Below are 66,603 nucleotides of genomic sequence, written 5' to 3'. Positions count from 1 at the left end.
GGCATTTTTGGTTTTCCGGGTTTTGTGGACGTTTGGGTGGTCCTGAGCAAGATTGGAAAATTACGGTTCCGGAAATTTGAAGCATCATAAAACCTACATGTTTAATCCTTTTTTTTTATCACTTATGGTTACCAGTAGGCCTGCAGAAGATACATAAACACCTCACAATTATACATACTGATTTCATCTTTTTCTAGTTTTAATAGTTCCTGAGATCTCTAGCTATTTTATTTTTTTCTTAGTTTGTGGGCATTCAAAGTGGATGTGTAAAAGAGATGCTGAAATAGCTTACTGCTGCGTAATGTGGACCTCAAGTCTTCCGCATGCTGTTCTCAACCTCCTGAGATCTCCCCGTTCATACGGACATAATTAATATAATGTCAGCGGTAATCTGAAGCTAAGAATACGACGACGAACGCCACACGAGGGAGGAAATCTTACTACGAGGAGGCGGCCGACGCCCTGATCTGTGCGAATTGAGGTTACGATTAAGCTCTCTCTCTCTTGGAGTTAATAAGTTCTGAGCTGACAAAGAATAAAAGAGGACGTCTTCTAAATCAAATTGTATTATTTTTTCTACACCGTGATAGTAATAGCTGGAGCGGGATTCGGCTACCAGCTTGCACAAGAGTTCAGCAGCATCGACGTCACTGGTCTTGATCAGTGCTCTGCACCTACACCACTCTGTAGAGACACCTACCAAGTGATCGACCGTTGTAGGCGGCCACTTACCCGCAACGGGTACAGTCTAGAACCAACACATCCGTAAGCAGTTGGCTTTTTTTTTGTATGTTATTATGTTTGAAATGTTGATGTTCCTATTAAGATTGTTCAATAAATTTGTTTTTCGTTTTTGTAATTGTTCAAGTGATTTATCCCACGCCATAAGGTGTTCGCCTTTTTCTTAGAGGTGAGGTTTAATCGGGTTGTAATAGCTTCATTGGCGGATATAATTATTATTCTAGTTATGTTGGCGGCTTCTTTATTAATTTTGAGCTAGGGTTTTTCGGTTGACAGCTTGTCAGCGATAGCCTTGAATAGGGGACTAGTTTGCTTTTATACCCGTTACTCATGGTAAAAGGGTATACAAATTCGTTGAAAAATATGTAACAGATAGAAGGAAGCGTTTGCGACCCCTACAAATATATATATTCTTGATCAGGATCGCATGCGAAGTCAGATGAGCCACTGTCCCGTCCGTCCGTATGACCGCTGAGATGCCTTGAACTATAACAGATACAAAGTTGAGGGTTAACCAGAAGATTTTCGAGAGTCCCAGGACAGCGGAAGTTTATTGCAGCATCCTGCCATGTCCACTCGACGCCCATAAATCACCAAAAAACTAAGATTGCTGAAGTCTCAGGAACTGATGGGGCCCAAAAGTTGAAATTCAGAAAGTATAATCTTTAGATGCCAGCGCATCTATAAAAACTATGTCGGCTCTGATCAGCTGTGCCATTAGACGATAGCAGCACTGCATTTTATAGTTGGCAGCTCTAGCTCTTACAAACTGGGGGAGTATGTGGCAACGCTCGGAAATTTACAGCGAGCAACCCATTTTGTAAACAGTTAAATTTTAAATTTTCTTTATTTTTGCAGGTTTATTTATGTCTATCTATTCACACCAAACGTGTATAACGAGATTTATTTTAGTTGATGCCATATGTTTTGCAATCAGCTAATAGCAAGACACTGAGTTGCACTGGAAGTGCCAGCTCCAAAGCAACCAAAGCAACAACATCTATTAAAAAAAATTCCGCAGTGAGGTTCCAGAACAACGAACTGCATATGACAGAATTATTCTTGAAATCCCAAAAAAAAAAAGCTGTCGACTGTTTTCATTTTATATACGCCCGTTGGTACTGGTACTATTGCTCATTTGGTAACCATACTATCACAAAAATAATATTGCACTGTCCATTGAATCATCTGGGATTTCGGCAGCAATTTTGAATGGTGGGCGAACAGCGCATTTAGCATTCAGGTATTATTGAATTTACAAAACACTGAGGGTTTAAATATGTGATCTCAAAACGTGACAAAAAATAAATTTATGGGACGAATGCACAAGGATAATCGCATTGCAAGTGTGGCCCCAGAATAAGTTTGGAGAACCCATTCTCACATAGACAGCTCTATGTATGGCCTGCTCATGAAGTCGGAAAATCTTCTGATTTATTCGTTTTAAGCACACCTGATGGAAAAACAAGAAAAATTGTATATCCCAAAGCACTTTAATAAATGGTGAAAACCTAAACAAGGAGTTATTTTTATTTAGAAATTTATTTTATATATATAGTATATATACCTGTATATAAATTTATTAATGCTCTAATCAAAATAACAAAGTCTCTAATGCTCTCAAAATGGTCATGATCTCGCGATTTTTGGGCAGAGTAAACCCACCCATATACCCACAAGTTAGGACTCACCACTGTTGTCAATCTCAAACCTAAAATGCCCTTTGTCAAATTTAACAGCTTTACCTCCAAATTTCCCTCCCTATCCTGTTTAGGAAAAACAAGATTGCTATATATATTAACCAAAAATGTTATACAACTTTTAACAAGAAATACATGCTTTAATATGAAAAAATTCCACTTTGAAAAAAAAAGAATACTCTTGATCCCTAAAAGCTTAGCTCTTATAGTTGCCGAAGAATTTCAGCGTTTTAAATGTTTTTATGGCGTGGGCGTGGCCAGATGGGAACAAATAATACGCACTTCCTGGAGCCATAAAGCACTACATGCAATCCCAGGTTTCAATCACTCGTAGTTGACGAGACATTAGTCCCAGCTTTCTTGCTCCTAAGTTCCTGAGACAATCGCGATTTCAGTTTTTCGTGGTTTTTGCGGTGTTAAAAGGTGGGTTTGTAGCAGGAATATGAAATAAACACGTTGCGTAGAGCGTCTCAGGAGTCCGGGTGGCTATAGTCATTTTACGTGACCAAAAAAAAAACTTCATGCTAAAAATGTTGTACGCGGCTCCGTTTCTATTCGTAGATCCTGTTTTCCGTTTGACTAACATATGCCGAAATTGCTGAGAACGACGACGAAATTAACATTTCACAATTGTGATTAACATAGTGGACGCTATTACCGCAATATTTTCTTCAGTATGGACTCGTATGTATGCAGGTCGATTGTTGAATGTCCAACAAAGTAAATTTAGTGCGAGAAATTTGATAATAGCAGGAATGGTTTCTTCCTAGGTCGATTATGACGACCTGTATAGACGTAACAAACGATAAAAGGTTTACTGAGCAAGCAGTAACAATTTACGCGATCGTTGATCGTTTGTAAGTCTTTCAGGATAAATGGGAGAGTACACTGGCTTGTGTTACTTTGACAGGTGACATTTGGTTGCTGCATTACCAACAATTCCTGCCAGAATTAAAGCATATAACACACTTTTTCTGATCCTAAGAAAAGAGCAATCATCCGAGCATTTACATTTACAAGAAAAAAACTTTTGCGGCTTTACAAAAATTGAGGAATTAAATAGAGGCACAAGATCTGATGGTCCCCATCAGTGAGGTCTCCCACACATTTATCCATATCCTTTTTCCATATCGATTGTTGTTATACCATTTAAGTCCCTGACGGTCCCTACCCCACCCATATCAAAATACATATACGGAGATGCAGCTAGTGGGATGACGCGCAAACAGCTATGAACTGTGCACTACAAGGTTGTTTAAGCCACCAATTTGCACAAATAAAAATAAAAAGCAACATTTAATCGCGTTTAAAAACGCCACTTCCTTTAAAAGTGATAACCCAAAACTTAAAGAAAAGCGCTGGCCCGTTGGATCAAAGCTTTATAACATTACTAGCGTGCCCGCTTCGCTTCGCTCCGCACGCTTTCCTTTCAATAAGAAAAGACGGACGTCGGGCTGCGCGGTCCTCTTCCTCAGAAGCTTGACATAGTCTACTAAGGTCTGGCCAACACCATGTGCGGGTAAAATAAAATAAATAAAAATAATTTTCGTTTAGGTTTTCTATTCAACATTTATTATAGGTAGTGCTTTGGGATATACAATGTTTCTTGTATGTCCATCGGAACGTAAACGAATTATTCGAAGATTTTCCGACGCGCGAAGAACAGGCAACATAGACCTGCCCATGTGAAGCATGGATTCTCCAAATGTAGTCCACGCTTGCCATTGCAGTTTGCGCTTTGTTGATAGTCTGTTTGAAGGACAGTCGTACCGGAAAAAGCAAAACGTTTATTCGATTATTCAAATGCCTTCACCATTCAAAATTCTTATTTCGATAAAATTGTTCATCAGTTTCTTGACTAAGAGCTTGGTTTCCATTGCAAAGTCGAGGAGATGGACTATTTCCGAAGGAGAATCAAGAATCTGTCAGAATTCGGTTGGATAGTTGACATCCCACCAAACACAATAAAATGAGCGGCACCACCACATCCGTGCGTTTTCTTTTGCCTATCGCAGTGTACGATCAAGCGCTTCCAGCGCTTTCTTGTGACATTGTGCTTTCATCCTTTATAATAATTTGACAATATAATAAAACCAGGGTGACAAATAAATAACCCGGACAAACTTTGGAAGCAATCCTATTATAAAGTAATATTAATTTACATGATGCAGCCCTTAAATAAATGCATTTATCGATGGCTTGTAATTTTCTGAAACAAATATATTTACATTTTGTGATTCCCATCAATTTGATATTTGTTTCAGGATGATATCCCAACACAATCGTTGTGCAATTTTAAAACTGTTTCAACAAGGTAGGAAGGAAGCTTGGCATACCAAAACAAACGGTCTCTGACGATGGCCGGCGATTTAAGCAAGGCCATGAAGGTGAGCGCCGCCCGGACGGGAGCAGACCATGCACCGCTAACGGTTCAGAATTCGCCAGATCGTGAAAAAGTGGATCACTCCGGAATTGCAGTCGGTCAGAAAACCAGCCAGCGTGAAATCGGAGGGAATCGAGAGTGTTCGGTTGATTGCAAAATGAACTTAATCTCCAAACCCTACAAGCTCCAAAAGAAAGTGCATCTTCTTACGGATGACAATAAGCGCGTGAGATGTTGGTGATGTTCCATCCTGGAGCCTGTGTTTCGTAAATTCAATAGTAGCTGCAATGCTGAATGGGCTGTCCACCATTTAAAAAGTGGCCGCAGTTCAGATGATGCAATGGCCAGTGCAATTTTGTTTTGTCGATCGTAAGGGTTGCCCAAATGAGGGATTACAAGAAGAGTCTTGATTGTCTAATTGTATTTTAACCACACATAAGGAAATACGAGCTTCAATATATGCAAGTTTACAAAACTAAACAAGGAAAAACACCTATAGTCGTTAGTGCCGCAACTATAAAAATATCCATTACACAATTTTTAAAATATTTGGTTTACCAGTGAAAATGGACAGAGCGCCACCTTTTGTCAAAAGAATGTTTACTAACTGGGGCCTTGCCACCATACTTTTCTTCATAAATAGCGAAATAATGATCAGATTTGAAAAGGAATCTTTGGGTAAATCAATAGATATTGACAAAACAATTCCTATATAGATCAAACAAAGGACGGGCATTATATTATATTGGACACGGTTTTTAACGGTTTGAGGGCGTTAGATGAATGCGTGGTAAAAATTCACGTTAAGCTGCAGTTGCATCTCTTAAATATGTTTTTCATTTTTGGTTTTTTTGGTTGCGAGATCAGAGGGACCATCACCGGTGGATGCGAAAGAGCCTCCCATCCAGCTCCCGGAGCTTCTGGCACGTCACTAAAGATGTCGTGTGGCTTGGCGTTGTCATAATGGAAGACAATTCGACCTCTGTTGGTCAAAAGATGGCCTCATCACTGCATGAGTGCTGTCTTCCAAACGGTCCAGTTGTTGGCGGTAGAGGTCCGAATTGAGCAGCCATAGGGGAGCAGCTCATAGTGGATTATTCTCTCTGCAATGACCACCAAACATAGAAGAACCTCCTGGCGATCAATCAGGCTTGGCCCACCGTCGGGGAGCCGCTTCACCGCCTTTCGACCACGACCGTTTGCGGCTTACGTTATCGTGGTGACCCACTTTTTCATCGCCAGTTCGCCGCACGCTTCTGAAGATTGGTCGGGCCTTTCTCTTTCGACCAATTCAGCGATTTCTATCACATTTTCGACGACAGGCCTTCGGGCGTGGCGCATCCTTGACCACCTCTACGCCAGAACGAGAAACGTTGATACCATCGTTGTGCGGTAGACATGGAAACAGTATCGGATCCATAAACTTCACTGGAAATTTTATTGGCGGCTGAGAGCATTTTTTGCCTTTTATCGTGAAGCCAAGTGCTGAAAAATATGCCGAATTTTCTCTTTTGTTTTGCTCCATGATTGCCACGCTATAACTCACGAACGACCAAAAGACAATCAATCAAACGCGTTAGCGCGAAGAGATGATCTTTTCAAAAAGGTATAGTATGACCTGATGCGACAAAGACAAAACAAGAACTTCGCTTTCAAGCGCCAACTGAGAAAATACCGTAAGACTTTTTGGACAACCTTATATAAATACTGTTAAAAAGAAATTTTTGACTTAAGTTAACACCGACGCCAAGCGCCCTTCACCTCCTCTCGACCTCAAATGCCTGGACACGTATATCTCTCTCTCCCACAGGCAAGTGGCAGAGAGTACAACACGACACAGCGACAGCGAAGAGGAGAGCCCAACATCGGCGGCGTCAGAACGACAACTAACGGCGACCAGAATGCACCAGCGACAAGAATTTTCTTTTCCGCAGCCGCACAGAGACTTTTAGAAATAATATGGGAAAATTCTTTTTAAGACAACCAGCCTCTAAACAGAGATTTTATGGCTTCTTCACTTCAATTTGTACCCCCTACTGACATGAGAAACCGACTTTTGATATTAACAAATAAACCATTGAAACGTTCAGGAACAATTACTGATTTATTTTAAAGAAACGTTACTCATCGAATCAACCTAATACGAAGTAACAACAATGCAGTAATCCCCAACTAGGTAATATCTGGGAGAATAATCCACCCTTTTGGAAATGTCCGACCATCAACTTTTAGCTTATTCCTGGGGAGCCGGGTTTGCGTGCTTCCTAGCCATAGAATATGTAAAAGTACTTCATATCACGCCCTAAACACAAGTTTAACTCTCCGATAAAAATTCAAAGGCAAAAAATAAAAAAAATTTAAAATGTTGAACCATTTTGGGCTTAACCTTTGATTCCAAGTTCTTTTGATAAACACTGTATTAAATTAAGAAAAACAACTCGAGACTAGATTTAGTATTATACAATTTTTGTCATCAAAAGCCACCCAACATTAACTATCAATACAATTTTATAGAAATGGCTCCCTGCATTCATCTGCCTTTCGGGCACGCTCGTTGGGTCGGCAAGCCGACTGCACAATACTAAGTTATTACCGTTAACTTATATTCTTACAGGAATACACGTCCCGCTTGCGGCGACCGGCTCGAAATAGTTCAATTTCTGAACTCAAGCCGCTTTCTGCACTTTCATCGTATGAATTTAAAAATATGGTTAAAAAAATAACACAATAAAATTTCAGCAATTTATGATCAAATACAATCTAAGAAACTAATTAATCTAATAATTATTTAAATCTAGAAATCTTTAATCTTTTTTTTTTTAATTAATAATTTTTTTAGATATAATTTAATACATTTATAAATATTGTTTCAGAGTATTTTTGGAAAAATTAGGTTCATTCTGCCCCCTGCAGGGTGCATTTTTTGTGAACTATTAGAAAATACATCCTCCTAAAGACTAAGTAAACTTGTAAAAAACGATTGGGGTATTCTGGTCGATTGGCTTCTGAACCGAAGATTAACTTTAGACCACAATTAAATTCTTAAAAATAACTGTAAACTTGTTTTTATATTAAATGGAAAACAGATTGTTATCACCAGCCAAAATCTTTTGATTCTTTTCTAAGGACAGATGTAAGTAGTTTCATTTTACTTACTTTTAAATCACGTCTTGTTTAACAGTAGATTAGCGGCTTTAAGTCCCGTGCAATACGTTGGCTGAATGTATGTATTTTAATCCGCGCAATATTTGGTACAAGAAATAACAGATGTGGTCATTCAACCTCTGAAAAAAAGTGGATATAACCTCATTGTAAATATAATTTAAAAGGTTGTAGCTAACTTATTAATGTATACTAATTTATTTCGACTTCAATTGTTAGAAGTCATAAAACCCTTAAACTGGAAGATTCAATTAATATAGTTTCGACGACGCTTAATTTCGCTAAAAATGGAAATTATTTACAGCACAGGATCTGCCAGCTTTGGTGTAACGGTGTCACAGTCAAGGCACTCCGGAGGGTCCAAAATGGCAAATAATATAATAATGGGTAATAACGTGCTTAAATTTAGCGATCCAAGTTACACCGACTATGCTTTATCACAGTGAGAGAAAGAGAAATCATAAGGAATTCTATTTTGTGTTTAAGTTAACTGGATGTACATATTTTAGCACAAAACCCACACATCGTTATTGTCCTTGTTATCGTTAACCAAGGCGCGATTGCATTTAGTGGTGTCAAGAGTAAAATGCTAAACATAAAAAATAAAAACGAAGGTTAGGTTATGATTACATTGTTGGTAGCTGTGAACGGAGGTGTTTTATCGAATAAGGTTTTGTATTTCAGTTTACTGTGTCCTATAACTGATAAAAGTTAGTTTATTGAATTGTCCTCTTTTTTTTTTGTGCTAATGAGTTCGTAAAGTGTGCCAGATGTTGTTCTTATATTTTGCTTCTTGGCTTTCATGTGATGTACTAGATTGATTGTATCAGATTGTATTTTTTGACATTTTTCTGATTTCTAATATTATATTATGAATGGAGGAAATTATTCCCAAATACACTAATAAAACAAAAAAAAACGCTATTATAGTCGAGTGCCGCTGTCTTATATAATTTTAAAATATTAATTTTTGCTAGTCAAAATTCACAAAGAGCTACCTTTTTTCAGAAAAAGCATGATGAGTAACTGATGGTAACGTTACTGTCCATGTGAGGTATTATAAGTTATAACATAAATTTCTTCATAAATAGCGAAATAATGTTCCGATTCGAATAATCTTTAGCAAATCGATAGATATTGACGAAAAAGTTTTATACAAGGTCAAACTAAGGCATTGCTTATAATATTATGGACGCCAAAGTTTTTCGCGGCTTGTGGGCGTAAGAGTTGGCGCGGCAGGGCCGTTTCCGACCCTATAAAGTTTTTTCAACGAATAAAAACTTCAAAAAAAAACAAGGGGAAACGCTATAGTCGAGTGCCGCGACTATAAGATACCCCTTACTGTTTTTACACAATTTTAAAATATTCATTTTGCTATTGGAAATTCCCCAAGCGTCACCTATTGTCGGAGAAAGCATGTTGAGTAACTGATAGAGACGTCACTACCCATGTGAGGCCCTATAACCTAAATTTCTTCATAAATAGCGAAATAATGTTCCGATTCGAAAAATTTTTATCAAATCGATAGATATTGACGAAAAAGTTTTATACAAGGTCAAACTAAGGCATTGCTTATAATATTATGGACGCCAAAGTTTTTCGCGGCTTGTGGGGCGTAAGAGTTGGCGCGGCAGGGCCGTTTCCGACCCCTATAAAGTATATATATTCTTGATCGTTGCAATAACTAAATGCATATTTTTGCTTAATGAAAGAGTAACACTTATGTTTGTGTTTTGAATTACACACTATTTTATTATTCAAATTATAACGAAAATGTTCAAAAACGAGGCCTATAGCTGCGTTTTACATAGGGAAAACCGGAAAATTAAAAAATCTTACATCAAAAAAGTATTCCTTTTTTATGGGTTGGCAATAAATATTAAAAGTTTATATTTTGGTTTTTGTACGCTTTACATGCGTTCATATCTGGGTTAAAAAAAAACACCTAAAAATAGTTGTTTTTCCGGCACAACCTCCGGACTTGCCTCATTTTAGATAAGCGCCTCACGTGGAGGCAGCATACTTCGAAAATAGCAGCTACTTGTCGTTCCAAGCTTAGGAAACTCTACTGGTTGCTTAAGCCAACGAGCAAGCTAAGCCTAGCTAACAAAGTGCTACTGTACAAATCAATTGTGGTGCCCTCGATGATGTACTGCATCCAACTATGGGGCTTGGCTCGGATTCTAACGTCATGAAAATTCAAAGGGTTCAAAAACCGGGCGTTACGCATGATTGCAAATGCGCCTTGGTACGTCAGAAACAAAGCTCTAGAAGATGACCTCCACATTCCCTCTATTAGGGAACAGATAAACAGGCACTCGAGTCGGTATAACGATCGTCTCACAGCTCACACAAACCACCTAGCCTCCTCGCTAGCTCACACTACTATAAGAAGACGTTTAAAGCGAAGGCATCCAGCCGATCTCTGGACAAGAGGACGCCAAATTTCTCGAGTCCTAAAGCAGTAAATTTAGCATTAGCATTTAGCATTGATCTCTAGTTATCTAGTTATAAAAATTTGTTAATTTCCTTCCTGTTAGGTATTTATGTTATTTTGTTCTATGTAGTACTCAACGTATTATAGCCATTAAGTTGGCTGATTGACGTTTAATAAATATTAATATTGTTATATCAAAATTTATTTTTCGTAAAAAATTTTCTTGTATTTTGTCTGACAATTTGATGCACTGCACTTTTGTTTTATATTAATTATTTAATTAATTGTCACTACCGAGTGCAAGTACTTTTGTAAGTGCATTAAACTTCGTATCGCGTGAGTAGGTAACGTTGTTGGGCGTCAGTTATTTTTGTACCGACCTTTATATTATTTCTCACTTTCACTCGTGTCGTCAAAGCAAGGATCCGTTAAGTAATAAAACAATTGATTAAGTTTGACTTATTTATTTTCCTAAACCTATTAAGGTAAAGGGTAGTATTTGGGTTTACAATAATTGGGTTGAACAACATTTAAGGTTGAGTTGGTAAGATTTAATAAATGACTGTGATTACTTCAAATATAAGCTTTTATAATCTGGATATTATTTATTTATATTATTTTTATTGGGTAACTTATATAGTGTGTTTCCGGTAGACGGACGGACGGTCAAGGCTAGATCGCCTTTGTTAGCAATCCATATCAAAAATAATTAGCCTACTTAAGGTCGGTCTTTTAACAATATCCCTTTTGCTCTACGACTTACGGGCATAATTATTGAAATAATATTGTTTGTTAACATATCATATACTGTAAAAGAGAAAGATTGGTATCTTTTAAGGTCCCTTATTAAGTTAATCATATTATATATCACGCAGTGTACGATCAAGCGCTTCCAATGCTTCTTGTGAGACATTGTGCGTTCGTCCCATGTAATAATTTGACACGTTTTAAGAACTTTGCCCATTCCAGAGTTTTTGTTGATGTTGCATATTGGAGCATGTGTGTTGTAAATTTAATGGTAGCTGCAATGCGGAATGCGCTGTTCGTCCACCATTCAAAAGAGTTTTCCAGTTTTTAAGAGCTAGAGCCTAATGGCACAGCTGATTAGAGCTGCTAACTTTAATCAATTTTCCAAATTTTCAATCAATTTTCCTTATTTTTAATGTTAACGAATTTTTCCGTTATGATTCTAAACACACCCAGAGCCCCTTGAACACGTACAAAAAAATTCATAAAAATCGGTCAATGCAATTACGATTCTATAGCGGACACACATGGTTACATTGATTTCATTTTTCAGTAACAAAAGTAGGATCATTATTTGTCAAAACAAAAAACACTCTACAAGCACTAAAACTCAAAAAAGATACCACTTTCCACGGGTTTTCCGTTGAAGTAAGCGAATACAAAACTCTCAACTTCTCAAATGTAGTTATATAGACCATTGATCTCTGCAACATCGACAACAAAATTATTCTGCAGGAACTGAAACCACAAAACGTCACAGGAATTCGCAAAATTAAAAAAAATGGATTCTGTTATTGCACGTATAATTCTGTCATACGCAGTGCGTTGTTCTGGAGCCAGAGTCGACAGAATCAAAGTTTTTTCTCCTTACAATTCACAAACGAGCAGGTCTTTTGCTGGTCGGTTTGGAGCAAACATATGTAATCAACTAAAATCTAATAATGGCTTGCATATGAATTGTATAAATTTTCAGTTTCCTAAATTTTTAATTTTTATAAATTTTTCTCGTTTATGGTTTTATTAAAACTGGTCTAGCCGTTTAAGACTATTCTATAAAAATTAAAGCATCAATTGATACAGAAAAGTGTGTATCAAAATATAACGGCGGTGAAGAAAAACTGGTATTTAAAAATGAGGCTGGAATAACCACTATTCCCCATTAATTATAATAAAACAAGAACAAACGCGATATAGTCGAGTGCGGCGACTATAAGTTACCCGTTACTGCTTTACACAATTTAAAAATTTTGATTTTGCCAGTGGAAATTCACAAGGCGCCACCTATTGTCAGAAAAGCATGTAGTAACTGATAGTGACGTCACTGCCCATGTGTAGCCTTATAACCTACTAAAATAATGTTCCAATTTGAAAAATCTTTGGTAAATCGATAGATATTGACAAAAAATGTTATACAAGGTCAAACGAAGACATTCAATTAAATAATATTATGAACGCCACAGATGTCCGCGGATTGTGAGTGTTAGAGTGGGCGTGGCGGAATAAAAACTCAAGCCAAGCTGTTTTTATATCGCTCCGCCGTGTGAATAAGACACACCACAAAAGCCGAATTCTATTTCGAAAAAAGACGCTCAGAATGTACGCATGGGTACTTGTGCTAATGTGCATTGGAAAAGTCCAATATAAAGTGTTCTAATTACTAATATAGGTGATCATAAAAATTGTTTCGAATCTCTCTCTCGAAAAACCTAATAAGCAAATCTCGGCAGCAACAACCAGGCGAACGTCGGCACTCGTCAATCAGAAATAACGCTTATTTCTCCATAAGAGCGAAAGAATTAATAGAACCAACAACAACTGCAACACAGCAAGCGAATACGGAAAAAGCACGCTCCGCTCTTTCCTGGCTTATTATGTGCAAGCGGTACATCACAAAAAAACCCGTGGAGTGCTCAATGCTCGTCCCCCCGACCCCTACAACATAACCAATGATTTGCTAATTACAACAACGACCAGCACAATGCCCTCGTTTACGAGTGAGTTTACGGTGATTTCGACACTAACGACAACAACAACCACATCAACTGCAGTTCCTGTTTCGTCAGCTCTTACTGACAAAGTAGCCCATATGCAACCCAGAAATACAAAAAATAACGGACCACTAATACAAACAGGAATCGATCGGTTCGTGCAAATAAAAAGAAAATTAAGCCCTCAATCAGCGAAAAAACAAATGCATCAAAAGTTAACAAGAAAACTGTAGCCACTGTGCCAAACAATGCGCTGACAGGAAACCGATTTTTTATACTTAGTGACCCTAAAGATGATGATTATATGGCTCGAACACCTAAGGCAACCACCAATTTTTGTACGGCAGGCAAACTGTGCAGAATTGGTTAAAAAAATAATTAATAAAATTGGAGCAAAAAAATTCTATGTAAAGTCCATAAAAATGGGGTAATTTAATAAAACAAAAATACAACAGAACGACGAGCAAGATTACCGATCAGTGGCCAAACACCTTGACCTTATTAAAGGTATCGAAGCAACAGTCCCTATCTATGGGATTATAGCTGGACTAAAAGAAAAGGGTTTTAATGTCAAACAGGCTAGGAATGTATTAAATAAAAATAAAGTTCCACAGCCAATGTTCAAGGTAGAATTGGAGCCTGAAAGTGTGCATTTGAAAAACAATGAAGTTCACCCACCTTTAATATCTATTGCACCGTAGGATCACCGATTAGGAACCCCATAAGCGGAATGAGCCTATGCAATGCATGAATTATCAGGAATACGGCCACACGAACACTTACTGCACACTACGCGCAGTCTGCGTTGCCTGTCGGGACGCATATTCAACTGAGGCCTGTCCTATAAACAAGGAGAATCACTCTGGCAAAAAATGTTATTGTGGTGGAAATCACACTTCAAATTACAAAGGTTGTTCTATCTATAAAGAGTTGAAAAGTCGACTAGGCCAACATATAACTGCAGCTCGAAACCATGTAACTCTGGAAGTTTATTTTGCACAGGCGTTACGATATAACAACGGGACATACGCATCTAAGCTGACAGGTTAGCAAACCACTGCTAATTCAGTGCGGCAACCAACATTGAACCGGACTCCAGAAACTACTGGCCAACACATAACTGCAAACACACAATTGCCTAACGGCCTAGAATCAATGCTGGTACCTATAACCAATACAATGGTAGCAATATAGCAAACGCTACAGGAACTTACTCCCAAAATCTCCTTTTGGAGCTATTAATCAAACACAAATATGCTTAGATGGTGTGGAGATCCGTATCGGCAGTGAAGAGCGACGGCATAGATAAGAGTGACGCGCTCTCTCAAAAGAAATAGACTAAAGCATTAATGTACACACAGCATAATTAAATTAGTTTTAGTTGACCTGGTATCGCCGGCAGTGCCGTTACTAATATAAGAGTGAATCTGAGACCGTACTTGTTAATTGCTTTTTATACCCGTTACTCGTAGAGTAAAAGGGTATACTAGATTCGTTGAAAAGTATGTAACAAATAGAAGGAAGCGTTTGCGACCCTATAAAGTATATATATTCTTGATCAGGATCAATAGCGAAAGTCGATTGAGCCATGTCCGTCTGTCCGTCCGTCCGTCCGTCCGTCCGTCCGTCCGTCCGTCCGTCCGTCCGTCCGTCCGTATGAACGCTGAGATCTCAGGAACTATAGCAGATACAAAGTTGAGATTAAGCATGAAGATTCTTGAGGTCCCGGGACAGCGCAAGTTTATTACAGCATCCTGCCACGCCCACTCTAACGCCCACAAATCGCTATAAACTAAAATTGCTGAAATCTCAGGAACTATTGCAGTTAGAAAGTTGAAACTCAAAAAGTATAATCTTTAGATGGCAACTCATCTTATAGTGGTAACACTATCCGGCCACACCCACTTATACGCCCACAAGGCTCAAAAGACGGTTTTCGGATTTTCTAGAAAAGCTGATATCTCGGTAACTAAAAGAGATAGAAAGTTCGGATTAAGCATGTAGGTTTCTATTACGCTCCCAATGCGAATTGTTTTTTTTTTGGATCAAGCCACGCCCACTCTAACGCCCACAAAACCCTGAACAACCAAAAATGCAAAAATCTCAAAAACTATAAGAGCTACATAATTTTGTTTAGGATTACGCATTTAGGAGATGCCTTTGCAACTTTCCACGAAGTTGCATCCGGCCACGCCTACTCTGACGCCCACAAACCGCGGAAAACTGTGGCGTCTATAATATTATTATGAATGCCTTCGTTTGACCTTGTGTAACTTATTTCTGTTAATACCTATCGATTTACCAAAGATTTTTCAAATCGGAACATTATTTCGCTATTTATAAAGAAATTAAGTTATAAGGCCTCACATGGGCAGTGACGTCACTATAAGCATACTCAACATACTTCCTCTGACAATAGGTGGCGCCTTGTGAATTTGCACTAGCAAAATAATATTTTAAAATTTTGTAAAACGGTAACGGGTATCTTATAGTCGCGGCACTCGACTATAGCGTTTCCTCTTGTTAAGTTGGGAATCGGGCGTAGTTACAGATAGTTTCCTTAAAAATATGTTTATGGATTGCGAATGGCATCTCACAGCACAAATACGAGCTCGCGCATTTCCTAGATCAGTATGACATTGACACCATGCTTATATCAGAGACACACCTAACAAATAAAAACTATTTTCAAATTTATGGATATACATTTTATAAAACAAACCATCCTGATGGCAAGAGATACGTAATATATTTGAAAGTCGAGAGTATTGTTCCGCAGTCTTTCTGGATGTCGCCCAGACCGCCCAGACCCTTCGACCGCTTCTGGCTGGACGGCTTAATTTATAAAATTAAAATTTTGCTTCCACAGAACACCCATAAAATACTGGAGTCATACCTTGTGCAAATAAGTTTCGCAGTACGATGTAAAGACTTCCTCTCCGAATACCATCCAATTGAAGCAGGAATACCTCAAGGTACCAACTTTAACCAATACCAACTCTATACATAATTTACACAGCAGACCGTGCAATAACCAGTCTCACAACAACATCAACATCTGCTGATGATACTGCCATTCTTAGTCGATCAAAGTGCCATATAAGAGCAATGCAACAGTTATCAGCTCATATCGAGCTTTTAGAGAAATGGCTAGCAGATTGGCGCATAGAGGTTAACGAGCAAAAGCGCAAACAAGTCTTTGAACAATATTCATATACCACAAACAACTGAAAACACACATCTTGGAGTCCATCTTGACTTGGCGAAAGCTCATCGAAGCTAAGGGAACCCAACTTAAATTAAAAGCAAGAAGCCTACATTGTTTAAAAAATGTCCGTTCTCTGCCCGTTCTCCGTACAAGGTACTTCTGTACAATGCAGCTCTCAAGCCAATTGGGAAACATGGCTTGCGCTGTCTCTTACACTAGCCACACACGACTCCGGAGAAGAGATCTCCCCACCCAGCAACAACAGCCAGGGCCGTTCTCCTAAAAAAAATTTAATTGCACATGCGAGTGTTTTGTTTTTATTTCATAATGAGACCAGTTAGTTTTTTTTATACGTTGTTTAAGAAATTGTTAATAAATATTAAAAGAATAAACACAACAAATTTGAGTTCATTTACTTTACTAATAACTTTTTTATGCGGGACCAAAGTCAATACCACTGTAGTTATAGTTCAGGGGAAGCTCGAGAGAGGTCAATATGTGTGAAGGTGTGGTGTGTAGAAAAGTGGGTGGGGGAGCCATTACCACTGATTAGTTTATAAATGTAAGCAATAAGACCAGTTAGTTTTTTTTATACGTTGTTTAAGAAATTGTTAATAAATATTAAAAGAATAAACACAACAAATTTGAGTTCATTTACTTTACTAATAACTTTTTTATGCGGGACCAAAGTCAATACCACTGTAGTTATAGTTCAGGGGAAGCTCGAGAGAGGTCAATATGGGTGAAGGTGTGGTGTGTAGAAAAGTGGGTGGGGGAGCCATTACCACTGATTAGTTTATAAATGTAAGCAATAAGATTCCTCGAGAGTTATTATATGTGATCCCCAAATTTTGTTGGAAATTTATAATAAATTTGATTTGTAAAGTTACAGCGATTGAGTCAAAGCTTATATGCGGATTTGGGTTTGTTATTGTTCTAACTAGTTCTGAAGTAGGACAGTTACTCTGCCAAAAGTGTTGTTCGAGTTGTTTATGTGGTAGAGGGTGGAGCTTAAAGGGAGGGAAATATTATTGGTGGAGTGGCGGTGTGTATCTTGAATGGATATTATTTGTAAGTGGTTATAATTATTGAGGGATCCAAAAGAGGAATATAGGGTTAAGGCTGACTAGAACTAAAATAATTTTGAATAATATATTATATTTTGTATTATTTTATAAGTCTAAATCCTTATCCGTACTAATTGTATTCTTGTTATCAGATATCTTGCCTTTTGTTTTCTTATAAGTTTTAGTTTTTTGGTTGCTTTTGTCTTTTGATTTCAAAGTAGTTCCTAATTTCTTTTATAGTTGGGACTTTGTGTGCCGGGATGACTGCTTTTTGGGCGTAGGGTATTGGTGGAATATTTTTCGAGCATCTTGGCACCTCAATTATGGTGGTATCAAAATGGACATTAATTAAACATTATGACCTAGCTCCATACCACAATGACATACAGATCTTGAATGTCGGAATTCATCAACTAGCCCAAACGTGTCCAAAGCTTAAAAAAGAGCGGGCGTGCGGCTCAAACAGGAAATAACTTAATGCATTATTCTCGACACCGAAGGTTGCGGTTTGATGGTATTGAAAACGTGGCGAACTCACTTTTCGGAGAACTGGACTCGAAGTATGCTGACGGAAGAAAAAAACGATAGGCGTTTTACATCGCTTAAGAAGAAGAAGTAAGAAAGTAAAACAACAATCAATATAATCAAGACGAGTAATTGAAAAGTAAGAAAGTAAGTTGAAAGCTCAGATGGCGTGATGACGGATAAAGCGAACCTGTTATTCGTCACTGCAAAGTTAGACCAACTTTGACATCTCCCAAGCATCTTTAAAATCCGAAGTTTTTATCACCAGTCCAAATACTGCCAACAGAATAATAATCAACAGAAAATTCGATTGAACTCTACAGAATTAAGCGAGCAGGAGGTACGACGCCAAAAAATTATATGTGGTCAAACCAAAACATAATCCTTAATATTTTGAGTGACATGGTTTATGCGGTTAATGGGCGTTTCCGGATAATAAAACAATATTTAGCTGCGCTGGCTTCTGTACTAAATATATGCTTATTTGCAACTTTTTATCAATTATGGATCCACAGATATCAGGGTTAATATAATATGCCGTAACTTGCTATTAAAAATATTTCTAATTCGCAGTTAAATATAAGGTTATTTAGGTTTAATCTAAATCCACTGGTCGTTGGGAAAGATTCTAAATTAACATAAATAATCCAGACGATCTTCCTAATTCGTTGATTTTAATATATACACTTCTATCAATAATATCATTTTTAAATTATTAATTTTTAAAAGATTTTAGATGTAATCGTACAATTTTAAGAAGGAAACCAATTTAATTTAATATTCTCATTTTAGCCATAAACTTTTGACGAAAAAATTCTTTTAATTATACCTGTTACTCGTAGAGTAAAAGGGTATACTAGATTCTTTGATAAGTATGTAACAGGTAGAAGGAAGTGTTTCCGGCCCTATAAAGTTTATATATTCTAGATAAGGATCAATACCGAAGTTGATTGACCCATGTCCGTCTGTCCGTCCATTCGTCTGTCCGTACTGGATAGACTGTTTAGTGTTCGTTCTTTTTTGGGTTTGGCAAGTTATTACCGCTGCTTTATAAGGGAATTCCCCTCTTAACACCTCCTCCTTTCACCCCTAACTGACATTCTGAAGGGAGATAATGGAAAAGTTTCCGTCAGCCAGTCAAAAAAGATATCAGTTTCTTTTAATGAAAAACAATGTTCTGCTTTCGAGAAACTAAAAAGTGTCCTTGCCTCCGAGAATGTAATGTTACTGTATCCCGATTACAAGGAACCCTTCGATTTAACTACGGATGCTTCAGCTCTTGGCCTGGGTGCTGTCTTATCTCAGGATGGCAATGATTTCGAGGACTTTACAGGATAGAGATCTTAATTTCGCAACTAATGAGCGAAAGCTTTTGGCCATCGTTTGGGCCTTAAAGTCTCTTAGGAATTATCTCTATGGTGTCCAAAACCTAAATATTTATACAACCGCTAACGTTCGCCGTGTCAGACAGGAATACAAACGCTAAGATCAAAAGGTGGAGGGCGTTTATAGACGAACACAATGCTAAAATTTTCTATAAGCCAGGAAGGGAAACTATGTTGAGGACGCACTTTCCAGGCAGGCCATTCACGTTTTGGAAAACGACCCCCAGTCACACAGAACAACAATACATAGCGAAATTTCACAGACACACAGATCACACGGTTAATGGTTTTAGAAACCAGATAATGATAGAAGAGGGCCCATCAGATTCAACTCGCACTTTTATTATTTTTGGGGATAAGTCAAGGCATAAAACAAAGAAACTTTGCTTGGAAGAGTTCATGATGTAGTCAAACAAGATATAGTGAATGCGCTACATTGCGGATTGCCTGTACTGGCTTTCATTCAAAGTAGTCTAATAAATGACTTTCCAGCTACGACTTTCCGTCACACGGACAAAATTGTTTGTTAGCGACATATATAATAAAGCCGAACGAAACGAAATAGTAGCTGAAGAGCACAACAGAGCGCACAGGGCAGCGCAGGAGAACGTTAAACAAATTCTTCAGTACTATTTTTTCCCCAAAATGTCACAATTGGCTGCTAGTATTGTATCTAATTGCTTGGTTTGTCAAAAAGTCAAATACGACCGTCATCCACAGAAACAAGTCCTTGGGAGAACACATGTTCCCTCACACGTAGGCGAGACATTGAGATAGATAGATAGATAGATATTTTTTCGACGGACAGGAAGTACTTTTTAACATGCATAGATAAATTATCCAAATTTGCCATTGTGCAACCCATAAGTTCTCGAACGATAACGGATATAGAACCTGCAATTATGAAATGAATGAACTTCTATCCCCATACAATGACAATATTTTGTGACAATGAACCGTCTATAAACTCCGAGTCAACTAGCTCACTTTTATCAAGCCGATTTAATGTTGAGATAGCGAACGCACCACCACAACACTTCCAACGTCCAGGTGGAAAGGTTCCATAGCACACTTTCAGAAATAGCACGATGTCTTAAACTTGAAAGAGGCATAAATGATACGGTCAACCTTATTCTTCAGGCAACGATCGAGTACAATAAAATAGTGCACTCAGTCACCGACAAACGGCCAATCGACATAATTCATTCAATTTCCCCCGAATTCGCAGACGAAAATCATAGAAAAGGGTTATGAAGCTCAAGTGTTCGGTCAAACTCACAATATTTTTCGTCTTACATACTGTTTCTCTTTGCCTATACAAATGTAAACAAAGCTCATTAACATGTATTAACCAATCTCTGTAAATTACTCTGTTAGAACATTATGTTATTTTGCCGCTGCTAATAAAAGGCAGTTGCTGATGTTAGATCTTGGAAAACGGTTGTCTTTTTCTCGCCTGAGTTTTTAGATTGCAATTAGTTTATGCACCCCCCAACCTGATATCTTATGCAGCACAAAAGACGCTTTGTGCATTAAACATTTTGGCGCCCAACGTGGGGCAGTGTTTAAACAAATTATTAACAATTTATTAATTCATAAACAATTGTCGAAGTATCGCCCGCAACAATTATTCGCTCGACCCGCTCATCGCAACTCAACATTGTCATAACCGCATACAAAGGTGAACATTCAACCCTAGTGCATTCATCGAAAGTGAATAATAAATAAACAAATAAAGTTATTAACTATTCACGAAAATTCTAAGGGCAACGTGTCGTTCGTATAACGGAACTATTCGCGCTCTTCTTCGCACATCTCTTCGCTTGTGTGTGTGTGCCCGCCCGCTCTATAAGCTCAGCGTCGATCGCTCATTCTCCTTTGCTCCGTTATTCCGCCAGCAAAGTGTTGTTGTTTTGTTTACATCGCCAACTGCAGTCGCTGGTACAGTTTTTGAGTTCTAGTCGCTTTCGCTTTGAACTAACTTCACGGCATTGCCACATTCGTCGCTCCGCGTTGTTGTTGCCGCAACTTTACTCTCGTTCTCGCATTCGCATTCTTCGTCGCAGCCATGGAAACGACTATATTGGAGACTCTCAAACGGCAACGCTCGAATATTAAGCGCAACATTACGCGCATAAGAGGAATGGTCGATGTCAAGGAAGAAGAAGAGCAGAAATCGCCGGCTGAACTTCAGTGCCGTTTGGGAATCTTAGAGTCATATTTTAAGCAAGCCCTTTCGGTACAATCAGAAATTGAGACCATGGAATCCACAGATAGTGGACGTGCAGACCTGGAGGACAGTTACATAACTACAAAGTTGGCAATTCAGCAACTTTTTGGAGAGGATCTGCACAACACAGTTTTCGACCACATCTCTGCACCAAGCTACAGCGCGCCGTCTCGACTGCCAAGATTGGCACTACCTAGCTTTGATGGAAATCATAAGGATTACAAGAACTTCATCTCGTCGTTTCTGCCACTGGTCAATCGTGAGCAAATATCTAATATAGACAAATTTAATCATCTCCGTAATTGTTTAAAGGGACCTGCACTGGAAGCTGTCGCAGCCTTCCCGGTCACTGGAGAAAATTATGCGAAGGCGCTGGAACGGCTGAAGGACCGGTATGACAAGCCTGCCCTAATCTTTGTCGAAACGATAGCCTCGATTTTTAAACTGCCGCCGGCTGCTGCGGCAAGTGCTCAACAGCTCCGCAGCCTAATCGACAACGCATCCGCGTTATATAGTGCCCTTTCATCGCTAGGCTCGGACGCTCAAATTTCTGAGGCGATGCTCATTTACGTGGTCATGGAGAAGTGCGATCAGCAGACCAAAACGAAATGGAACGAATCACTGGATTATCTCACTCTGCCATCCTGGAGCCAATGCACGCAGATACTTGAGCGCCACTGCCAGTTTCTTCTGTCTGACGAGCAATCCCATGGATCGGAGCGGCCAAGACCGACTCGTCCCCCCGCAAGATCTCACAATTCGTCGTTTTCGCTGACCAACGCACCATGTGTATACTGCCTCGCACCCTCACACAAATTGCTCGGATGTGACAAGTTTAAGGACCTTAATCCAACCGCGCGATTTGATGTCGTTAAAACACACCGTCTGTGTTTAAACTCTCTGTGTAGAGGTCACCAACTGTCGAGCTGCCCATCGAGAAATCGCTGTCGCACCTGCAACAAGGCACATCATACCCTGTTGCACAACAACCATTCGCTAGATTCATCTCGCTCGCACCAACCGTATCCAACCGCACCGCCATTGGAAGCTGCAACACACTCGCACTCGCATTCTGGCCAGAAGTCTCAGGTGTTGCTTGCCACTGCTATGGTTCTCGTCAAGGATGCGTTTGGAACCTACTGGCCTGGAAGAGCTCTTCTCGACTCCTGCTCTCAAGTGAACTTCGTGACGGAAGACTTCGCACAACGGCTTCGCTTACGGAGGGAAAGACATGCAGTCCAAATTCGAAGCATCGGCCATTCGCAAACAGATATTAAATATCTGTTTCATCTTTCGTACTCTCCGCAGATCTCTGTATTATTCCACAAATCTCATACCAGCCCGATCTGGCCATCGACGATTCGACTTGGAAGCTGCCAGAAAATACGCCGCTCGCTGATGAAAGATTCTACCAATCACGCCACGTCGATCTGCTACTGGGAACCGAAGCCTTCTTCGACGCCTTAACTGTAGGGAAAATAAGGCTGGGACCTCAAGGCCCGCTGCTGCAGAAAACTCAGTTTGGCTGGGTCGTAACCGGCCGACTGCAGCAAACCGCGCCAATAGAAGTTTCCACTTGCATGGCTTTAAACGCAAGTTCAATTGATGTCAACCTCAAACGTCTGTGGGAACTGGAAGCAGTCGACTCGCCACCTCTGCAGAAGCCGGAGCATGCTATTTGCGAGGAACAGTACGAAACACTTGTCTCGACAGCACTGGTAGAATTGTCGTCAAACTGCCATTCAAGGCTGACCCAACTCGGTTGGGAGACTCATTTGATATCGCTCGCCGTCGGTTCCTAAGCATGGAACGTCGCCTATCGAAATCTCCAGCACTTCGTCAACAATACTGCGACTTCATGGAGGAGTATGAGAAATTGGGGCACATGTCCCCAGTTATTCATCCTAAACTGCACGAGCCGCACTACTACATCCCGCATCACTGCGTCCTCAAACCCAGCAGTGAGTCTACTAAGCTTAGGGTGGTGTTTGACGCCTCTTGCCGGACGTCAAATCAATTATCACTCAACGACTTGCTATGCGTTGGCCCAACACTCCAGGAGGACTTGTACCTGCAGCTTCTAAAGTTCAGGCTTCATCGTTACGCCATCACTGCAGATGTGACCAAGATGAATAGGCAAGTAAATCTCGACATTATTGATCGCAAATACCAGTACATTCTTTGGAGAGCATTTCCAGAAGACACGCTGCGCACGTATCAATTGAATACGGTAACCTACGGCACTGCAGCCGCCCCATTTTTGGCAACACGTAGCCTCAACCACCTCGCTGATGTTCATCAAGCTGACTGTCCAATCGGCGCCGCTATCATAAAGTCGTCTTTCTATGTTGATGACCTACTCACGGGTGCAGACGACTTAGAGACGCTTCGCATTATCAAGGATCAAGTCACAGAAATTCTTCGTCGAGGGCATTTCCCACTCACCAAATGGCATTCCAACTACGTTGGATTCATGGAAGATCATGCATCCAAGAAGCTCAGTTCCTGTGGCGAGGGACTAGCCAGCGCTCTTGGAGTGAACTGGAACCAGCACAAGGATACACTGTTCTTCAAGTTCATACCAAGGAACCACGCAACGCGTATCACCAAAAGAAGTATTTTGTCCACCGCATCCGCCTTGTTCGATCCGCTTGGTTTGCTCTCACCGCTTGTTGTTGTCGCAAAAATACTTCTGCAAGAACTTTGGCTCGCTGGCCTGCAATGGGACGAGAGCGTTCCAGAAAAACATACACACGGCCTGGAGCAAATGCCTAGAATCATTCCAAACAGTCTCAATTTTATCGATTCCCCGCTATTGCCTCCAACACAAGATGCGATCACTTCAACTTCATGGATTTTGTGACGCATCAATCAGGGCTTACGGCTGCTGCGTGTATCTACGCTCGGAAACGTCGACGGGAGATGTCGCAGTGCAGCTATTGACTGGCAAATCGAGAGTGGCTCCTGTGAAGAAAAAATCCCTTCCAAAACTGGAATTGTGTGGAGCGTATTTGCTGGGCCAACTGTATGCGAAATTGAAGCCTCTATTAGCGGACAGAAAATTCTCGGTCTATTTCTGGACGGACTCGCAGATTGTGCTTCACTGGCTAAAACAGCACTCAGTCACACTGTCAGCATTCGTTGGAAACCGAATCTCCGAAATTCAAGAATGGACCGCAGATGGCCAGTGGAAATTTGTACCAGGTGAGAGCAATCCGGCGGACATAGTTTCGCGCGGAGCTGCTACAACTGAGCTGGCAGCATCGCTGTGGTTCACAGGTCCACAGTTCTTGACCCAACCATCGTCCCAGTGGCCAACCACTCCGCAAATCATCGATATCGATCCAACTATTGTCAAAGCAGAGCCACGAAGGAGCACATTCACCACGGCTGTGATCAGCAATCATGTTCTTTAACAGCTGACTCACATCAGCTCATACACTCGCTGCATTCGAACCATCGCATACGTCTTTCGCTTCGCCAACTTATCAAGAGGAGTCAAAATTGTCAATCCATCGCTTACATCGGAAGAACTTCGCCGCGCATTGTTCAGCATCGTCTACAATATTCAGCAACAGTCGTTCCTTGAAGATTCCTTGAACGCCTTTTCTCGACAGCTCATCAGGACATGGAGGACGATTACAGAACGCCGACATCCCTGAATCTGAAAGGCATCCGCTGCTACTGCCTAGCAAATCGCACTTTGCGTGGATTTATGTACGACACTTGCATCTGAGGAATTGTCACGCAGGCCCGAAAGCTCTAGTCGCGCTAATCCGTCTGGAATACTGGATCATCAACGCCAGGGACCTGGCTCGTCGAGTGGTGCGTTCCTGTATCGCCTGCGTTCGGTTCAGACACAAACTGGAGAACCAACTAATGGGATCGCTACCACTAGAACGAGTGCTACCGCAACAGCCGTTCCAAAGGTGTGGCGTCGACTTCTGCGGACCGTTTAACACATATCTTCGCATTAGAGGAAAGGGTCCAACAAAGTCCTACCTCGCCGTCTTCATTTGTTTGGCATCCAAGGCCGTCCATATAGAAGTCGTCTCGGATTTGTCAACCAAGGCATTTCTTGCAGCACTTAAACGGATGATCGCCAGACGGTCAATTCCAACCGACATCTTCTGCGACAACGGAACCAATTTCGTCGGAGCTGCCAACCATCTTCAAGAACTACGAGCGTTCCTTCAAGACAAAGCAACGCAAGAAGTCATTTCGTCTTATTTGTCAACTGATTTCATAACTTTCCATTTCATCCCTCCTAGAGCTGCTCACTTTGGAGGCCTTTGGGAGGCGGCGGTAAAAAGCGCCAAGAGTCTACTCTACAGAACACTGATGAATTCAAGATTCACCTTCGAGGAGCTCTGCACCATAACCACTGAAGTCGAAGCGATTCTCAACTCGCGCCCATTGTCTCCGCTGTCTCCAGATCCCAACGACTTTGGTGCACTTACTCCGGGCCACTTCCTGGTGGGGAAATCTCTTCGTGCCCTTCCAGAACGGACTGTGTCATCAACACATGCGTCCAGCCTGGAACGATTCGACGCCGTGACCGCGAGCAAATAACAGTTTTGGCGAAGGTGGTCGCTTGAGTACCTACAGGAACTACGCTCGCGCACCAAATGGACAACACCATCGGCCAACATCAGGGCTAACACCATGGTCATCATCCACGACGACAATCTGCCTCCTCAGCGATGGAAGATCGGGCGCGTCGAGACCGTTGTTCCCGGAAAGGATGGGCTAGTTCGAGTGGCCCACATTCGAACCAGCACTGGGGTGTGCTGCCGACCAGTGCATAAGCTGGCAGTATTACCTACGGATTCTCAATCTTGTTGAAAGATGATACTTTCAAGGCGGCCGGGATGTTCGGTCAAACTCACAATATTTTTCGTCTTACATACTGTTTCTCTTTGCCTATACAAATGTAAACAAAGCTATTAACATGTATTAACCAATCTCTGTAAATTACTCTGTTAGAACATTATGTTATTTTGCCGCTGCTAATAAGAGGCAGTTGCTGATGTTAGATCTTGGAAAACGGTTGTCTTTTTCTCGCCTGAGTTTTTAGATTGCAATTAGTTTATGCACCCCCCAACCTAATATCTTATGCAGCACAAAAGACGCTTTGTGCATTAAACAGTGAAGAAGAGAAAATGAAACAAGAGGAGACAGAACCTTTGAAGTGGGGGAAACCGTAATGTAAAACAAAATAGTCGCCTGGGAAATAAACTTACCCCACGGTATAGGGAAGAAAAAATCGAAGCAGACCTCGGGACAACGGTCCTTATAAAAGGGAGGGGCGTTCATAAAGATAATTTACGTTAAAAGCATTGAATGTTATAAATTTCATTATTTTTCTTCAGTGACCAACGCCAAGCTAGTAAGCTACACGAAAGTAGACTGGACATAGGCTACAGAATTGACTTAAGTTTATTAATTAAACATTTTTCAAATTCTACTAATCGCCTCAAAATGAATAAAACCAACAACATTTGTATAATTTTCCGAGTCATCTTCTTTAGCACAAGTTAAAGGTAGTTGATGAAATGCTATACCTTAATGATTTCAAAAGCTTTAAATCCACGCAATCAGAGATACGATGGAAAAGATACCATCTTCTTACTATAAACAATGGGAAACGCTATAGTCGAGTGCCGCGACTATAAGATACAACTTACTGTTTTACACAATTTTAAAATATTCATTTTGCTATTGGAAATTCCCCAAGCGTCACCTATTGTCGGAGAAAGCATGTTGAGTAACTGATAGTGACGTCACTACCCATGTGAGGCCCTATAACCTAAATTTCTTCATAAATAGCGAAATAATGTTCTGATTTGAAAAGTCTTTGGTAAATCGATAGATATTAACAGAAATATGTTATACAAGGTAAAACGAAAACATACACTACAATATTATAGACGTCACAGTTTTCCGCGGTTTGTGCGCGTCAGAGTGGGCGTGGCTGGATGAAAACTTGTGGGAAAATGCAGTGGCATATCTAAAATATATATTCCAAACCTTAACTTTCTAGATTTTTTAGTTCTTTAAAATTTTGGGTGTGCATGGCTAGATGGGAAAAAAGCAATTCGCATTTGGGGCATCATAAAAACCTACTTGCTTAATCCGAACTTTCTATCTTTTATAGTTACCGAGATATCAGGTTTTATTGAAAATGCGAAAACCGTCTTTTGAGCTTGGTGGGCGTATGGGTGGGTGTGGCCGGATACTAGTACCACTTAAAGATGCTCTGGCATCCAAAGTTTATACATACTGAATTTTAATTTTCTAGCTCTAATAGTTTGCAAGATTTCAGCGATTTTAGTTTTTCGTGATTTGTGGGCGTTAGAGTGGGCGTGGCAGGATGCGGAAATAAACTTGCGCTGTCCTGTGATCTCAGCATTCATACGGACGGACGGACGAACGGACGGACAGACGGACATGGCTCAATCGACTTCGCTATTGATCCTGGTCAAGAATATATATACTTTATAGGGTCGGAAACGCTTCCTTCTATCTTTTACATCCTTTTCAACGAATCTAGTATACCCTTTTTCTCTACGAGTAACGGGAACAGTGCAAGCAAAAGGTGAGGAAAAAGTCGATTATCAACAGAAGGCAGAAGCAGAGGTTGAGGATTTTGAGGATGAATTAATAACATACGATCATGTTAATTTTTTTGTCATAGATCCCTGCTACCATACATAGAACGAGAGCTAGCAGGGAGAACCATAAATCTTTTGATCGACACCGGGGCTTCAAAAAACCACATACAGCCTCTCCCCGAATTAAAATACATAATACCAGTGCAAAAAGAATTCACAGTGAAATCGGTGAAATACATGGTTGCAACTCCGTAAAATACAAATGCTTTATTAACCTTTTTAATACGGATGTTCCGTTCTTCATTCTCCCAAACCTTTCCAGCTTTGACACCATAATAGGACCTGACCTATTGACACAGGCAAATGCAATGTTAGCTTAGAGATCGATTGGGTGTCTTTGCGGAACCAGAGGAAGCACTCCCGTATAATACCAATATCGTTGCCACAATACGTACCGTAGACGACCAGCATATACTCAAAGCTTTATCCGTACCCCATAGGCGTAGCGGATTTTGTAAATAAGGAGACCAATGCTTTGTTAAAGGACGGAATTATCAGGCCCTCGACGTCACCTTATAACAACCCAGTTTGGGTGGTTGACAAAAAAAGTACAGATGAAAAGGGAAATTTAAAGAAAAGGTTGGTCATAGATTTTCGGAAGCTTAATTTAAAAACCGTCGACGACAAGTACCCTATACCAAACGTGACATCTATCTTGTCTAATTTGGGAAAGGCTAGTTTTTTTACAACCTTTGACCTTAAGTCGTGGTTTCACCAAATCTTGCGTGCGGAAAGGAATAGAGAAAAAACAGCATTTTCGGTCGGAAACGGAAAATATGAGTTTTCCAGACTGCCGTTTGGCCTAAAAAATGCACCAAGTATATTCCAACGTGCCATAGATGATGTTCTTAGAGACCACATAGGAATGTCCTGTTATGTCTATGTTGACGATGTCATAATATTTTCCAAAGGAATAGAGGACCAAGTAAATGACATTGCTTGGGTACTGGATAGACTGTTTGAGGCCAACATGAGGGTCTCTAGAGAAAAATCGTTTTTCTTTAAAGAAACTGTGGAATACCTCGGATTTATAGTATCTAGCGGGGGTATTACAACCAACCCTATCAACAGCCCACAAATTTGTTTAGTGTTCGTTCTTTTTTGGGTTTGGCAAGTTATTACCGCTGCTTTATAAGGGAATTCCCCTCTTAACACCTCCTCCTTTCACCCCTAACTGACATTCTGAAGGGAGATAATGGAAAAGTTTCCGTCAGCCAGTCAAAAAAGATCTCAGTTTCTTTTAATGAAAAACAATGTTCTGCTTTCGAGAAACTAAAGTGTCCTTGCCTCCGAGAATGTAATGTTACTGTATCCCAATTACAAGGAACCCTTCGATTTAACTACGGATGCTTCAGCTCTTGGCCTGGGTGCTGTCTTATCTCAGGATGGCAATGATTTCGAGGACTTTACAGGATAGAGATCTTAATTTCGCAACTAATGAGCGAAAGTTTTTGGCCATCGTTTGGGCCTTAAAGTCTCTTAGGAATTATCTCTATGGTGTCCAAAACCTAAATATTTATACAACCGCTAACGTTCGCCGTGTCAGACAGGAATACAAACGCTAAGATCAAAAGGTGGAGGGCATTTATAGACGAACACAATGCTAAAATTTTCTATAAGCCAGGGAAAGAAAACTATGTTGGGGACGCACTTTCCAGGCAGGCCATTCACGTTTTGGAAAACGACCCCCAGTAAGACAGAAAAACAATACATAGCGAAATTTCACTGACATATACCATCAAAACTATCGACAAGCCGGTTAATTGTTTTAGGAACCAGATAATGATAGAAGAGGGCCCATCAGATTCAACTCGCACTTTTATTATTTTTGGGAATAAATCAAGGCATAAAACAAAGAAACTTTGCTTGGAAGAGTTCATGATGTAGTCAAACAAGATATAGTAAATGCGCTACATTGCGGATTGCTTGTACTGGCTTTCATTCAAAGTAGTCTAATAAATGACTTTCCAGCTACGACTTTCCGTCACACGAACAAAATTGTTTGTTAGCGACATCTATAATAAAGCCGAACAAAAAGAAATAGTAGCTGAAGAGCACAACAGAGCGCACAGGGCAGCGCAGGAGAACGTTAAACAAATTCACAATTGGCTGCTAGTATTGTATCTAATTGCTTGGTTTGTCAAAAAGCCAAATACGACCGCCATCCACAGAAACAAGTCCTTGGGAGAACACACCTGTTCCCTCAAACGTAGGCGAGACATTGCACATAGATATACTTTTTTACTTTTACTTTATACTTTAGTACTTTTTAACATGCATAGATGCATAAAAAGGTTCCATAGCACACTTTCAGAAATAGCACGATGTCTTTAACTTGAAAGAGGCAAAAATGATACGGTCAACCTCATCCTTCAGGCAACGATAGAGTACAATAAAACAGTGCACTCAGTCACCGACAAACGGCCAATCGACATAATTCATTCAATTTCCCCCGAATTCGCAGACGAAATCATAGAAAAGGGTTATGAAGCTCAAGAGAAACAGTTAAGAAGAGAAAATGAAACAAGAGGAGACAGAACCATTGAAGTGGGGGAAACCGTAATGGTAAAACAAAATAGTCGCCTGGGAAATAAACTTACCCCACGGTATAGGGAAGAAAAAATCGAAGCAGACCTCGGGACAACGGTCCTTATAAAAGGGAGGGGCGTTCATAAAGATAATTTACGTTAAAAGCATTGAATGTTATAAATTTCATTATTTTTCTTCAGTGACCAACGCCAAGCTAGTAAGCTACACGAAAGTAGACTGGACATAGGCAACAGAATTGACTTAAGTTTATCAATTAAACAAATTCTACTAATCACCTCAAAATGTATAAAACCAAAAACATTTGTATAATTTTCCACGTCATCCTCTTTAGCACAAGTTAAAGGTAGTTGATGAAATGCTATACCTTAATGATTTCAAAAGATTTAAATCCACGCAATCAGAGATACGATGGAAAAGATACCATCTTGTTACTATAAAAAAGGCTCAAACAAACGACATGCAAAGCACTCGCTGCCTGGATGTCAACACTTATTAAACCACAAATGTTGTCAATACTCTTTCAAAATACTTTAGAATTAAATAACAAAACAAATATATTCAAACAATAAGCGTTTAACGATTACCACTGAAACAAATTAAAGATATAATTTCTGTTCTAAAAATAATTGCTATTAATATATAAAAACATTAAGAAATGCAAAGTAGCATAGGAAAAATATCTAACATCCTAAATTCTACCTTTTGCTAAAAAACTTGCCCATGAATACTGCAACGCTGCACTAAGTTATTACTGTCAATCAAACTGAATCCTAAAAATTTTTAAATCAACCAGTTAAGCCGACAATGGTCCCATGATTGCAAGCAAACAAAAAAACTGTGTTAACTTCAATACGACTATCTATTGTTACCCCCGTTAAGTCGACATCGCATGTTTTAAGAAGTATGAGGACAGCCTTCGTCTTAGAAAGGGAGGAGTTAACACAATCACGCAACTACAAGTTAACGTAATCAAGAAAACAGTTGTGCAGTAACAGGGCGAGCTTTAGCAATATATAGCAATTATATCTTTAATTGAGATTATTAAGGAATAAACTTGCAACTAATGGGTGTACGAATAAATTATATGCCGACTGCTTGTATCTGAAAAAAATACTTTAAACGGAAAATGCTAGATGAAAATGTGGATTATGATAATCAAACATGTCTGAATTCCAAAATTTAAACGCTTAAAATAAATTTTAATGTTATTAAAATTTTATATGTGAGAATATTCTTACCTGTGTTTTTAGCAATTTATATAAATCAGTTTCCATTAAGCACTGCACAATATACACATCTCTCATTTGGTCTATGCAATCAACTCGAAGAATGTCTCGAATATCAATAATCTAAAATATATATATATATAATAAAAACATTTATTTAAATCTTTTCTTATCATCTATCTTATCTTATTAATCAAGAAATCAAGAATAAACGCTGTAGCCAAGTGCCGCAACTATAACATACCCGATACTGTTTTACCCGTCCGTATGAACGCTAAGATCTCAGGAACAATAAGAGATACAATGTGTATATTAAGGATGCAGATTTTTGAGGTGCCATCACATCTTAAGGTGGTACTAGATATATGTAGTTTCTTTTTAGCCACGCCCACCCTAACTCCTAAAATACGAAGGAAGTAAGGCTTAGTCATATATATTCAATGTCACCGCAGCTCGAGGTGATTTTTAATCCGGCCACGCCCAAAAACCGCGGAAAACTGTGGCATCCGATATATTAAAATTTATGTTTTTGTTTGACCTTGTATAATAATTTATTGTCCATATTTATCGATATACCAACATTTTTTAATCGAACCATTATTTCACCATTTATTTAGAAGCATAGGTTCTAAAGCCTCACATGGGCATTGACGTCACTATCAGTATTTTGTAGCTAGCTATAGGGTATCTTATTGCCAAGGCACTCGACTATAGCTTTTCTTCTTGTTTTAGCTTAAATGGGCGGTAGCATTAATGCTGGTCGGATTCCTCCATCATCCTGACAAGTCTAAACAAATTAGCGTTTGTTTGGATAACCTTCCTTGTCAACTGGCTGATGAAGATTACTCAATGTACTGAAGCTGCATAAAATCCAGCAAACCTGGATAGAAAACTAATTTCTGTTTTCTGGATTTGTTTGATAGCTTTCTTTGTTTACATCAATTTTGGTACTTAAATTTGACCGACCAGCGAAATATCTGATAATTTCAAATCTTTTAACGTAATGTACTATGATCTCAATATCTATGATGTTTCAATATAAAAACTTACTTCTGAAAGGCATCATGCAAACAACCTTATTTAAAAAAACAGGTTATATAAAATATATATTGATCCTATAATATGGTAGTTCATGGATTTCATTTCAGCTGGGAAGCAGAATTTCCTTCATTTTGAGGAGTCTTCAATATTAATTTAAATAATAATACATAATTCGAAAATTGAACGTGAAATAATGTGTTTGAATCCAAATTTTCCCTTACAAATTACTTATAATTAGAGATCGTACTATCATTGTCATGTTAGCCGTTTCGTATTAATTTAATTTCAACAAAAATGTAAACCTTTTTATACCTGTTACTCGTTGAGTTATAGGGTATACTAGATTTCGTTGAAAAGTATGTAACAGGTAGAAGGAAGGAATTATATATAAAGTATATAATAATAATATATAAAGTATATCAGTAACAATAGCGAAGTCGATTAAGCCATGTCCGTCTGTCCGTCCGACTATAAGAGATACAAAGTTGAGATTAAACATGAATTTCTTGAGGTCCCTACGCACCGCAAGTTTAGCTCACCATCTTGCCACGCCCACAAATCACGGAAAACTAAAATCGCGGAAATCTCAGGAACTATTAGAGCTGGAAAGTAAACTAAATTAAGTATGTATAATCTTGAGATGCTAGCGCATCTTATGGTGGTACCATTACCCGGCCACTCACTTTTACGCCCACCAAGCTCAAAAGACGGTTTTCGCATTTTGTAGAAAAACTGATATCTCGGTAACTATAAGTGATTAAGCATGTAGGTTTTTATGACGCCCCAAATGCCCGGAAAACAGAAAATGCAAAAATCTCGGGAACTATAGGAGCTAGAAAGTTAGGCTTAGGAATACGTAATTAGGAGATGTCACTGCAATTCGACACGCTCACAAACCTTCGATAGCGGCGGCGTCTATAATATTATACTGTATTCCTTTATTTGACCTTGTATAATATTTTATATATATTATATTTTTTTGTCAATATCTATCGATTTACCAAAGATTTTTCAAATCAGAACATTATTTCGCTATTTATGAAGAAGTGTAGGTTATAAGGCCTCACATGGGCACTATCAGTTATTCAACCTGCTTTTGTTGACAATAGGTGGCGCTTTATGAATTTCCACTAGCAAAATTAATATTTTAAAACGGGTATCTTATAGTCGCGGCACTCGACTATAGCGTTTCTTCTTGTTAGATTATATAGTTACTGAGCTCTCAGCATTTATATAATTTCCTATTTTAGGACCAACCAACTAAAGATTTTTTTCAGCCTTAAATCCATTTCACAAAAAATAGTTAAAACTGTTATATTAAAGTTTCTGTTCGCGTTCTGTAGTTTTAAAGTTTACGCAACTCCGAAGTTGTTTGATTTATTATGGAACGCATTAAAGCAAAAAATAAAGATAATAAAGGAAAAACGAACATTTAAGGTTGAGTTGGTAAGATTTAATAAATGACTGTGATTACTTCAAATATAAGCTTTTATAATTGGGATATTATTTATTTATATTATTTTTATTGGGTAACTTATATAGTGTGTTCCGGTAGACGGACGGACGGTCAAGGCTAGATCGCCTTTCTTAGCAATCCATATCAAAAATACTTAACATACTTAAGGTCGGTCTTATAACACATACAATATCCCTTTTACTCTACGACTTACGGGCATAATTATTGAAATAATATTGTTTGTTAACATATCATATACTTTAAAAAGAAAAAGATTGGTATCTTTCAAGGTGCCTTATTAGGTTAATCATATTAGGTTGTCCAAAAAGTCTTGCGGTATTTTTATTGAATTTTCAATTGCTGAAAAAATTGTTTACAGTAATGCGATTCAAGTCAAATATGCGCCGTTTTGTTCGATGACGCGTTCCCAACGAGCTCGGTTTATTGACAAAAAACTCGGAGAGCCAATTTTCACAGGACTCTCTTGTGGCCAATTTCAAACTACCAAGCGCGTTCGCCATGGACAGAAACAGGTGAAATCACTTGGTGGGAGATCCGGACTATATGGTGGATGCAAAAGAACCTCCCATCCGAGCTCCCGGAGCTTCTGGCGCGTCACTAAATTTGAGTGTGGCTTGGCGTTGTCATAGTGGAAGACAATTCGACCTCTGTTGATCAAAGATGGCCTCATCTGCATGAGTGCTGTCTTCAAGCGGTCCAGTTGTTGGCAGTACAGGTCCGAATTGAGCGTTTGGCCATAGGGGAGCAGCTCATGGTGGATTATTCCCTGCCAATACCACCAAACACACAGAAGAACCTTCCTGGCCGTCAATCCAGGCTTGGCCACCGTCAGGGCCGCTTCACCGCCTTTCGACCACGACCGTTTGCACCTTACGTTATCGTGAGTGACCCACTTTTCATCGCCAGTCACCATACGCTTCTAAAACGGGTCGATTTTGTTGCGATTTAGAAGCGATTCGCATGCGTCGATACGGTCAAAGATGTTTTTTTGCGACAATTCGTGTGGCACCCATACATCGAGCTTCTTAGTGACTCCAAGTTTCTTCAAATGGTTTATAACGGTTTGATGACTCATACCCAGCTCTTGACCCATGCTGCGGCTGCTACTATGACGGTCTCTTTCGACCAATTCAGCGATTTTATCGCAGTTTTCGACGACAGGCCTTCCGGAGCGTGGCGCATCTTCGACCACCTCTACACCAGAACGAAAACGTTAATACCATCGTTGTGCGTTGGAAATGGAAACTGTATCGGATCCATAAACTGCACAAATTTTATTGGCGGCTTGAGATCCATTTTTGCCTTTATCGTAGTAGTACTGTAAAATATGCCGTGTTTTCTCTTTATTTTGCTCCATGATTGCGACGCTATAGTATAGTGGCAATCAATCAAACACGCGTTAGCGCGTGAAATGAGCTTTTCAAAAAGGTATAGTATGACCTGATGCGATGAATAAAACAAGAACTAAGCGCTGTCAACGCCAACTAGCGAAAATACCGCAAGACTTTTTTGACAAACTAATATATTAATAAGTTGTTAACCGATTTTTCAAATCAGGTTACCAAAATCAGGCAACATAAATAATAAATAAAATCAGGCAACATAATTCGTCGGTTGTCTTATTTAACATAATACTTATGGTATTACTCATAATTAAATGTATTATTACGTTTTCATGTTTAAATCTGGTCAGTATAGTTATTTCTCTAAGAGTTCTTTGACAATATGTTTGGTGCTCAAACGGTGAAATTTTTTTTATTGCCACTCTTTGATTAGTTAGCGTGTCATCGGCAGACCTGAAAGGATAAATAGAAAGGTTAGCTGAAGTCAATTTTTGGTAAATCGATAGGATTTGACAAAAAATATTTTGGATCAAGCCAGACACAAACATTAATATTTTGGAAACCATAGTTTTTACTGATTTTGTTACTGAATCACACTCAGTTGTTACCCAATATCTATGAATTCTCTTAATAAAAATAGTCCGCGTATTGTTAAGCGTTTGTTTAGTTTTCAGGAATTCTTTTAAGAAGATATAGTTTGACTTATAGTTTATGTTTGAGATAAGTAGCTGTGGTCTTCAAAGCCACTGGGGCTATTATTGTCATTATTTTTAAAGCTGCCCTGAAGTTTTTGTTTTTTAAACTTTGTTTATTACTTATTACTAAATCATAGGATTAATTTGCTGGAGTTAATTTATTAGATGGTTTAGTATTTACTCCTATTTTTAGAATGCCAAAATTATACGACAAGCGCCGGATTTCGAAGAGTACATAAAGTAATCAGCTAGCCTTCTTGATGGTTACTTTTAAGCAGTTTGTTTGTTGTATCTCCGTTGATATATCATTAAGTTACTTATTTTATCAAAAAAACACGCTTAAGGTGAAGGGCAATACACTATTTAACCCACTGAGGAATTGATTTCGCTTACCAAATTTATTTCCTTTTTTTTTTAAATTAACATAAGTTAATGTTAAACATTTTTAATAAGTAAAACCATTAAATAATACTTTCAAAGCATAGTTCTCTTTTGTATCCAGAATAAAGAGTTAATGCACAACTCGGGCAAACACCGTTATATTCTTTTAATATTACGCGTAGGAGTGCTGAGATCTTGGAAACTATAGGTAATAGAAAGTTTGGAATAAGCGTGTAGTAGTTGTTAATGGTAGATGGCTTGATGACGACACGGAAAATCCTAAAATAGTGACACGTTCTGGAGGGGCTATATTCATATAAAATTATTGGGCTTCCTTCATTTCATGTAAAATTATTCGGTCAATCCTCAATGACCTAATCGTGCAATGCAGCTGAAGACACCCGAAACACTCAAATCAGTTTAAGACACCCGAATCACTCATCCCGAAACATGGGTGTTTCGAACACTCGTTTCTTTTGCTGTAAGTGTTTTGGGTATCTTGCAATATAGTAGTTGGTGCGCCAGAACACATTCGAAATGAGCAGTGCTACCCACCTACCCTTATTTAAATTCAGCCTTTTTTGATGCCGCAGCTTATTTCGTGCAGCAGATTCCATTTAAATTATTATTTGTAATTTTACACATAATATTTTGTATGCTATATTTTTTTGTTCAGGATAGCTTTGAGACGATTTCTCATGGAAGAAACTATCTTTTTGGTGTATTCCATTAGGATTTTTGGACATTCTTCCATAGGAACAGTATTTCGCTTTTGGTCGAAATCCTCCTCTTCCTTACAGAGATGTCCAATATTTCCCAAAAATTGGCGATCACTATTAAATCTACATACTGTATACTGGCGTTATATCGACATGAGGGCAGCTCCTGATAAGCCAGGACTTCACTTTTCCTGCTGAATGCAGCGGATCGTTGACCAGGTAAAATCGAAAACGATCGTGTATTCCCAGTTTTTCAGCAGTTTGCAGTAGGTTTTCCTGTAAAATGTTGAGGTACATTTTGGCATCCATGATCCCATCAATGAAAACTAGGTTGCCTCCGCCAGAGGCTGCCATACAGGCCCAAACCATAACGCCCCGCCATGTTTGACCGTAGATTTGAGGTGCTTAATTTCCAACTCTGTATTAGGTTGCCGCCACCCAAATTGAGTCCATCTGAACCAAAAATGTTATATTTTGACTCTTTAGCATATAACGTCATCCCAGAACGAAATCGGTAAAAGTATGTGCTCCTTTTTAAACTTCAGCCGAGCATCAATATTTTTCTTACTGATAAATGGGTTATTCCGTGGTTCTCGAGCCTTGAAATTAATATCGCGCAGCACAAGACGCACCGTATCAGGAATACACATCTTGCCCATTTCGTCCTCGACCTCTGAAGCTTTTTTTGGAGCCGATAGCTTGGGGTTTTCCTTAATTTTCCGATTGTTTTCAATTTTACCTGGTCAACGATCCGCTGCATTCAGCAGGAAAAGTGAAGTCCTGGCTTATCAGGAGCTGCCCTCATGTCGATACAACGCCAGTACAGTATGTAGATTTAATAGTGATCTAAAATTTTTGGGAAATAGTGGACATCTCTGTAAGGAAGAGGAAGATTTCGACGAAAAACGATCGGAATACTGTTTCTATGGAAGAATGGCCAAAAATCTTAGTGGAATCCACCAAAAAGTTAGTTTCTTCCATGAGAAATCGTCTCAAAGCTGTCCTGAACCAGAAAATATAGCATACAAAATATTATGTGTTAAATTACAAATAATAATTTAAATGGAATCTGCTGTAAGAAATAAGCTGCGGCATGAAAAAAGGCTGAATTTAATGTTTTTATTACATAAGCTTTTTGTTTTTTTGATTATGAAAATCGTTTTAGTTTAATAAGCATGTTAGTACTCCCTGTTAAAAAACTGCGATCAAACTTTTTTTTGGTAGCTGCGCGAAATAAGCTGCAATCCACTGTACCTCTAATACTTCCTGAGATTTCAACGAGATTGCGCTGCGTATGAACATCAAGAGTTTGCTTGCTTAATCTCAACTTTTTATACTTTATAGGGTCGGATAATATAGCCTTTTACTCTACGAGTAACGGGTATAAAAATAGCTTATATTTCCATTTTAAAATAGGTGACTAGACCAAGAAACTGGTCAAGTGATAGATTTGATTTATACTAGACCATATGAAATAAAACAAATAAAGAAAAAAAATAACGATATCCAATATAAAGCGAATAGAAGATAATTTTAGGTGTGGCCACTAGACATTATAGTATAAACAAGAGGAAACGCTATAGTCGAGTGCCGCGACTATAAGATACCCGTTACTGTTTTACACAATTTTCAAATAATCATTTTGCTAGTGGAAATTCCCCAAGCCCCACCTATTGTCGGAGGCCTTATAACCTAAATTTCTTCATAAGTAGCGAAATAATGTTCCGTTTTGAAAAATTATTGGTAAATAAATAGATATTAACAGAAATGAGCTATACAAGGTCAAACGAAGGCATTCATAATATTATTATAGACGCCACAGTTTTCCCCGGTTTGTGGGCGTTAGAGTGGGCGTGGCAGGAGGAAAACTAGGTGCAAGTCGCAGTGGCATCTCTAAAATACATATTCCGAAGCCCAACTTTCTAGATCTTTTTGTTCCCAAGATTTTTGCATTTTTGGTTTCGGGTTTTGTGGGCGAAAAAAAACAATTCGCATTTGGGGCATCATAAAAACCTACATGCTTAGTTCGAACGTTCTATCATTTATAATTACCGAGATATCAGGTTTTCTTGAAAATGCGAAAACCGTCTTTTGAGCTTGGTGGGCGTATGGATGGGCGTGGCCAGATAATAATACCACTAAAAGATGCGCTGGCATCCAAAGTTAATACATACTGAAATTCGACTTTTTAGCTCTAATAGTTCGCGAGATTTCAGAAATTTTAGTTTTCCGTGATTTGTGGGCGTTAGAGTGGGCGTGGTAGTATGCTGAAATAAACTTGCGCTCTCCCGGGAACTCAAGAATCTTCTTATTTAATCTCAACTTTGTGTCTGTTATAGTTCCTGAGATCTCAGCGTTTATACGGACGGACAGACGGACATGGCTCAATCGACTTCGCTATTGATCCTGATCAAGAATATATATACTTAATAGGGTCGGAAACGCTTCCTTCTATCTGTTACATACTCTACGAGTAAAGGGTATAAAAACTTATAATAAAATAGTTTTAATCATAAGTTTATCATGACTGTTGTCGAATACAAAATACAAAGTTTTTATTTTTTTTTTATTTTTAGTTAAGAAAGAAGGAGTAAATATTTTAAGTTTTTCTTTTTTATTAGAATATAAAGAAAGTAATTATTTTGTGTAATATTTTAAAGATAAGTGGAAAAAAAAATTAATTTATCTCTTTTGGCACAAGTTTAAGTCGGTAAAAACGTAGAGTAGTTTAAAGTATAGCTTATCCTCGGCTGTATTTAAGTATGGATCTTCAAGAGTACTTACACAACCATGCCATAAGCTCCTTCGCCTATATAGGCTAACTTAGTATATCTGGGACCCACTTCAAATATTTGTCCTCTTATCACTTCAGCATTCGAATGAGAAACGTCCATGGCCACGGTAACTTCAACTCCTGATCCATTCGAATTCAATTCCGATATATTTGACATTATTTCACTGAAACGGTAGGAAATTTATTCAATATTATTGTTTATCATTAGAGGTGGTAGTGTATATTTGCCAAATGAGCTTTGTTCTTTGAAAAACTTGTATTTATATCAACAGATTATTAAAAATGAGAATTGGTTGTATAATTGTTCTTACCTTATTCACTGAAACTAACAGATTTAAATGAGCAAACTTATATTTAATTTAACTTTTTGTGAACTCGGTAAATATTTGACCAATTTTTCGATTAAATGCTTTATCGAAAACATGTCAAGTTAACGTCAGTGCACCCTTAAAGTAATTCTAAGGTGCAGGCCTGTTTACACAATGAAAAATGGTTTACTTAAAAATAATTATAATATAAGAAAATTTGATTTAAATTACGCGTTACCCGCGTTACCCGTTTATGTCCATTGTTCCTGTCCATTTTTTTTAACACATGTTATAGTATGTTTAACATCGCAAGTTGTTGGCAACAACAAAAAACAAAGGAATATAAACACGATATGTGTATCAGAGCATTCTCTTACAGCAAGAAAAGAATAACACACCGAAACGCACAAATTGGTTTCCATGTTTTTGTTTTTGAACTTTGTCACTCGCTCAAAAAGTAATCGATTCTATTTTACCAGACACTTTATTTACTTTTATTTTTACATCTAAGATAAGTCTAAGATTATAATTAATCCAAACAACTGAATTACCTGGTTCTTTAACTGTATGAATCCCAAATACATATTAAATATATAATGACTTTGTTGTAAACATTTAAGTGAAATACATAAGTACATATGTATGAATACATATATGTATACCACAAAATGATGCAGCAAAACGTGGCTTATATTTGTATATTAAAAACAAATATGTATGAATGTATGAAGCGAATGCAAGAATAACAACAACACACATTTCTGTCATGTATTGTTTCTCTCAAGTGTTGTGCTCTTGAGAATGTTCTGCTCTCAATTTTAGTCATTCATTTTGCTTTAACATTTTCGTCGGCCTCAACTCAAGAGCACAAAATTGGTTTGAGCTTGTAGGTAATGTATGTAACAGAGAACGGCAAGGGTACACCCAGACAATGAGTGCACTCGAATCATGTGTGCCTTTTTGGCACTCAGAGTGTGATCGGCATCCTAAAATAAGGGTGTGTGCCTTGCACAAGCTCATTTCTAATGTGCACTTGCGCACCCAGTACTCTTTTGCACAGACACCCGACACACTCATAGCATATGAAGCGAGTGTCTGAGACACCCATGTTTTTGGGAAAAGTGAGTCGGGTGTCTTGAAATGAGTCGAGTATCTTGAAATGAGTCGGGTGTCTTGAAATGATTCGAGTGTCTTGAAATGAGTCGGGTTTTTCGGGTGTCTTCAACTGATCTGAGTGTTTCGGGTGTCTTCAGCTGTATTGCATGAGCAGGTCATTGTGGGTTGACCGAATAATTTTAGGATTTTCCGTGTCGTCATCAAACCATCCCCCTGCAAATATATTCCCGTTTTTTGCAGATGCGTATAAGAATACAAATCATAAGTCAATTGCACTGCGAATAGCAGGTAGATGACCTGATACGGAAAATCCTTAAATATTTGGCCTTTTTTAAGGCAAAGATTTTTTCTAAGATTAAAATTAATCCAAACGGATAACAAATTATTTAGACTTTTTATGGGGGCTATATTTATGTTAAATTATTGGGATTTCCTTCCTTTCTTTCATGTAAAATTATTCGGTCAACCCACAATGACCTGCTCATGCAATACAGCTGAAGACACCCGAAACACTCAGATCAGTTGAAGACACCCGAAACACTCGAATCGTTACAAGACACCCGACTCATTTCAAGACACCCGACTCATTTCAAGACATCCGACTCACTTTTCCCAAAAACATGGGTGTCTCAGACACTCGCTTCATTTACTATGAGTGTGTCGGGTGTCTGTGCATTAGGATCATGTGCATAGAATTGAGCGGGTGTCAAAAACGCAAACACCCAAAACGCACAAAGCGATCTGTGCACTCCGGGTGTGTGCCCTTTTCTTGCTGTTCATGAGTGCGACAAACACTCGAAATGTATGAGTGTGATTCGGGTTCCGAAAAAAGACACCCTTGACGTTCTCTGGTATGTAATGTGCAACGACACAGAGTGGTTGAAATCGTAGAATCTGTGGTAGTGGGGCATGCTATTCGGTCCGGCTTCTGCTCGTCGGCTTCGGGGGTGGTGGTCTTGTCTCGACGGAGTCTATCACTCACTGCACATTATTATTACTAAATATAGAATCGAGCGTGCTTGCGACAAACCCAAAGAACGGAGGACTGAACCGGAAAAGTTCGGAGGAATAAATTCGGAAAGAAAGAAAGAACAGACAGACTGAGAGAAGACAAATCGTTTGGCAAGCACTGGTGTTGTTGTGCTTGCGAATTGCCCGAGCTATAGTATCGAGTCCTGCGGATGTGGTCCAAAGGAGATTCCGGTTAATACTTAGTTAGTTCCAGTTATCCTCAGGGCTTGATACCAAAGGTTTATTTTCGTTGGGAGTTAGTTTGTGTGAAATAAAAAACAACGTCTTCTAGTTTCGAAATAAATTTCTAGACTGAATTCATATATTGTTCAGCGGTGGCCGAGTAGCCGCCGCTGCCAAGCGTGTACATACAAATCTTATATACTATACATAAGGGCTTATACACTAATACAAGATAAAATAAAGAAATGTTTATGCAGCAATCCGTTCGAGGTGTTCGCTTGTTTCATATTTCCTGTGGCGAAAAATGTTAGCGGGGCAACGACTCGAGTGGGTCGTTGCCGGGTCTAAACAATGTTTCGGATTGCAACATACTTGCATCCAAATGTGTGGGTCCAAGTGGTTGCCCAGTCAGCGTACTATTTCTAGGGTAACTCTTTGAGGTTTGGCTGGGCTGCTCCTCCCGTCCTGGATTGAAGAGACGGCCAAAACGAAGGAGTGGACGTCGCGAAACTTGGTTCTGATATGGTTGATGCCAAGACTCCTACTATTAATAATAGATATACAGCTCCGAAATTGGTGGTCGTAAACTTTTTTCAATATATAATTGAATTGGAAGCATTGATGGATCGTAAATTTAGATTATGTAAATTAATATTTTCAATGTGATCGGTGAAGTTATTGTTTTTGTTTTGGATAATTGAAATTGTAGCTCCTATCTTCTCCTCAAATTGTAAGAATTCTTTATCATAATGGATTCCGTTGATATAAACTTCGCAATTTTTGAAAGTGATTAGAGCAGATCCTTTTATGGAAATCTTAGTCGTACAATTGGATTCAATGGTAGAGTTAATTGTGTTTAAAACTAGGATGTGTGCTGGTTCTAGTTCTGTAATTACTTCTTGGATTCCTACATCTTTGACTTTACAATTTGCAGTATTCAGCGTCAATGTATTATCGAGGCAAACAGTTTGAACATTATTCTTAGTTGATATAGAGTTTTCGCGAAAAAAAATATTTATAAACCTTTTTACATTTGTTCATAAAAAAATATATGTCTTTCGCATTATAGTATGCCATATAGTTAGGTGAGATTAAGAGTTTGGAACCATTTATAGGTAGCGGAATAATATGTGTAAATTGGTAAATATTTTGTTTAAATGTGGGTATCTTTATTCTAAAATAAATTTAATTCCGTTCATAAAACTATCTAGTTCTTACATCTCGAGGATGTGTTCATCGGACATGTTACGTAATTGGGGGTCATCTAACTCTTGTCTGATTACAGTTAATTCTTCTTTTGATACAATAAAATTTGGTACAATATTTAGTTTGGCCAATAACAGGCTTTCTTCTACAGTCTGCATATAATTTATTCGTACACCCATGAGTTGCAAGTTTATTGCCTAATATCTCGAGAAATACGTAACGGAAATTAAAATGTAATATCTCAAATGAAAGATACACACTTCGAGAATATATTAAACATAAAATCAACAAGTTTTAACTTTAATACGACATAATTTCATTAATAACACAAAATAGCCATTTTCTACGCACAAAAATTATTCGTACACTTCTCATTCTTGACTTCTATTTCTGAATCCAACGTTAATCCGCGATTCTTTTTTGAACTGTACTTCGGAGCAAACTTCGGTGTACTATTCTCAAATTTGTTTAGTTAGTTTCGCTGCTTTTTTTGCTGTAATTGGACGAAATGGGTTGGGGTCAACATTTATCCTTAATTGGTAGAAATATTGTCATGGTAGAAATATTGTCAAGTCACCTTCCATAATGCGAAGTTTTATAAAAAAAATACTTAATAACTGGAGAATTTGCAGTAGAACATAGAAAATCTGGAAGGAACCACATATTGTTGTAAATACACCATTACAAAATCCCAGAATAACATCTACAACAATTCTGTAAGCCCTAGAGAAGCCTTCAGAAAAAAAATATTGTTGTTCCCAAACCATCCGGAACACTCTGCACAATGCTGGTGTACATGGTAGAGTTGTTCGTAAAAACCCATCGATTTCTGATTATAACAAAAAATGCGTTTGGAGATCGGAAAAGTGCATGTAAGCAAGCCGGAATTGTTTTAGGAAAACGTTATATTTATTGACAAATCAAAAATTAAAATTTTTGGACACGGCGGTGCTTTTAAAGTATGTCAAAAGCAGGGCCGTAGCTAGAGCCTGGGGGGCCCTGGGGCAACAAGTAAATTTGGGGCCCCTCATACGGAAACGTTTTTTCAAATTTTGATGTATACATACCTAGGGTTGTCTATAGAACGTTTAAATTTCCCGCGCATATAGAGGACGCGAGCACTGTTCGATTATCGAACTTCGATACCTCGATCCGCGCGAATGCATGCAAATTGCGAAGACGACGTTTTTAATACTATTCATTGATTTAGATACTAAGAATTGTTGAAATGAAACGACAATATGTTATTTTGCACATCATCTAAAAAAATTACAAAAAAAATGTAGAACTGTTTTATTTTGGGAGAATATTGTTCAATTTCAGGTAATTTCATGGTCCCCTGAAATCTTTGCTCAGGTAAGGCTTTTTCAGTGCCAAAAAAGTGGTCGACGAGAAAGGGCCCCTTCGGGGCCCCTTTCCATCGGGGGCCCTGGGGCACCGCCCCACCTGCCCCATGCTAGCTACGGCCCTGGTCAAAAGGCTAATTAAGCCATGAAGGAAAAAACTTGACTCTAACTTTTAAGGACGTTGGCCAGAATGTGATGGTTTATGGGTGTACAGCTGCAGGTGGAGTGGGTCGAATGGTCTTTTTGGAAAATAAAATTAATAAATTTATGTATAAAGACATTTTAGGCCAAAATTTAATTCCAAGTGCCCTTAAACTTGGACAGAATCCAGCGTCTTTCGTATTTCAATAATATAACTACCCGTTATATTTGTCTTATTTAGTGCAATAGTGGCTTTTATATCACTGCAAAGAGCAAAAACCGAGTCTACAATCACCAGATTCGAACCACATAGAACATCTTAGGGATATCCTCCAGAAAAGGACAACATATCCTCGACAATCCCTAAGAACCGCATTAATACCTGAATGGAATTCAACTGATGCTGACGAGACGAGCAACTTTATAAAAAGCATGTGTCGACGTTTACAAGTTTCCATTAAGGCCAACGAAGGACCTACTAAAAATTAAAGTCCTTAAATCTTTGGAATTGTTGTTTTTTGTTCAACATTTTATGAGGTGTACGAATAATTTTTGTGCGTAAAAAAACTTTTTTTGTGTTATTAAGGACATTTTATAGTATTAAAGTTAAAACTTGTTAATTTTATGTTTAAAATATATTCTCGAAATGTGTATCTTTCATTTGAGATATTACATTTTAATTTTTGTTACGTATTTCTCGAGATATTAGGCAATAAACTTGCAACTCATGGGTGTACGAATAAATTATGTGCCGACTTAAGTAGTTAGACAGTAATAACATTTCTTCTCTGACTTTTAGTTGCTGAAGCTTCACTGATAGACTTTCAATTTCTTCATTTGAATCTGAGTTTTTTTTCTAGCTGGCTAATCGCCCTTTCGAAGTTACCCACGCCATCAATAAAATCCTGAAGATTAATTCTGTGTGTAAGGTATTTATGAGATTGTATAATTTTGGCTGGTCCCAGATTTATTTTTAGTAAGGGGGTATTGAATCCTAAAAGGTTGGACCTTTAGGTCTTGGGCTGCGATGAACGCGAATCTGTAAGATCAATAGGAGTTGGGTTCTTTTTAATTCTGAGTTTTATTTTAGCTTTGTGTAACTTTTATTTTCTTCTAGATATTAGTGTGATTTTGTTGTCTTTTTAGTACTTTGTGTTGGGAAAAGCGAGGAGTGAGCTTGTTTCTTCTTCGTTTAAGTGACCTGTTTTGAATTTTGATTAATGCTTTCGAACTCCTCTTCAATTTCCGTTATCTCAGAGGAACGATTTGGTCTAATACGCAAGGGTATTTCCACCGTTGGTGTCGTGAAGGTTAGCTGGTAAATATATTTTATTGCCGGGAGTTCAGTACGTATGTACATGCCAATTAGTACGTCAAAGAGTTGGGTTAAATAGTAAAAAAAGGGAATTTTCTTTGATCGTTAATCTTTTCTCTATCTGTTATGTATTAAGAGTTTATAAAGGAGCCATCTGCACCCGTATCTACCAGGAATTTAAATTATGTTTGTCTTAAAATGAGAGTTCTATAAATGGTAGTTGGGCGTCCAATCGTAAATTTGCTCAACAAGCCTGTTTATGCTTTGAGGCTTTTGACTAAAACATTTCCTTCTTCGTCAATGTTATGTGTCGCCTCAGTTTCGTCTGTCTTTGTTTCTATATTAAACATTCTATGTCTGTTAGTCTGGAATCTGTTATTATTTGGGCTTATTTTAGCTGCGGCATTCGATGTACCAGGTGTGTCATCGCTTGCCATGTTAGCCGGGAATCTTTGATTACGGTAATTACTATCGTAATTCGACCGGTTATAAGTAGTCTCGTTATTTCGATTGTAACGATTATAGTCCCTGTTCTGGTGCTGGTTATTGTCCCTACTTTGGTATTGGTATTGGTTTGACCGGAAGCGATCGCTCTGCCTACTCGACTGTCCATTCTGCAACCAATTTGTTGCATTTTCTGCATATTATAAACTCCTCTCTTTTACTGCCATGTCATAAGCTTCCTGTTATGCTGTAGGCTTAGAAGCTCAAATTATGCAGCTCAAATTTCCTCTAAGTCCACCAAGGAAAGTTGTCAAGCAAGTTTGCGATACAACTCTCTGCCTAACTCTAATTGCAAGGGGTTCGTGTTCCTCTGTTTCGATTAGCCTAAACAAAGCTAATTTGATCTTAGTAATTTGGTCGTAAAATTTTTGCAAAGGTAACTGTTTTTGTTTTAAATTATACAGTTCCATCATCAGAGTTTCTTCGTCTCTCCTGTCCGTACAGTGTCTAATTAGCGCGTCTCTAATTTCATCCCAAATAAGGTTTGCTCCCGACGCGATGACTGCTTCATTAGCTTTCCCTTCTATTTTCTGCCTAATAGCCCTAAGCAACGTCTGTACGTTGTCCGTACGAAGTCTGATCCGTACCCCTGATCATTAGAATTATGTCCTCTACGTTGTTGATAAATTCGTTAAGTGTAAATGGATACCCTGAGTATGGAGGCAAAAAGCGAATTACGTCTGGGATCCTCATTGAATTAAATAATTCGACAGGGTTGACCACCACCGTGTTGAGGTGGAAAGGCGAAGAATTGGTACTGTTATCCATGGTCACGGGTGAGGGTGTGATAATCGGTCTTAGGGATAGATAACTTTCCTGGGGTATTGGTTCGTTAGGGTTCTGTTTTCTTTTTATCATTTAGAGTTACTCCCACATGAAACCAGCTTACAATATTTGCCATAAATTTTGTAACTGACGTTCTTACAAAACGCGCAATGGGATTGTGGAACTATTTCACTGGGTACTCGTTTCTGTTTTTTTTAATAATTTATTTCATTTGTTTTAAAATTCTTTTTCTCTTTTTTTTTTGAGAAAAAAAAACTGCCGATATAATCTTCTTGTTTTATTTTCATTAACTGTTTTTAACTTTTTTATGCTTGCTTCCCATTTTGCGTTTGACACGGCTGTATATTTTATTTAATTTCAAAACAAAACTTTGCATCTCTGTTATGTACATTTTACAAGAATACTTCACCTTAGTTTTGTGTGTGTACTTTTCTTACAACATAGTTATGAAGATACGATCCATCCTGGTTCGTTGTGCGGCCATTTATATTATCGAGTCTTGCGGATGTGGTCCAAGGGAGTTTCCGGTTAATACTTAGTTAGTTCCAATTGTCCTCAGGGCTTGATACCAAAGGTTTAGTTTCGTTGGGAGTAAGTTTGTGTGAAATCAAAATCAACGTCTTCTAGACTGAGTTCATATATTGTTCAGCAGTGGCCGAGTATATACTATACCTTATGTATATACTATACATAAGGGCTTATACACTAATACAAGATAAAATAAAGAAATGTTTATGCAGCAATCCGTTCGAAGTGTTCGCTTGTGTCATATTTCCTGTGGCGAGGGGTCGGGGCACCCTGCTGCAATGTCATCAAAATCTTAGCGGGGCAACGACTCGAGTGGGTCGTTGCCGGGTCTAAACAATGTTTCGGATTGCAACATTCTTGCATCCAAATGTGTGGGTCCAAGTGGTTGCCCAGTCAGCGTACTCTTTCTAGGGTAACTCCCGGCATACCTATGATCACCGGCCGCTGGTAATCCCTTTAACACCCTACATCCGGGCAAACATCAGCTGAGTTCAGACACTTATAGTTTTAAATGGTCATGATTTTATTCTAAAAAGAAAAACAAGAAATAAATATTTTCATCCTTAACGTATAGAGATAATTAAAGGTATAAGAAATATAATTCAGTTGGATTAATAATAAAGGGTATATATAATAATTCAAAACGTCTTAACATAATAATTTCAATCTTTAATCTTTCAAGTTCTTCATGAATTAATTCAATTTTAAATCGTTTCAATCGGTATTAATGGTTTCAAGTTTTGCTTTGCTTTCAATATATTAACTTGTTCCATAGATATTCAAAAATAGATAGAAAATTAAATATTTATAAAAGAATAAATTGGCCGTTACTACTGGGATTTATCTTTCGCATATCATTAAATTTAAAAAAGGACAGAGAGAAGAGGCACGGTGTATTCAGCACTCCTAAACGCTGCTAGACTGTGCAGGAGATCTTTCCAGAGCCACACGGGGGTGAAGACGTAACATCAAACTACCACGTGTTTCACATATTTACATGTGAGGCTGACGGAAACAATGAGTTCTTAAGCCTCCTTGAGTAGTGCACTTGCCCTAAAGATCAGAGATACCCACGTTTTGTATTTATAAATCCACACCCACAACGGAGGCAGAGATACGAAATGCAACCGATGACGTTTGAGCCCAGTTGCTTTCTTAGCTGTGCCCAGTACGTGAAGAAAGAAAATGCAGAGTTCACGAAGTGGAGCCTGGAGAATCACTATGTAGACAATATGCTGGACAGTGTCGACACGGAGGAAGAACACATCTTATTCGAAATTGGGTATCGATCTCCAGAGAGGTACTAACCGCACCCGGCGAAGGAGTATCCACGTTGGTGAAACTGGATGAAGCTACGGATAAACAGATAAAGAAATTGCTGGGAATGTAGTGGGACACGAACGAGGACCTTATCCGCTACCGGGTACTCCCAAGGTAACGCCATGGACAACTCTGATGGTCAGACGCAGTTCGGAGAAACGATATGTTGTGCTGTTCACCTGCCTGTCTACAACCACTGACTGCTGCATTCTAGCAGTGCGAAGATCTTTCCACCCTCATCTTCCCATATGATAGAAACGTCAGCTCGCGACTCCTGACTTACACTCCCGTGGTAGACGAAAACTAAGAGTCACTGCCACCAAAACATTTCTTGTTAGGAGCCCCTACCTGTAGGAGTGCAGCTGAAGAAGAGCTAGATGGAATCACAACAACTGGAGGACTAGTTTTGGACGCGTTATCAAACCATTGGCACCAAATGGTGCGAGAAGAGCAAGTCACTCGCAAAAAGGGACATGGACGGTTCGAATGGACGTATCGTGAAGGTGAACCTAAGCCCGGCCGGACAAGTTAGGATCGCAGCGGTTAAGAACCAAACTTGCCTATATAAAAGGCCCACAATAAAGCTGGCATTGGTAGTTCCCTTGCGGAATTTACAAGTGGGGAGTGTTGCGATAGATAGTAAACTGCTCCCACGGCCTCTGCCAACGGCGAAGCAAAATAATCGAAACCTATAAGCCGATTGTTATATTAAATCCTAGGAATTTAAAGTGCTTGTAGAACCACCGCTAAACCAATTCGAAGATCCGCAACACCAATAATAAACATCTTTATATAGGCTTATTCAACATCCGTTTTTCCAAGAGTTTAAAAGGATTCTTTAATGATTCCGCTGGATAAAATTGGTAGTAGGTCTGATGCATAGATTTACAGAGGCATTTCTAAACTGTCCGCTATTGCTAAACAATTTCAGCGTATTCAACATTTCTGTTATTACCAAGCCATCATTGGTTTGCGAAGATCTACTACCATAAGTTTACTTGAATAATTTCCTATCATGGTTAAAGGATTTAACAGTAAAAGTAAGATCGATGTAATTTATTTCAGCAAGGCTTTCTTTTTTTAAGTTATATCAACTTGGGTGATAAATGATCTACTATCTTGTATTTTGTATTTGTATTCCGGCCATGCCCACCAAGCTCGAAAGACGGCTTTCGCTGTTTGTAGAATCTCTGATGCATGCAATGTCGACTTCATGGGGGATCCATTTGAAACTGCTCATCTGGTCGTGTATTTTGGTTGTTACTCTGCCAATAAATCTCGTACTTGGTATTGCGTTTGGGCACTGGAATGGAAGTTTAATTGGATTATCCGTGCGTTTCGGTCGTCGGTGACAATAGATAGTCGTATTGAAGTTAACACAGTTTTAGTTTTTCTTACAATCGTGGGACCATTGTCGGCTTAACTGGTTGATTTAAAAATTTGTAGGATTCAGTTTGATTGACAGTAATAACTTAGTGCAGCGTTGCAGTTTTCATGGGCAAGTTTTTTAGCAAAAGGTAGAATTTAGGATGTTAGATATTTTTCATATGCTACTTTGAATTTTTTAATGTTTTTATATATTAATAGCAATTATTCTTAGAACAGAAATTATATATTTAATTTGTTTCACTGGTAATCGTTAAACGCTTATTGTTTGAATATATTTGTTTTGTTATTTAATTCTAAAGTATTTGGAAAGAGTATTGACAACATTTGTGGTTTAATAAGTGTTCAAATCCAGGCAGCGAGTGCTTTGCATGTCGTTTGTTTGAGCCTTTTTATAGTAACAAGATGGTATCTTTTCCATCGTATCTCTGATTGCGTGGATTTAAATCTTTTGAAATCATTAAGGTGTAGCATTTCATCAACTACCTTTAACTTGTGCTAAAGAGGATGACGCGGAAAATTATACAAATGTTTTTGGTTTTATTCATTTTGAGGTGATTAGTAGAATTTGTTTAATTGATAAACTTAAGTCAATTCTGTTGCCTATGTCCAGTCTACTTTCGTGTAGTTTACTAGCTTGGCGTTGGTCACTGAAGAAAAATAAGGAAATTTATAACATTCAATGCTCTTAACGTAAATTATCTTTATGAACGACCCTCCCTTTTATAAGGACCGTTGTCCCGAGGTCTGCTTCGATTTTTTCTTCCCTATACCGTGGGGTAAGTTTATTTCCCAGGCGACTGTTTCGTTTTACCATAACGGTTTCCCCCACTTCAAAGGTTCTGTCTCGTCTTCTTTCATTTTGTCTTCTTAAGTGTTTCTCTTGAGCTTCATTAACCTTTTCTATGATTTCGTTTGCGAATTCGGGGGAAATTGAATGAATTATGTCGATTGGCCGTTTGTCGGTGACTGAGTGCACTGTTTTATTGTACTCTATCGTTGCCTGAAGGATGAGGTTAACCGTATCATTTATGCCTCTTTCAAGTTTAAGACATCGTGCTATTTCTGAAAGTGTGCTATGGAACCTTTCTATGCATCTATGCATGATAAAAAGTACTTCCTGTCCGTCGAAAAAATATCTATGTCCAATGTCTCGCCTATGTTTGAGGGAACAGGTGTTCTCCCAAGGACTTGTTTCTGTGGATGGCGGTCGTAATTGGCTTTTTGACAAACCAAGAAATTATATACAATACTAGCAGCCAATTGTGACATTTTGGGGAAAAAATAGTACTGAAGAATTTGTTTAGCGTTCTCCTGCGCCTCCCTGTGCGCTCTGTTGTGCTCTTCAGCTACTATTTCTTTTTGTTCGGCTTTATTATAGATGTCGCTAACAAACAATTTTGTTCGTGTGACGGAAAGTCGTAGCTGGAAAGTCATTTATTAGACTACTTTGAATGAAAGCCAGTACAGGCAATCCGCAATGTAGCGCATTCACTATATCTTGTTTGACTATATCATCAACTCTTCCAAGCAAAGTTTCTTTGTTTTATGCCTTGACTTATTCCCAAAAATAATAAAAGTGCGAGTTGAATCTGATGGGCCCTCTTCTATCATTATCTGGTTCCTAAAACAATTAACCGGCTTGTCGATAGTTTCGATGGAATATGTCATTGAAATTTTGCTATGTATTGTTTTTCTGTCTGACTGGGGGTCGTTTTCCAAAACGTGAATGGCCTGCCTGGAAAGTGTGTATAAACGCCCTCCACCTTTTGATCTTAGCGTTTGTATTCCTGTCTGACACGGCGAACGTTAGCGGTTGGTGATCCGTATAAATATTTAGGTTTTGGACACAATAGAGATAAATCCTAAGAGACTTTAAGGGCCAAACGATGGCCAAAAGCTCTCGCTCATTGGTTGCGAAATTAAGTTCTTTATCCTGTAAAGTCCTCGAAATCATTGCCATCCTGAGACAAGACAGCACCCAGGCCAAGAGCTGAAGCGTCCGTAGTTAAATCGAAGGGTTCCTTGTAATCGGGATACAGTAACATTACATTCTCGGAGGCAAGGACACTTTTTAGTTTCTCAAAAGTAGAACATTGTTTTTCATTAAAAGAAACTGAGATTTTTTTTGACTGTCTGACGGAAACTTTTCCATTATCTCCCTTCAGAATGTCAGTTAGGGGTGAAAGGAGGAGGTGTTAAGAGGGGAATTCCCTTATAAAGCAGCGGTGATAACTTGCCAAACCCAAAAAAGAACGAACACTAAACAAATTTGTGGGCTGTTGATAGGGTTGGTTGTAATACCCCCGCTGGATACTATAAATCCGAGGTATTCCACAGTTTCTTTAAAGAAAAACGATTTTTCTCTAGAGACCCTCATGTTGGCCTCAAACAGTCTATCCAGTACCCAAGCAATGTCATTTACTTGGTCCTCTATTCCTTTGGAAAATATTATGACATCGTCAACATAGACATAACAGGACATTCCTATGTGGTCTCTAAGAACATCATCTATGGCACGTTGGAATATACTTGGTGCATTTTTTAGGCCAAACGGCAGTCTGGAAAACTCATATTTTCCGTTTCCGACCGAAAATGCTGTTTTTTCTCTATTCCTTTCCGCACGCAAGATTTGGTGAATCCACGACTTATGTTTAAAGGTAGTAAAAAACCTAGCCTTTCACAAATTAGACAAGATAGATGTCACGTTTGGTATAGGGTACTTGTCGTCGACGGTTTTTAAATTAAGCTTCCGAAAATCTATCACCAACCTTTTCTTTAAATTTCCCTTTTCATCTGTACTTTTTTTGTCAACCACCCAAACTGGGTTTTTATAAGGTGACGTCGAGGGCCTGATAATTCCGTCCTTTAACAAAGCATTGGCTGTGCCAATAGGTCAGGTCCTATTATGGTGTCAAAGCTGGAAAGGTTTGGGAGAATGAAGAACGGAACATCCGTATTAAAAGGTTAATAAAGCATTTGTATTTTACGGAGTTGCAACCATGTATTTCACCGATTTCACTGTGAATTCATTTTGCTCTGCTATTATGTATTTTAATTCGGGGAGAGGCTGTATGTAGTTTTTTGAAGCCCCGGTGTCGATCAAAAGATTTATGGTTCTCTCTGCTAGCTCTCGTTTTATGTATGGTAGCAGGGATCTATGGAAATAAAATTAACATGATCGTATGTTATTAATTCATCCTCAAAATCCTCAACCTCTGCTTCTGCCTTCTGTTGGTAATCGACGGCTTTTTCCTCACCTTGAACTTCCCCATGATCTAAGTGGTTAATCTTTTGCTTGCACTGCCACTATATGGTCTTTTTGATGCATGTGCATAATCAACATGTTGTGTTCTTTGGTTGAGGTTGCAAGGCGAATTGGTTCTGTGTTTGCAATGTATTTTGTTATTGAGATGGTCAAATATTTTGCTGTTGAGAAGGCCAAAAATGTCCCAGAGTCGGAAATGGAGCTTACCTAAGTTGATTTTGACCCGTTCGTCTAGAGCGCATAGATACATCAGGATTCACCAAAGGGACTGGATTGTGCTCTTATGTATTTATATGAAAAAGTGAAAAAAAGTTATTGTTGAGGTTAGAAGTCGCTGCTGTTGGTGTTGTTGTCTCTGGTTGCTCCAATTGTTGTTGCCTCTGGATACTCCAGTTGTTGTTCTCTCGGAATACTCCAGTTGTTGTTGGCTTCTAATTTAATTATAATTAGTCATTTATCGTAGGTTCGAATATTCGTTTGAGCGCCAGTTAGGAGGGTTTGTATTTGTTATTTAGAATTAATATTTATTTATTCGATCCGCTGTCTAGCGTGGTCGATTGATTATGTAATTATCAACGCGGTCTGCGTGAGTGGTTTTTTTTTTATTTATTTTTTTTTATCAATCAGTTGATATTTATTCTGAATTAACAAGTATACTGCTACCTATGTGGCAGCTTGAGCAGGTTTTAAATATAGGGGATAACAAAGTGTTGGTATAAAGGTTAAAATACAATACAATACACTACAATGTTTCTATTCATTTACAGTTTAAATTACATCAGACTTCGAAATGTTACATATATCTTAATGAGAGATCGTGTGGGTGGTATCTTTTGAGTATTCTCCTTCTTGGTCTCCAAATTAGCCTTAGAAATTAGCCAGACTGACTGTTTCACCATTGTTGTGTGCCTCTGGAAGGGTAGTACTTGTAGTGTGACTCGTGACGAAGTACAGAACCGAGCATGGAAATGCCTGGGCAGTTTTTTGGCCTTGTGGAGAAAGTGACACAGGCACATTTGTTGCAGTTTATGCCTATATTCCATTCGGTTGTCCATTTTTCAAAACTTGATAGGTACTCCTGCAGGCCTAAGGTTGCAACGTCTATGCTTGGATTCCGGACCATAACCGCTGTGTCATCGGCGTATGTTGCGATTAGCATGTCATCATCGTCAACTTCAGTACAACAACAGTAACGGGTATCTTATAGTCGCGGCACTCGACTATAGCGCTTCCTCTTGTTTTTATATATACTGGTGTTATCGCTTAAGCAAAGCTGTTGTTTATAAAAATTGTTAGCTGATATCGGTTCCGATTCAAGACCGAATATATCACTATAAGTTATACACTGTTCTGAACAGAACATTGTTTTTCATTAAAAAGAAACTGAGATCTTTTTGGACTGGCTGACGGAAACTTTTCCATTATCTCCCTTCAGAATGTCAGTTAGGGGTGAAAGGAGGAGGTGTTAAGAGGGGAATTCCCTTATAAAGCAGCGGTAATAACTTGCCAAACCAAAAAGAACGAACACTAAACAAATTTGTGGGCTGTTGATAGGGTTGGTTGTAATACCCCCGCTGGATACTACAAATCCGAGGTATTCCACAGTTTCTTTAAAAAAAACGATTTTTCTCTAGAGACCCACATGTTGGCCTCAAACAGTCTATCCAGTACCCAAGCAATGTCATTTAGGTGGTCCTCCATTCCTTTGTCTCTGGTTGCTCCAATTGTTGTTGCCTCCGGATACTCCAGTTGTTGTTCTCTTGGAATACTCCAGTTGTTGTTGGCTTCTAATTTAATTATAATTAGTCATTTATCGTAGGTTCGAATATTCGTTTGAGCGCCAGTTAGGAGGGTTTGTATTTGTTATTTAGAATTAATATTTATTTATTTGATCCGCTGTCTAGCGTGGTCGATTGATTATGTAATTATCAACGCGGTCTGCGTGAGTAGACTTTTTTTTATTATTTTTTTTTTTTTATCAAACAGTTGATATTTATTCTGAATTAACAAGTATACTGCTACCTATGTGGCAGCTTGAGCAGGTTTTAAATATAGGGGATAACAAAGTGTTGGTATAAAGGTTAAAATACAATACAATACACTACAATGTTTCTATTCATTTACAGTTTAAATTACATCAGACTTCGAAATGTTACATATATCTTAATGAGAGATCGTGTGGGTGGTATCTTTTGAGTATTCTCCTTCTTGGTCTCCAAATTAGCCTTAGAAATTAGCCAGACTGACTGTTTCACCATTGTTGTGTGCCTCTGGAAGGGTAGTACTTGTAGTGTGACTCGTGACGAAGTACAGAACCGAGCATGGAAATGCCTGGGCAGTTTTTGGCCTTGTGGAGAAAGTGACACAGGCACATTTGTTGCAGTTTATGCCTATATTCCATTCGGTTGTCCATTTTTCAAAACTTGATAGGTACTCCTGCAGGCCTAAGGTTGCAACGTCTATGCTTGGATTCCGGACCATAACCGCTGTGTCGTCGGCGTATGTTGCGATTAGCATGTCATCATCGTCAACTTCAGTACAACAACAGTAACGGGTATCTTATAGTCGCGGCACTCGACTATAGCGCTTCCTCTTGTTTTTTATATATACTGGTGTTATCGCTTAAGCAAAGCTGTTGTTTATAAAAATTGTTAGCTGATATCGGTTCCGATTCAAGACCGAATATATCACTATAAGTTATACACTGTTCTGAACAGAACATTGTTTTTCATTAAAAGAAACTGAGATCTTTTTTGACTGGCTGACGGAAACTTTTCCATTATCTCCCTTCAGAATGTCAGTTAGGGGTGAAAGGAGGAGGTGTTAAGAGGGGGAATTCCCTTATAAAGCAGCGGTAATAACTTGCCAAACCCAAAAAAGAACGAACACTAAACAAATTTGTGGGCTGTTGATAGGGTTGGTTGTAATACCCCCGCTGGATACTACAAATCCGAGGTATTCCACAGTTTCTTTAAAGAAAAACGATTTTTCTCTAGAGACCCACATGTTGGCCTCAAACAGTCTATCCAGTACCCAAGCAATGTCATTTAGGTGGTCCTCCATTCCTTTGGAAAATATTATGACATCGTCAACATTCTATGTGGTCTCTAAGGACATCATCTATGGCACGTTGAAATATATACTTGGTGCATTTTTTAGGCCAAACGGCAGTCTGGAAAACTCATATTTTCCGTTTCCGACCGAAAATGCTGTTTTTTCTCTATCCCTTTCCGCACGCAAGATTTGGTGAAACCCCGACTTATGGTTAAAGGTAGTAAAAAACCTAGCCTTTCACAAATTAGACAAGATAGATGTCACGTTTGGTATAGGGTACTTGTCGTCGACGGTTTTTAAATTAAGCTTCCGAAAATCTATCACCAACCTTTTCTTTAAATTTCCCTTTTCATCTGTACTTTTTTTGTCAACCACCCAAACTGGGTTTTTATAAGGTGACGTCGAGGGCCTGATAATTCCGTCCTTTAACAAAGCATTGGCTGTGCCAATAGGTCAGGTCCTATTATGGTGTCAAAGCTGGAAAGGTTTGGGAGAATGAAGAACGGAACATCCGTATTAAAAAGGTTAATAAAGCATTTGTATTTTACGGAGTTGCAACCATGTATTTCACCGATTTCACTGTGAATTCATTTTGCTCTGCTATTATGTATTTTAATTCGGGGAGAGGCTGTATGTAGTTTTTTGAAGCCCCGGTGTCGATCAAAAGATTTATGGTTCTCCCTGCTAGCTCTCGTTTTATGTATGGTAGCAGGGATCTATGGCAATAAAATTAACATGATCGTATGTTATTAATTCATCCTCAAAATCCTCAACCTCTGCTTCTGCCTTCTGTTGGTAATCGACGGCTTTTTCCTCACCTTGAACTTCCCCATGATCTAAGTGGTTAATCTTTTGCTTGCACTGCCACTATATGGTCTTTTTGATGCATGTGCATAATCAACATGTTGTGTTCTTTGGTTGAGGTTGCAAGGCGAATTGGTTCTGTGTTTGCAATGTATTTTGTTATTGAGATGGTCAAATATTTTGCTGTTGAGAAGGCCAAAAATGTCCCAGAGTCGGAAATGGAGCTTACCTAAGTTGATTTTGACTCGTTCGTCTAGAGCGCATAGATACATCAGGATTCACCAAAGGGACTGGATTGTGCTCTTATGTATTTATAAGAAAAAGTGAAAAAAAAGTTATTGTTGAGGTTAGAAGTCGCTGCTGTTGGTGTTGTTGTCTCTGGTTGCTCCAATTGTTGTTGCCTCTGGATACTCCAGTTGTTGTTCTCTCGGAATACTCCAGTTGTTGTTGGCTTCTAATTTAATTATAATTAGTCATTTATCGTAGGTTCGAATATTCGTTTGAGCGCCAGTTAGAAGGGTTTGTATTTGTTATTTAGAATTAATATTTATTTATTTGATCCGCTGTCTAGCGTGGTCGATTGATTATGTAATTATCAACGCGGTCTGCGTGAGTAGACTTTATTTTATTTATTTTTTTTTTTTATCAAACAGTTGATATTTATTCTGAATTAACAAGTATACTGCTACCTATGTGGCAGCTTGAGCAGGTTTTAAATATAGGGGATAACAAAGTGTTGGTATAAAGGTTAAAATACAATACAATACACTACAATGTTTCTATTCATTTACAGTTTAAATTACATCAGACTTCGAAATGTTACATATATCTTAATGAGAGATCGTGTGGGTGGTATCTTTTGAGTATTCTCCTTCTTGGTCTCCAAATTAGCCTTAGAAATTAGCCAGACTGACTGTTTCACCATTGTTGTGTGCCTCTGGAAGGGTAGTACTTGTAGTGTGACTCGTGACGAAGTACAGAACCGAGCATGGAAATGCCTGGGCAGTTTTTTGGCCTTGTGGAGAAAGTGACACAGGCACATTTGTTGCAGTTTATGCCTATATTCCATTCGGTTGTCCATTTTTCAAAACTTGATAGGTACTCCTGCAGGCCTAAGGTTGCAACGTCTATGCTTGGATTCCGGACCATAACCGCTGTGTCGTCGGCGTATGTTGCGATTAGCATGTCATCATCGTCAACTTCAGTACAACAACAGTAACGGGTATCTTATAGTCGCGGCACTCGACTATAGCGCTTCCTCTTGTTTTTTATATATACTGGTGTTATCGCTTAAGCAAAGCTGTTGTTTATAAAAATTGTTAGCTGATATCGGTTCCGATTCAAGACCGAATATATCACTATAAGTTATACACTGTTCTGAACAGAACATCATTAAAAGAAACTGAGATCTTTTTGGACTGGCTGACGGAAACTTTTCCATTATCTCCCTTCAGAATGTCAGTTAGGGGTGAAAGGAGGAGGTGTTAAGAGGGGAATCCCCTTATAAAGCAGCGGTAATAACTTGCCAAACCAAAAAAGAACGAACACTAAACAAATTTGTGGGCTGTTGATAGGGTTGGTTGTAATACCCCCGCTGGATACTACAAATCCGAGGTATTCCACAGTTTCTTTAAAGAAAAACGATTTTTCTCTAGAGACCCACATGTTGGCCTCAAACAGTCTATCCAGTACCCAAGCAATGTCATTTAGGTGGTCTTCCATTCCTTTGGAAAATATTATGACATCGTCAACATTCTATGTGGTCTCTAAGGACATCATCTATGGCACGTTGAAATATATACTTGGTGCATTTTTTAGGCCAAACGGCAGTCTGGAAAACTCATATTTTCCGTTTCCGACCGAAAATGCTGTTTTTTCTCTATCCCTTTCCGCACGCAAGATTTGGTGAAACCCCGACTTAAGGTCAAAGGTAGTAAAAAACATAGCCTTTCCCAAATTAAACAAGATAGATGTCACGTTTGGTATAGGGTACTTGTCGTCGACGGTTTTTAAATTAAGCCTTCGAAAATCTATCACCAACCTTTTCTTTAAATTTCCCTTTTTATCTGTACTTTTTTGTCAACCACCCAAACTGGGTGGGCCTGATAATTCCGTCCTTTAACAAAGCATTGGTCTCCTTATTTACAAAATCCGCTACGCCCATGGGGTACGGATAAAGCTTTGCGTATATGCTGGTATTGGTATTATACGGGAGTGCTTCCTCTGGTTCCGCAAAGACACCCAATCGATCTCTAAGCTAACATTGCATTTGGCTGTGCCAATAGGTCAGGTCCTATTATGGTGTCAAAGCTGGAAAGGTTTGGGAGAATGAAGAACGGAACATCCGTGTTAAAAAGGTTAATAAAGCATTTGTATTTTACGGAGTTGCAACCATGTATTTCACCGATTTCACTGTGAATTCATTTTGCTCTGCTATTATGTATTTTAATTCGGGGAGAGGCTGTATGTAGTTTTTTGAAGCCCCGGTGTCGATCAAAAGATTTATGGTTCTCTCTGCTAGCTCTCGTTTTATGTATGGTAGCAGGGATCTATGGAAATAAAATTAACATGATCGTATGTTATTAAATTATCCTCAAAATCCTCAACCTCTGCTTCTGCCTTCTGTTGGTAATCGACGGCTTTTTCCTCACCTTGAACTTCCCCATGATCTATGTGGTTAATCTTTTGCTTGCACTGCCACTATATGGTCTTTTTGATGCATGTGCATAATCAACATGTTGTGTTCTTTGGTTGAGGTTGCAAGGCGAATTGGTTCTGTGTTTGCAATGTATTTTGTTATTGAGATGGTCAAATATTTTGCTGTTGAGAAGGCCAAAAATGTCCCACAGTCGGAAATGGAGCTTACCTAAGTTGATTTTGACTCGTTCGTCTAGAGCGCATAGATACATCAGGATTCACCAAAGGGACTGGATTGTGCTCTTATGTATTTATATGAAAAAGTGAAAAAAAAGTTATTGTTGAGGTTAGAAGTCGCTGCTGTTGGTGTTGTTGTCTCTGGTTGCTCCAATTGTTGTTGCCTCTGGATACTCCAGTTGTTGTTCTCTCGGAATACTCCAGTTGTTGTTGGCTTCTAATTTAATTATAATTAGTCATTTATCGTAGGTTCGAATATTCGTTTGAGCGCCAGTTAGGAGGGTTTGTATTTGTTATTTAGAATTAATATTTATTTATTCGATCCGCTGTCTAGCATGGTCGATCGATTATGTAATTATCAACGCGGTCTGCGTGAGTAGACTTTTTTTTATTTATTTTTTTTTTTTATCAAACAGTTGATATTTATTCTGAATTAACAAGTATACTGCTACCTATGTGGCAGCTTGAGCAGGTTTTAAATATAGGCGATAACAAAGTGTTGGTATAAAGGTTAAAATACAATACAATACACTACAATGTTTCTATTCATTTACAGTTTAAATTACATCAGACTTCGAAATGTTACATATATCTTAATGAAAGATCGTGTGGGTGGTACCTTTTGAGTATTCTCCTTCTTGGTCTCCAAATTAGCCTTAGCAATTAGCCAGACTGACTGTTTCACCATTGTTGTGTGCCTCTGGAAGGGTAGTACTTGTAGTGTGACTCGTGACGAAGTACAGAACCGAGCATGGAAATGCCTGGGCAGTTTTTTGGCCTTGTGGAGAAAGTGACACAGGCACATTTGTTGCAGTTTATGCCTATATTCCATTCGGTTGTTCATTTTTCAAAACTTGATGCGTACTCCTGCAGGCCTAAGGTTGCAACGTCTATGCTTGGATTCCGGACCATAACCGCTGTGTCGTCGGCGTATGTTGCGATTAGCATGTCATCATCGTCAACTTCAGTACAACAACAGTAACGGGTATCTTATAGTCGCGGCACTCGACTATAGCGCTTCCTCTTGTTTTTTATATATACTGGTGTTATCGCTTAAGCAAAGCTGTTGTTTATAAAAATTGTTAGCTGATATCGGTTCCGATTCAAGACCGAATATATCACTATAAGTTATACACTGTTCTGAACAGAACATTGTTTTTCATTAAAAGAAACTGAGATTTTTTTTGACTGGCTGACGGAAACTTTTCCATTATCTCCCTTCAGAATGTCAGTTAGGGGTGAAAGGAGGAGGTGTTAAGAGGGGAATTCCCTTATAAAGCAGCGGTAATAACTTGCCAAACCCAAAAAAGAACGAACACTAAACAAATTTGTGGGCTGTTGATAGGGTTGGTTGTAATACCCCCGCTGGATACTACAAATCCGAGGTATTCCACAGTTTCTTTAAAGAAAAACGATTTTTCTCTAGAGACCCACATGTTGGCCTCAAACAGTCTATCCAGTACCCAAGCAATGTCATTTAGGTGGTCCTCCATTCCTTTGGAAAATATTATGACATCGTCAACATTCTATGTGGTCTCTAAGGACATCATCTATGGCACGTTGAAATATATACTTGGTGCATTTTTTAGGCCAAACGGCAGTCTGGAAAACTCATATTTTCCGTTTCCGACCGAAAATGCTGTTTTTTCTCTATCCCTTTCCGCACGCAAGATTTGGTGAAACCCCGACTTATGGTTAAAGGTAGTAAAAAACCTAGCCTTTCACAAATTAGACAAGATAGATGTCACGTTTGGTATAGGGTACTTGTCGTCGACGGTTTTTAAATTAAGCTTCCGAAAATCTATCACCAACCTTTTCTTTAAATTTCCCTTTTCATCTGTACTTTTTTGTCAACCACCCAAACTGGGTTTTTATAAGGTGACGTCGAGGGGCCTGATAATTCCGTCCTTTAACAAAGCATTGGCTGTGCCAATAGGTCAGGTCCTATTATGGTGTCAAAGCTGGAAAGGTTTGGGAGAATGAAGAACGGAACATCCGTATTAAAAGGTTAATAAAGCATTGGTATTTTTTACGGAGTTGCAACCATGTATTTCACCGATTTCACTGTGAATTCATTTTGCTCTGCTATTATGTATTTTAATTCGGGGAGAGGCTGTATGTAGTTTTTTGAAGCCCCGGTGTCGATCAAAAGATTTATGGTTCTCCCTGCTAGCTCTCGTTTTATGTATGGTAGCAGGGATCTATGGCAATAAAATTAACATGATCGTATGTTATTAATTCATCCTCAAAATCCTCAACCTCTGCTTCTGCCTTCTGTTGGTAATCGACGGCTTTTTCCTCACCTTGAACTTCCCCATGATCTAAGTGGTTAATCTTTTGCTTGCACTGCCACTATATGGTCTTTTTGATGCATGTGCATAATCAACATGTTGTGTTCTTTGGTTGAGGTTGCAAGGCGAATTGGTTCTGTGTTTGCAATGTATTTTGTTATTGAGATGGTCAAATATTTTGCTGTTGAGAAGGCCAAAAATGTCCCAGAGTCGGAAATGGAGCTTACCTAAGTTGATTTTGACCCGTTCGTCTAGAGCGCATAGATACATCAGGATTCACAAAAGGGACTGGATTGTGCTCTTATGTATTTATAAGAAAAAGTGAAAAAAAGTTATTGTTGAGGTTAGAAGTCGCTGCTGTTGGTGTTGTTGTCTCTGGTTGCTCCAATTGTTGTTGCCTCTGGATACTCCAGTTGTTGTTCTCTCGGAATACTCCAGTTGTTGTTGGCTTCTAATTTAATTATAATTAGTCATTTATCGTAGGTTCGAATATTCGTTTGAGCGCCAGTTAGGAGGGTTTGTATTTGTTATTTAGAATTAATATTTATTTATTCGATCCGCTGTCTAGCGTGGTCGATTGATTATGTAATTATCAACGCGGTCTGCGTGAGTAGACTTTTTTTTTTTATTTTTTTTTTTTTATCAAACAGTTGATATTTATTCTGAATTAACAAGTATACTGCTACCTATGTGGCAGCTTGAGCAGGTTTTAAATATAGGGGATAACAAAGTGTTGGTATAAAGGTTAAAATACAATACAATACACTACAATGTTTCTATTCATTTACAGTTTAAATTACATCAGACTTCGAAATGTTACATATATCTTAATGAGAGATCGTGTGGGTGGTATCTTTTGAGTATTCTCCTTCTTGGTCTCCAAATTAGCCTTAGCAATTAGCCAGACTGACTGTTTCACCATTGTTGTGTGCCTCTGGAAGGGTAGTACTTGTAGTGTGACTCGTGACGAAGTACAGAACCGAGCATGGAAATGCCTGGGCAGTTTTTTGGCCTTGTGGAGAAAGTGACACAGGCACATTTGTTGCAGTTTATGCCTATATTCCATTCGGTTGTCCATTTTTCAAAACTTGATAGGTACTCCTGCAGGCCTAAGGTTGCAACGTCTATGCTTGGATTCCGGACCATAACCGCTGTGTCGTCGGCGTATGTTGCGATTAGCATGTCATCATCGTCAACTTCAGTACAACAACAGTAACGGGTATCTTATAGTCGCGGCACTCGACTATAGCGCTTCCTCTTGTTTTTTATATATACTGGTGTTATCGCTTAAGCAAAGCTGTTGTTTATAAAAATTGTTAGCTGATATCGGTTCCGATTCAAGACCGAATATATCACTATAAGTTATACACTGTTCTGAACAGAACATTGTTTTTCATTAAAAGAAACTGAGATCTTTTTTGACTGGCTGACGGAAACTTTTCCATTATCTCCCTTCAGAATGTCAGTTAGGGGTGAAAGGAGGAGGTGTTAAGAGGGGAATTCCCTTATAAAGCAGCGGTAATAACTTGCCAAACCCAAAAAGAACGAACACTAAACAAATTTGTGGGCTGTTGATAGGGTTGGTTGTAATACCCCCGCTGGATACTACAAATCCGAGGTATTCCACAGTTTCTTTAAAGAAAAACGATTTTTCTCTAGAGACCCACATGTTGGCCTCAAACAGTCTATCCAGTACCCAAGCAATGTCATTTAGGTGGTCCTCCATTCCTTTGGAAAATATTATGACATCGTCAACATTCTATGTGGTCTCTAAGGACATCATCTATGGCACGTTGAAATATATACTTGGTGCATTTTTTAGGCCAAACGGCAGTCTGGAAAACTCATATTTTCCGTTTCCGACCGAAAATGCTGTTTTTCTCTATCCCTTTCCGCACGCAAGATTTGGTGAAACCCCGACTTATGGTTAAAGGTAGTAAAAAACCTAGCCTTTCACAAATTAGACAAGATAGATGTCACGTTTGGTATAGGGTACTTGTCGTCGACGGTTTTTAAATTAAGCTTCCGAAAATCTATCACCAACCTTTTCTTTAAATTTCCCTTTTCATCTGTACTTTTTGTTGTCAACCACCCAAACTGGGTTTTTATAAGGTGACGTCGAGGGCCTGATAATTCCGTCCTTTAACAAAGCATTGGCTGTGCCAATAGGTCAGGTCCTATTATGGTGTCAAAGCTGGAAAGGTTTGGGAGAATGAAGAACGGAACATCCGTATTAAAAAGGTTAATAAAGCATTGGTATTTTACGGAGTTGCAACCATGTATTTCACCGATTTCACTGTGAATTCATTTTGCTCTGCTATTATGTATTTTAATTCGGGGAGAGGCTGTATGTAGTTTTTTGAAGCCCCGGTGTCGATCAAAAGATTTATGGTTCTCCCTGCTAGCTCTCGTTTTATGTATGGTAGCAGGGATCTATGGCAATAAAATTAACATGATCGTATGTTATTAATTCATCCTCAAAATCCTCAACCTCTGCTTCTGCCTTCTGTTGGTAATCGACGGCTTTTTCCTCACCTTGAACTTCCCCATGATCTAAGTGGTTAATCTTTTGCTTGCACTGCCACTATATGGTCTTTTTGATGCATGTGCATAATCAACATGTTGTGTTCTTTGGTTGAGGTTGCAAGGCGAATTGGTTCTGTGTTTGCAATGTATTTTGTTATTGAGA

At 38.7% G+C, this 66,603-nt stretch overlaps 1 pseudogene; it reads right to left on the bottom strand.

The window, feature by feature from the left end:
* Nucleotides 1-7,987: 7,987 nt before the first annotated feature.
* LOC108103094 lies at nucleotides 7,988-40,914 on the bottom strand (annotated as a pseudogene).
* Between the last annotated feature and the right edge of the window lie 25,689 nt (nucleotides 40,915-66,603).

This window comes from Drosophila eugracilis, unplaced genomic scaffold, assembly GCF_018153835.1.
Source record: "Drosophila eugracilis isolate 14026-0451.02 unplaced genomic scaffold, ASM1815383v1 contig_736, whole genome shotgun sequence".
NCBI lineage: Eukaryota > Metazoa > Arthropoda > Insecta > Diptera > Drosophilidae > Drosophila > Drosophila eugracilis.
This window is presented reverse-complemented; position numbering and strand designations above follow the sequence as displayed.